Here is a 72089-nt window from a genome sequence, read left to right on the forward strand (position 1 = left end):
AACTCATAAAGACTGAGATATCACACGCCGGTCCCATAGTTAGGTGCCGGCACTGTGACTTTCCCTTTAAGAACCATGATTCTGCTTGCTTCTGCCTCAGAGTCATTACTTTCATAGGTGTTCCTGGCTACTGTGATCTGGACCTCCTCCTGAACCTCATTGGTCCTGGAGCACTATATTAACCTCCCAAGGTTATGGGCTCATTGCCTGTTCTTCGTGTTACTCTGATTGCATTTGGATCTGGCTGTTTACCTCTCCTTCCGTGTGTCCGTTACCTGCTCGCTGGACTGAACTCCTTACCGCTGTTCACCTGCAAGCTGCAAACTTCTCACTGCTGTTCACCTGCAAGCTGCAACTCCTTACCGCTGTTCATCTACAAGCTGCAATCTCCTCACCGCTGTTCACCTGCAAGCTGGAACTCCTCTCCGCTATTCATCTGCACGCTGAACGAGTATCGTGAGTTGTTGCTAAACCTGTGCTTTATCTATTGGTTCAACTTTACTGCTGGCTGGCTAAGATCGCTGCATCTCACTGTTAGAGCTACTATCAAGTTACCTGTCACCTGTAGTTCCACGTCAGACACGGGTTATCCTTACTCTGCTGTTACCTGGTTACTGGACTGTTATCGTGAACTACTTGTTGTGCCGGTGGCTAGTACTTGGGCTCGAGTTGCGTTTCTCTGTTTAGTTGCTCCATACTACAGCGAACTTACCATTGCAGTTACAACAAATCCTGCTACCTGTAGTTCCACGCATGATTCAGATACTACTCACGTCTCTGCTACTTCTAGGCAACAATCTACTGCATGTGTCAGTGTTCATCCAAGTCCTTGGGTCATGTTTAACGCTTACTGCTTTACTTAATAAGAATCAGCAATTCCAGTACCACCTGCTATGTTGAGTCATCTCTACTCTCGGATCAGCTAAGTTCTATATACTACTCTGTTTGGACTGTATGCTATACCAGTGATTCACATTCATCTGCTGTGTGGTTCTCTATTGGATCCTAGTGTTCTTGTTTACCATCACAGCGTTGAACTGTATATCATCTCATCTCATGCTGTTGCCAAGGGTTACCGACTATGAAGTAGCATATGTGAATTGTGTTTGCATTACTACGAATTGCCGTGTATTCATCTCTACCAATATATATATATATATATATATATATATATATATATATATATTCCTGTTGTACCAACATTTAATACACTACGTTGCAGCACTACTACTTTCTCCTGTGTTATTATTGATGCTTGTAAGCCATGAACTTATCCTGTGAATATCATTGTATTCTGCCTCCACCATCCTCGATAATGAGGCAGGGGATCTGCAAAAAAACCTCAGAGGCGTGACAGTAAGAACAGGCCTAATGTCTGATCCCCCGGTGGAGCCTTCTGCAAAGGACATGCTACAGCATCTAGTTGCTCGAGTTGAACAGCAGGACAACATACAGCGTCAGTTGCTACATTGTCTACAGTCACTTGCTGGGCGTCTGGACACGCTTCAAACAAATCAACCAGCAGTGCCTGTTTCTCCTCCTGAGCAACTTTCGGGACATCAGGGGGTAAATGTATAAAGCTGAGAGTTTTCTAGCGGGTTTGAAAAACCAATCAGATTCTAGCTATCATTTATTTAGTACAGTCTACAAAATGAAAGCTAGAATCTGATTGGTTGCTATAGGTAAAATCTCCACTTTTCAAACTCGCCGGCAAACTCTTAGCTTGATACATTTACCCCCAGGTCTCCCTTGTGACTTCCTCTACGCTCAGGTTACCTACTCTGGCGAAGTTTGATGGGGACCCTAAATTGTGTCGTGGCTTTATCAATCAGTGCTCAATTCAGTTTGAGCTTCAACCGCAATATTTTCCCACTGATAGAGCTAAAGTGGCCTATATGGTCTCGCTACTGAATGGACAAGCCTTAGCCTGGACTTCCCCACTGTGGGAGAGGGATGATCCGCTTCCTTCTAATTATGCATCATTTTTGTTGACGTTCCGTCGGATTTTCGATGAACCCGACCGACTCTCCTTCGCCTCCATGGCTATACTCCGTTTACGCCAAGGAAATCATTCAGTGGCACAATATGTCATTGAATTCCGCACTTAATCTTCTGAATTGTCTTGGAACAATGAAGCATTGGTGGCTGCTTTCTGGCAGGGGTTATCTGACCGCATAAAAGACACATTAGCCGCCCATGAACTTCCTACTACCCTGGATGCCATAATATCTTTATGTAATAAAGTGGATCTACGCTTCAGAGAGAGAGTGGTGGAGAAAGAGGTAGCTTGTTGCCTAATCCATGGGCCCGTGCCACATCCTGTCTCACATTATTCTGTAAATGATGAGCCCCTGCAAATTGGAAGATCCCGTCTGATCCCTGAAGAACGTGACCGCAGACGCCGAGACAAGTTATGTATCTATTGTGGTGACTCAGGTCACTCCTTAAATTCTTGTCACAAGTGGCCGGGAAACGCCAAACCCTGATCTGTTCTGGGGAGGTTAGATTGGGGCTTGAAGAAACCTCCTCTTGTGCCATTCCTGTTTCTCTACTATGTGACTCTAAAAGACACTCTACCCAAGCTTTAATCGATTCTGGTGCTGCTGGGAATTTTATTTCGCAAGGTCTAGTTACTCAATGGTCCATTCCATTTGTTCCTTTAGAAACTCCTGTCGTCATTACAGCTATTGACGGATCTCATCTTTCAAAAGGGGTAATTCGTATCCGGACCAAGCCTCTTCTCCTTGGTGTAGGAGCGTTACATTCTGAAAGTATCTCCTTCCTAATATTGCCTTGTACCACATCCCCAGTCATCCTGGGCCTTCCAAGGCTCCAAATCCACTAGCCACAACTAGACTGGAATACGTCTGAGATCCTATCCTGGGGTTCTCGGTGCCATTCAGATTGTTTACCCAAAGTAAGACCACTCTGTTCCTCCAAGGTCATTTCACCATCAGATCCTTCTATGTTACCTCCTCAATTTCAATCATTTGCTGACGTCTTAAAGTTCGTGCAGAGACTCTGCCACTCATCGTCCATGGGATTGCCCCATAGAATTAATTCCTGACAAAGTTCCACCTAGAGGTCGAGTTTATCCTCTCTCTCAACCTGAAACTGAAGCTATGTCCTTTTATGTCAAAGAGAACCTCCAAAGAGGCTTTATCAGACCATCTGTCTCACCGGCTGGGGCTGGCTTCTTTTTTTGTAAAAAAAGAAAGACGGCTCGCTTTGTCCCTGCATTGACTATCGCGGCCTTAATCTGATGACCATCAAGAATCGCTATCCTATTCCTCTGATTACCGAGCTATTCGACCGAATTAAAGGAGCTAAGATCTTCACGATCTCAGAGGCGCCTATAATCTAATTCGTATTCGGTCCGGAGATGAGTGGAAAACAACTTTCAATACCCGCGATGGCCACTACGAATATTTGGTGATGCCATTTGGACTTTGTAATGCCCCAGCCGTTTTTCAAAGTTTTATTAATGAGATATTTTGGGATCTTCTCTACTCCTATGTTGTTGCGTATCTAGACGATATTCTCATTTTTTCTAAGACTCTGGATACTCATAGGGAACATGTGGCCGAAGTACTAACTAGACTTCGCAGGAATCATCTGTACTGCAAGTTGGAGAAATGTTCGTTTGAAGCAGCTTCTATGCCTTTCCTAGGTTTTATTATTTCCGGATCGGGTCTACAGATGGATCCAGAAAAGGTTCAGTCCATTCTAGACTGGCCGGTGCCAGCTACACTCAAAGCCATTCAACGCTTTCTAGGCTTTGCAAATTACTACCGACAGTTCATCTTAAATTACTCTAGCATAGTGGCTCCCATTACAGCCCTCATCAAAAAAGGGGCTAACCCAAAGAAGTGGCCATTGGAGGCCTTAGAGGCTTTCTCTTATCTCAAAAAGATTTTTTCTTCAGCGCCCATTCGCCAACAACCAAATCTTTCTCAACCATTCTTCTTAGAAGTGGATGCATCAGCAGTTGGTGTTGGAGCAGTCCTCTCCCAACAGTCATCTACCAACCGCCTGTTGCCGTGTGCTTTTTTCTCTTGAAAGTTTTTACCAGCAGAACAAAATTACACCATCGGTGACAAAGAATTACTAGGTATGAAGTTGGCATTATCTGAGTGGCGATACCTCTTGGAAGGGGCTCAACATGTAGTAACGATTTTCACTGACCATAAAAATTTGATGTATCTACAAACAGCACAATGTCTCAATCCTCGGCAAGCTCGATGGTCTCTCTTTTTCTCTCGTTTTAATCTCCAAGTCACTTTTAAACCTGGACATTTGAATAAAAGAGCGGATGCTTTGTCTTGAGCCTTTGATACTTCAGCAGATTCAGATCCATCTACTAATCGCCCCATCTTGGATCCTAAGTGCTTGCTAGCATCTACTGTGTCTCAATCTCCTCCTCCTGGTAAATCTTTCGTTCCAAAAACACTCCGGAAGAAATTATTACATTGGTACCGTGCTTCTAAATTTTCTGGCCATGCAGGGTTTCAGAAAACCTACGAGTTAATTTGCCACTCCTATTGGTGGCCATCCATTTGTGGTGATGTTAAGGACTTTGTTGCTTCCTGTGATGTTTGTGCACAGCACAAATCTTCTCGTCTGGCTCCTATGGGACCTCTGTTACCCCTTTCTATACCTTCCAAACCATGGACTCACATCAGCATGGATTTCAGGATTTCATAACTGATCTCCCTACCAGTAGAGGTCATAATACAGTCTGGGTCGTGGTGGACCGCTTTTCAAAGATGGCTCATTTTGTACCACTTGTGGGCTTGCCTTCTTCCTCAATCCTGGCGCAACACTTCATCCAAGAAATTTTTCGACTGCATGGGTGCCCTCAAGAGATTGTTTCTGACAGAGGAGTGCAATTTACCTCCAAATTCTGGCGAGCTTTGTGTAAGGCACTAGGAGTCCAGCTCAACTTCTCATTCGGATATCATCCACAATCTAATGAGCAGACAGAGAGAGTAAATCAAGACCTTGAAGCCTTTATTCGTATGTTCTTTTCTGCTTCACAAGATAACTGGATGGATCTCCTACCATGGGCAGAGTTTGCTCATAATCACTTGTTTCATGAATCTACTTCTTCTACTACATTTTTTATTGTATATGGGTTACACCCTAATTTGCCTAAGTTTTCAGCCCTCCCTCCCACCCATGTTCCTGCTGTCACAGATCTCCTGCTGAACTTTTCTTCTACCTGGGGCCAAGTTATATCCCAACTCAAGAAAACTTCTGCCCACTATAAGACAGCGGCAGACAAGAAACGCAGGGCCATACCGGCTCTTAAAGTGGGTGATAAAGTCTGGTTATCTACAAGGAACATTCTTCTTAAAGTTCCATCAATGAAGTTCCCCCATCGATTCATCGGACCGTATAAAATTTTGAAAGTCATCAATCCAGTGTCCTTCAAATTAAAGTTACCAGCTTCACTTCATATTTCAAACTCCTTCCACATTTCTCTGTTGAAACCAGTAATTATTAATCATTTCTCATCTGCAACATCTTTTTCAACAGTACCAGAATTCTCTTAACAGGAGGACTTTGAGATCACTAAAATTCTGGATACAAAGGTGGTTCGAGGAGTAATCAAATATTTAGTGGATTGGAAGGGGTTCGGCCCTGAAGAGCGGTCTTGGGTAAATGCTTCTGACATCAATGCCCCTGCACTATTACGCAAGTTTCATTTCAAGTTTCCACGGAAAGTCATCGCTAAGTGTCCAGTGGCCACTTTCAAAAGGTGGGGTACTGTCACACGCCAATCCCATAGTTAGGTGCCGGCGCTGTGACTTTCCCTTTAAGAACCATGATTCTGCTTGCTTCTGCCTCAGAGACATTACTTTCACAGGTGTTCCTGGCTACTGTGATCTGGACCTCCTCCTGAACCTCATTGGTCCTTTAGCACTATATTAACCTCCCAAGGTCATTGCCTGTTCTTCGTGTTACTCTGATTGCATTTGGATCTGGCTGTTTACCTCTCCTTTCGTGTGTCCGTTACTTGCTTGCTGGACTGAACTCCTTACCGCTGTTCACCTGCAAGCTGCAAACTTCTCACTGCTGTTCACCTGCAAGCTGCAAACTCCTCACTGCTGTTCACCTGCAAGCTGCAAACTCCTCACTGGTGTTCACCTGCAAGTTGTAACTCCTTACCACTGTTCATCTACAAGCTGCAATCTCCCCACCGCTGTTCACCTGCAAGCTGGAACTCCTCTCCGCTATTCATCTGCACGCTGAACGAGTATCGTGAGTTGTTGCTAAACCTGTGCTTTATCTATTGGTTCAACTTTACTGCTGGCTGGCTAAGATCTCTGCATCTCACTGTTAGAGCTACTATCAAGTTACCTGTCACCTGTAGTTCCACGTCAGACACGGGTTATCCTTACTCTGCTGTTATCTGGTTACTAGACTGTTATCGTGAACTACTTGTTGTGCCGGTGGCTAGTACTTGGGCTCGAGTTGCGTTTCTCTGTTTAGTTGCTCCATACTACAGCGAACTTACCATTGCAGTTACAACAAATCCTGCTACCTGTAGTTCCACGCATGATTCAGATACTACTCATGTCTCTGCTACTTCTAGGCAACATTCTACTGCATGTGTCAGTGTTCATCCAAGTCCTTGGGTCATGTTTAACGTTTACTGCTTTACTTAATAAGAATCAGCGATTCCAGTACAACCTGCTATCTTGAGTCATCTCTACTCTCGGATCAGCTAAGTTCTATATACTACTCTGTTTGGACTGTATGCTATACCAGTGATTCACATTCATCTGCTGTGTGGTTCTCTATTGGATCCTAGTGTTCTTGTTTACCATCACTGCGTTGAACTGTATATCATCTCATCTCATGCTGTTGCCAAGGGTTACCGACTATGAAGTAGCATATGTGAATTGTGTCTGCATTACTACGAATTGCCATCTATGCCAATATATATATATATCTATATATCTCATCTCCTCTCAGTCCTCTAATGCCCGCCGCCTTTTTGCCACCTTCAACTCCCTCCTTTCTCCCCCTCCCCCTCCGTTCCCTCTGTCCCTCTCTGCTGCTGACTTCGCCACTTTTTTCTCTTCCAAAATTGAAGCCATCAGACTTAACATCTCCACTTCAAAACCCTCTTCAGCTGTTCACATCGCTCCACCCCCATCCAACAATCAACTCTGGTGCTTCTTCTGCCCCACATCAGGTGAAGAAGTTCGCTCCCTTATTCTTTCCTCTCCACCCTCCACCTGTCCTCTCGATCCCATCCCCTCTAGCCTCTTTTGCTCTCTCTCTCCCACTGCCTGCTCCTACTTGGCACACCTTTTTAATCTGGATACCATTCCCTCCACTCCACTGAAACCGCCCTGGCCAAAGTTACCAACGACCTCATTTTAGCCAAATCTAAGGGTCACTTCTCCTTATTCATCTTCCTTGACCTCTCCGCAGCCTTTGACACTGTGGACCACCCCTTCCTTCTGCAAACTCTTCTCTCTCTCGGCCTCTCCGGTTCCGTCCACGCCTGGTTCTGCTCCTACCTTGCTAACTGCACCTTCTCTGTCTCCACGTCTGGCTCTTCCTCCACCCCCTTCCCACTCCCAGTAGGTGTCCCCCTGGGCTCTGTCCTCGGCCCTTTACTGTTTTCGCTCTACACTTCCTCCCTCGGTGCGCTCATCTCCTCCTTTGATCTTCAGTTTCACCTGTATGCTGACTACATTCAACTCTACATCTCTTCTACTGATCTCTCTCCCTCCCTTATCTCTCGTGTATCTGACTGCCTCTCTGCCATCTCCTCTTGTATGTCCTCCCGATTTCTCAAAATTAACATCTCCAAAACTGAATTCATTGTCTTTCCACCCCCCAGACTCCCCTCCCACCACAACCTCTCTATCGTTGTTAATAACACTACTATCTCCTCTGTTACCCAGCTCCGTCGCCTGGGTGTCACCCTTGACACCTCTCTCTCTTTTGCCCCCCATGTCCAATCCCTTGCCCAAGCCTGTAGATTCCAACTGCGCAACATAGCCCGCATCCGACCCTTCCTCTCACAAGACGCCACCAAAACCATCATCCATGCACACATCATCTCCCACCTCGACTACTGCAACCTTCTCCTCACTGGCCTCCCCCTCTCTTATCTCGCCCCCCTCCGCTCTGTACTCAATGCGGCTGCTTGACTCATCTTTCTCTCATGCCGCTCCTGCTCTGCCTTCCCTCTCTGCATTGCCCTACACTGGTTCCCTATCACCTACAGAATCCTCTTTAAACTCCTTACCACCACTTACAAAGCTCTCTCCCAGTCTACTGCCCCCTTCATCTCCAACCTCCTCACCATTCACACTCCTGCCCGATCCCTGCGCTCTGCTACTGACCGTCGCCTCTCTTCCACTCTCATCACCACTTCCCACTCCAAGACTTCTCCCGAGCTGCCCCCCTACACTGGAATGACCTCCCTCGCTCCATCTGTCTCGCTCCCAATCTGTGCTCCTTCAAACGAGCACTTAAAACTCACCTGTTCCTTAAAGCCTACCAACCATCCACGTAACCCCTCACCTACTCTGCTAGGTCTTCCCTCTCTCCCCTGGTATCACCGCTCCCTCTCGTGTCTGTTTTGTCCACCCTCCCTTAGGATGTAAGCTCGTTTGAGCAGGGCACTTCTTCCCTCGTGTCTCCACACCTGTTCTTCTGCTCCGTCCTTACTCCATTTGTCTGTCCCGGAGTTTCTGAAGCATTGGTACTTTGTGTTTATTGTTCTGTACTGTTTAACCCTGTATGGTTTACTGTTTGTACTATGCACGGCGCTGCGGATACCTTGTGGCGCCTAACAAATAAATGATGATAATAATAATAATAGTAATCTATTCCTGTTGTACCAACATTCAATACACTACGTTGCAGCACTACTACTTTCTCCTGTGTTATTATTGATGCTTGTAAGCCGTAAACCTATCCTGTGAATATCATTGTATTCTGCCTCCACCATCCTCGATAGTGAGGCAGGGGATCTGCAAAAAAACCTCAGAGCCGTGACATGAGAGAAGAGGTTAGAGAGGGTAGTTTGGAGGCACAAGGAGATTGTGGATAATCAATGGAGATGTTGAAATCACCCAAGAGTTGGGTAGAGATGTCAAAATATTTGAAATGAGAGAGACAGACAGAAAAATGTTCAGGAATTGTTATAATGATCTAGGAGGACAATAGATCACAGCAATACACAGAGAGAATGGGTTGAAAATCCAAATAGCATGTAGTACAAAAGGTGTAAATCTGAGTGATAGGACAGTTGGTAGAACTGTGTATGTGTACCATTGGAAAAGGAGTACCCCAACACAAGCTCCATTTGCGCTTCTAGGCTTGGAGTTGTGGAGAGTACCGTGTGAAAGGGCTGTAGTATCTGATTTTGTGAACTATGTTTCTGTTATTTAGCTTATGAGTCACTTAGCTCATTTAGCTTATGAGTCACTTTTACCTTTGCAGTCTGGCTAGACCGAAATGCAAAATGTAGAATTAACCTCAGGTATCAAACTCCCATTGTCCCATACATTGTAAGCTTGTGAGCAGGACCGTCTCACCTCTTTGTCTGTTTTACCCAGTTAGTTTATTAGTTTACTGTGTTTGTCCCCAATTGTAAAGCGCTACGGAATATGTTGGCACTATATAAATAAATGATGATGATGATGATGATGATGATGTTATTTGCAGAAGTTTAAGGTTGTTTGAGAGGTCACTGATGGAGGTAAGTTTGTTGCATAGCCTGCATTCAATAGGGCACATTTAAAGGATTTTGAAATTAATGGGAAATAGATGAGGTGTGAGAGCTTAAAAAAGATGATTGCAAGATTTGTGAACTTTTATTTTCTGGGACATGTTCAGTATGTTACAAGTAAGGAATAAAGATAGATCATGAGTAATAATTAAAGGGAAGTGGAGTAGTAATGGGACAATATGGGTAAAGGGGTGTGATGCAAGGAGTGTGAAGGATAAGGAAAACGCATGGAGGGATATTAAGAAAAACAATTTGTTCAGCATGGTAGAAAATCGAGAGTAACTGACAGGAGACTAAAGAAAATAAACTAAGGTCATAGAGAGAGAAAGTGAAAATAAAATGATCAACATATTCTCTATTTGAACCTTTTGTTGTGTAAGGTCATTATTCTTTTTTCAAAGAATAAAAAGTTGAGGTGGAAATGAAAGTGAAATTAGGGTGATAGATAGCTTAGAAAAACCCATAACAAATGCCTCCTGTTTTTGCTCTCTAAGATCTTTTTTTGGGTTGATGCAGAAATTGGCCAGATTTTTCTGTCACGTTAAGTATACAGATAACGCACAGTAAAAGTTAACAATGATCAGTTATCTAAATGGATAAATAAAATATTATTACTGCACTGCAAAGTTTCTTGACTAATTATCGCTGCATCTTTTGTTTCAGGAGGGGTTCATTGAAAACAGAAATTTCCAGCTCTGGATAAAGAAAATATCTGATTGCAAATCAAAAAGTCAGTACAGAAAATTGCAAAGGTTATTACTAAAAGATCCAAAGTGGCCTTCACAGAGCAGAACAGGCTATGCAATTCAGCCTGGTTCTGGAAAGGACTGTGATATTGAGAATTTTTTAGTAGCACATCTGGCTTCTAACAGCTTGTGGAACCTTTATAGTCTGTTTAACTCCAGAGAAAGTGAGGGGCAGACTAAGTACTTTACAGTCACATCCTGGGTAGTAGTTTATTCTGATGCAGGGGTTAACATAAGTTTAGTTTTCCAGAAAGATTTTCATACGGGGAAAAATTAAGAGGGCCCTGCGGAGTAGTCTTAATGGTGTGCAACTGTAGTCGTAATGCCTCAGGCCATTGCAATTCTACTTGTCTCATGTGAAGCTTGGTCTAAGTTTTACTATTTATTAACTTTTCTACTAAATTGGGGATGATAAGGAGTATGTAACTGTTGTTTGATTTCCTTCATGTCACACATTTTTTTGAAACTGACCAGTAAATTTGAAATTCTGGTCAGAGGCGTTCACTAGCTCCTATACTATTTCTTGGTTATTATCACTGCTGTATTAGAGGCTGTAAGCCTTGCCTCAACCCATCCTGAAAACAAATCTGTGCAAACTAACACATACTTAGTGTAACATTCTTACTTTAGAAAGCTTTATAAATCCAATCTGTACCCTCTGAAATGACACCCCGGTAGAGGGGAGAGTTCAATTGCAATTGACTTCAAGAGATTACTCTGCAAATGGACCAAACAATTTTCACAATACCTGATGGCAATGGTATTGAATCAAGGAGCATGCCAGTAGGCCTAAACCAGGTTGGCTATTACAGTTTTAGATGCATGGGTAAGACTATGTGCTTTCTTAGTCAATGCAGGAAAAAGACCTTAGGTGGCACTGATTTCTCTTCTCTGCTGCACCACTATCCATTGGCATCGGTCAGGCATCCTTCTGCTCCTAGGTGGAGATCTCCTGTGGGGCAGAGACTGATTAAATAAAAAGGAGGGTTTGTTTATAAGGTAATACAATAACATTTTAAATAATATAAAATAACATAAGAAAAACATTAATATAATAAAATTATTTTTGAAATCATAAAACAACAAGCAGTTGATACCACATTACTTTTATCCCAATGCCCTTTTCAAGTGTTCTCTTACTTAATCAATAAATATGCATGAGACTTGTTTGACGAAGAAAAATGACACAAAATGTATTGAAATAAATCAATTAAAGTGGTTGAAAATAAAAGCACAATCAATCAGCTACCAGCTATTACTCCACCAAATTATGGCAACCAAACAGAAACATACTCTGACACTTCTAGGTTGTGGAGCCTCACTCCCTCATTTGGCTCAAAAGCTGAGACCCGCCTGTCAAAAGCAGTACCCCATAAACCCCTAAGGGGGAGTGTTACTAACATGAACCTCCCTTTTGTTTTTTTGTATAAACTCTTTTTATTGACAAAAAGAATAAAAAAACACAGCAGAGAGGAATCATATAGATCGATATAGAGATCAAAATAAACACAGAACTCCATATAGTGTAGTTTGTGGAGGCAATTCCAAACAACAAACATATTTTGAGGGAAGGGGAATGATGGGAAGGGGGAGAGGTTAGATCCTCAAAATAATTAGCAAAAGCAAAAAAGCAAAAAAAAAAAAGAATGTGTAATAAACGGGGCATTCCTAGGCGCTCAGGAGAAAAATAAAACTAAGTTTTATTAGATATAAATTAGCAGCATTTGCGGCATTACCCGGTTTGAGCTAGGACTGAAGTGCTTTGTGCTATCAGCCGCAGTATTTTACTTGGTATTTAGACTTATAGGTGAAGTGTTATGGACACTCACCTCTAACTATTTATTCAGTACTTGTACCATCTTTTCAGTCCTTACTTAGGATTATTATAGCCTTTTTGCTATAAGCCTAAATACCAAGTAAAATACTGCGGCTGATAGCACAAAGCACTTCAGCCCTAGCTCAAAATGGGTAATGCTGCAAATGCTGCCTTTCTAAAAGTGTTATTTCGACTGATCCCGGGAATATGTGAAAGTCCCTACCTAATATAAAGTTGGGAAGCGAATAGAGGGAAATAAGTAGCCCATAATACAGGAGATAGGTGGAGCAAAAGGCCAAAGTGTGTTTCGCTCAGCAGCTTGAAAAAGCTTATAGGCTTATAGGTGAAGTGTTATGGACACTCACCTCTAACTATTTATTCAGTACTTGTACCATCTTTTCAGTCCTTATTTAGGATTATTATAGCCTTTTGCTATTATCAGCATATATTTTAGGAGGATTTGTTGGGGCAGTGCACTTAGTTTGCACTTTTATTTCACCTGTCACTGTTTGTTTCTTTGTTATATTTTAATTATTTCGCTCTATACCCTACCTTATTTTAATGTATATCTAATAAAATTTAGTTTTATTTTTCTGACCGCCTAGGAGTGCCCCTTTTATTACACATTCTTTTTTTTTTCTTTTTTGCTTTTGCTACATATCCTATAATGTGTTGAGTGCACCCCCTAGGACTTATTTTTATGTCCTAGGTTATATATATTGTAACAAAAGGAGGCATTTAGCTGGCAAAATGCAGAGAAAGCAGGGAAGTAAAGTAAAACATTTGTGCAGCAATGCACCTAGATTGAATGTAAAGACCTATGTGAAACAAACAATTGGTTAACTTACATGATAGAGAATTTTTTCCTCTCAGCAAACAGACAGGGTGTGTCTGTTTAGTACAAACAGAGCCAGTGAATGGGCGTTTCCTTTTAAAAAGAAGGTGGGTGTGTCACCTGTCCATCAAGCTAAGGCTGGGGGAGGAGTATCAGGTATAAAAGCTTGTTTGTATCATTTGTGCACTGAGACCAATGCTGGGTAAGCTGGCTGGTCCTGAGAGAGAGCTGGTCTATGTATAACTGGCGTTTAGGGTCTCCAAGTAGTGCTGTGAAATCTGTACAGTGTCAAAACATTTACCATCCTGACAATAAAACTACATAAAAAAGGAATAAGTTGTTCGCGTGTGCTTCTGCAGTAGCGGGCTCTTGCCACAATATTTTTGATTATATTCATGAAGAGGCAGGTCTTATCTTTAATAATCTATATCTGGTGCGGTGATTCTCTCCTTTTTGTTCATCCTCAAAATAATTTTGCAACCAAACATCAAAAATAATGTAGTGGGGAACGTTAGATGTAGTACTGAGATAGAATAATCAAACCAGCAATCCAACCCATAAGTGACCAGAGACCAAACGCAATCGCATTTCAATTTCTGACTCACTTCTCACACAATGACCGATACATTTGAGAGTCCTTGAATCCCAACCAGCTAGCACAGGTGGAGACAGTCTGCATAATGATACATACTGTATAAGGAGAGATCATCCATCGACATTTAAAAATCATTTCTTGCTATCCACTCCTTAAGGGAAGGGGGGACAGGGGATCTCCAGTGATCAAGAATCACAGTTTTAGCTGCATTATTAAGATGTCTGAGAAGTGATTTCTTGTATATGGATATTGGAATACTCATGTGGTTAAGCAACCAGAAGCTCAAACCAGATGGAACTGGACAAGCCACAATTTTTTCAGACGCTTTAACTTTGAGCCAAAACGGAGAGAGTTTGGGGCAATTCCATCAAATATGTAAAAACAACCCAAACTCCGACCCACACCACCAGCACTTACCAGAGAACCCAAGATGCATTTTAGATAACTGAAGGGCACCTGTACCACCTGGAAAGAACTTTAAACTGAGTTGCCTGTATTGAAATACTAGAAGAGCTCATCTGGCAGTACTGGATCTAAACTTCCTTAGATTAGATCTGGCTAAATCCCAATCCAATAATTTGGTATGATTATAAGAATCATGGAGGTTTTTTCGTCAGAAGAACACAATTAGTTGAAATAGCATGTTTAGGATCCCCAGAGTCCCAGCACAACAACTCAAAAGAAGTTAAGGTCCTACCAGCCATTGGAGATTGTTTTTATCAAGGAGGAAATGTCTAGTCTGCAAGTACAGCCAAAAATCAGTTACCAGTAAATCATATTGCTCTTGCAGAGTGGAGAAAAAGTGTATCTTGCCACCTTCCATCAGCAGGAAAACTCTCAGCACCTTCCAATCTGTCCAAAGATCAAATTTATCTTATGGTATTCCTGGGGTAAATTCAGGGTTCTGTGACAGAGGCATTAAGAGGGATTGAAGAGGAGGAAATGTATTCTAAACATCGGTGAAATTTGTGGGATGAGCTGAGCTAGGGAGCTTAGAAAACCATGGGAACATAGGAGAAAAAACACCCATCATGTGACCTTTAATTGCCAACCCTTGTTTGGAGACAGATGCCCGTGTCCATTCAACCCCTCTGGTCAACATAATTGATTGATAATACTTAATGAAAAGGGGAGGTTAAAGACCTCCCTGTGACCTGCATCTTGTTAATATATCCTGTGAAATTTGAAAAGACTTGCCAACCCATACAAAATCGCTAACGAGAGATTGTAAGTCCACAAAATTTTAGAAGGGATAGTAATCAGCAGACCCTGGAAAAGATAAAGCACCTTGGGCAAGACATTCATTTAATAATATTAATCCTCCCTAGCCAAGAGAAGCCCCAAGGATGCCAACGCTGAAGCTCGGGACTCAATTTAGATAAAAGTGGGACAAAGTTCACTCTAAACAATTCCTGATGGTCTTTGGTGAGAAGCCCTCCAGGTATTTGACATGCGATTGATGCCAGGTAGAAGGGAAAGCCTATTTAATGCCCACCAGTGTGGATGGAAAGACAGAGTTGTTCAAAGCTACTGATTTAGAATAATTGGTTTTAAAATTAGAAGGTTGTCCAAATTTTTGGAATTCCAGCAAGAGATTACTGTATTAACGGTAATATTTTTTGAGCACTCGAACTTTGGGACAATTGAATATGCCCCTTTGAGTGCTTAAAACCAGGCCATATGTTGGCTAGAACCTATTACCTCACTTATGATACTTATGTTTGCATTTCATTAAACTGAACTTTGTTTTATGTCGTAAGAGTAAGACTTCACCTCCATCAGCTCCACAAGAGCATTTTCAGCCAGGGAAGATCCTTGATCTTACGCAAAAGACCTTCCTTATATGGTGCTGTTTTTTCATGAAAGTCCCCAATTGAATGAGTTTACCCCTCAGAATGCATTTATTAGTTTCCCAAATAATCCCTTTAGACACATCTGGTTTATCATCAAGAGATATGTATTCCTCAATAGCAGAGTTCATTGGGTTCTACAGTATGAGTGCTGGAGGAGCAACTCAGTCAATCTCCAAGTCCAATTTTTAGAGCGACCTTGGGTAAGAGTCAAATTGAAATAAACAGTGCCATGATCTGACCAAGTGATTTGACTTACATGGGACTCTTTTACTAAATGTAAAAATCTGTGGCTAATAAATATATAATCGATACTAGAATAGGCTGAATGGGGTGTGATATTAATTTTCGGCGCTGACAATCACATCAGAAATGACTACGACAAAAAAATAACGATTAGTATAAAAATGACAAGGTAAAAAAGCGACTTACCATATAACAGACATCCAGATTTTCCGTCTGCTTTAATGACCTCCACATTCAAACAGCGACTTTTCCAAATGTCTATAGTCAGAAATGACATCAGTTGTCATGGACCCAATGAAAACAGTGCTTTTAAAGCAGAAATGTTTCAACCCACTGTCTGTATAATGTAATCCAGGCTATGGGTCCCAACATTTCCGTTTTAAAACTATTATACTAATCGTTATTTTTTTTGTCGTTATCTTTTCTAGCGGCATTGATAGCGCTGCAGAAATGGCTACCAATGGCCGAACATGGGTTGGAATAAAAAGTAAAGTCTCTGTCGTATGGATGCAGGAGGCACCAGGCATCATCCAACTGGGAATTATGGAAGACACGTCTTACCTGGCGATGTAAACATTGAGGATGTCTTGGTGTACCACCAGAAGTGTCAAGAAGAGGCTCCATTACTAATTCAGAAAACCACCCAGAATCACCATATCCTCCACATGAGCTTCCAAGATCTCAACAAGAAAGTTACCTGTCCCTGGTTAGGAGCATATACATTAGTAAAGGAGTACCGGTGTTGGAAAACTACATTTCACCTGCCCATCCCCCAAAGGCATGGTGGGATAAATCGGCTATTGGCAGATGACTGGAAAATGAAATAGCCACACCCTTGCTTTTACCAGAAGGATTACAGCTATAAAATGCTGATGGATAATGTCTGCTATGTAGGGGGCACCCAGTCTAAAATGTGTCTCCTGTATAAAGACCACATCAATTCTATCAAAATGAAAGGAGGGAAAGGCTTGAGACCATTTCTCTGGTACAGTAAGGCCTCTAGCGTTAATTGAACAAAGCTTTAATTAATCTATCTTATTAGGCCTGATGGCTAGATGTCTCGGTGGTCTGTATTTCTCGATCCGATCCGGGATCCTTGGGTTTAGCTAAAACAGGACTAAAATGGAACCTGGAGGCCTTGATGAGCTCTCTGCTCAACTGTAGTACTCAGAGTAGCACAAGCAGGAGTCTTAAGACTGGAGTCTGTGCCTGAGTACTGAACTGGAATTCAGCATAATAACAGACTGAAACTGTTCGTGGGAACTCAAACCTGGCACCTATATCCAGGCACACTGGACTGGAACCCACTAATAAAAACGCAGATAGAAAGCACATGGAAACTAAGAACAGAACGAAATGGACCTGGAGACAGGGACTCGAAACTCAGAACCGTGACATGGAATGGATGTTTCTTGGTGTGAGAATACTGGGTTTAACGTAAACTTCAGGGCCGCACAGCTGGCCTACCCGGTACCTATCCAAGGTTCAACAACACCCAGGCAAATATCCAAAAATAACACAAATAAATTTATTTAACAAAATGGTAGCACAAAACAGCAACAACAGATGTAAATAATAATAACTTGCAACAAATATCACTACACTACAGTGTGGCACAGACAACATACAGGGTATAATGAAAACACCTCATCCATATCTTTGTTACTTTCAAGGACTGCTGCCTCTCTCCTTTAAGACTACCAGCAAACGTAGTGGCCTTAAGTCACTGTCACTCCGCTTTCGGCGGACACACAGCTCCCCAAGACCTGGAGAGGTAGATCGGGCAATGGCAGTACTCCTGGGACCGATAATCCCTTTCCTGTCAGGGGGCAGAGATTAATATATCTCAATGCCACCCTGACCTTAGCTATCACTTTTAAGTGAATGCCAATTTGTCTTCTCTAGCTGTCTTCTAAGCCCAGACATGAGCTATTCCAGGACCAGCCTGATTGGTCCTTTCCTTTCTTTATCTTTTCACAGGTAAACATACCGACCAGGAGATCGCAGATGAATCATTCCTAATTTAATTAGGACTGGTATTGTTATGTGGCTATACAGGAAAGTTTGTTTAAACAGAGATCAGTATCCAGACACATTTACATTTAAATACACAATGCAGTCCTCTGCCATTAAACATAGTGCTCTGTGTCTGGGCCTTTTCTTATGGTAGCACACACAGCACAGCTAAAGGACGACAGGAAACCCCCTGGTGTGATGTCCATTTATACAGGACTGGTGGACAATAACCCTTTTGCCTAGACTGAAACAATGGCCTAGTCTGCATGCTAACTATACAGGCTGGCAGTTACTTCAAAACAGAATATACACAAGCTTAAATATGACTCACAAATATTGGGAAACCAGAGGGCTAGAAAAAGTATATGTTTGATAGTCCACAGTCACCTCATTACCTTACACTTGGTGAGAGAAACAAGCTCAGATTTGAGGTCCTGAATACGTGCTATTTGGATTTTTTTCTGGGCAGAGGACATGCTAATTAGGAGGCCTCGGATAGTGGCTTTGTGAGCCTCCCATAGGACAGAATGCGAGATATCTGGAGAGGAATTGAAGTGCTTGAACTCCTCAATTGCCTGCGACTCTTTTTGTAAGTTTTCCGGTTTGGAGAGAAGGGTGTCGTGCATGCGCCAGGACCGATGGGGGCGGATTGAGGGAAGGATATCAACATTAAGAGAAACCACCGCATGTTCAGACCAGGGGGTAAATGTATTAATGTCCGGATTCTTCAACTCCGGCGTGTTCAGCGTCTTCGGCGATTAAATTTAAAGCGGCACTGCATTGTAAAGGGAAACTTCCCTTTACAATGCAGCGCCGCTGCATTGTCTATTCAACTATAGACAAATGAAGAGGACTAAAACCTGGATATAAAAAACGTCGCACTCAGAGGAAGGGACCAAAGAAGCCCCATATATTTAATAGGAATTATGAGGCTTGGAGCGGGCCCCCGGGCTACCACATAATCTCTGACATAGAGAGATAATACAGGAATCAAAAGAACACAACCTTGTCAAAAAAGTGTAAATTGGGAGGGACCCAGTGGAAGCGCGAAGGTGATTCCCAGAGTACACTACTGTGCAGAACCATTAAGTGGAAATGTTACACCTGTCTCAAAATGACACGGAAAAAATCAAACATATATTAATAGAAACAGTTTTTAGGAAAGTACTATTAAGCACAGTCCTCTGGGATGAAAACGAGCTCAAGATCAGCGCTGATCCGGGAATCTGGAGAACCTGTAATGGAAAGCAGAGAGAGAGAGAAAGAGAGAAAAAAGAATAGAGAAAAAAAGGGGGAAAACACACAATCAAGACTTGTTGATGGCGGACAGGAGCCTAACGAGGAGACCTAATAGCAAATTAGGCTGTAGACCAAGAAGCCGACAGAGGAGAGAGCTGTTTGCGGGCAGTGTTGGAGAGGTCATCAGGATGCTCAACTTCTCTAGCATTAAGAGACCTTCTTCGTGAGTATTAATCCTATGGAAGGAGCAGTTGTGAGAAACTTGGAGAGAAAAGAGAAAGCCCCAGCGATATCGGATGCGATGGATTCTGAGGGCTTTGGTGATGGTGATCAGAATGCAGCGTTTCCTTAGAGTTGAAGGAGCTAAGTCCTGAAAAATCTGGATGTAATGACCAGAGTAAGAAACAGCTGGAGTATTGCGTGTCGCAGCTATAAATTGCTCTTTGGCAGTGTAATTGTCACTCACCGGACCGTGAGTGCCTCTGCGCTGGTGCGTGGCTCACTAGCCTTCCTGCCGGCACCTATCCTTAACCGCGGCCGTCCGCCCGCCATCCTGATGGTCTGCGCATGCGCAGCTCTCAAGAACTCTTGTGACTGTTGCTTTTAATCCGAATTGGTTGATCAGGCAACTCCCTATTTAAGGCACCTGTGTGCATTACCTCATGGCCTGATCTTGGAGTCTCATTCCCTGTGAGACTCTGAAGGTGTTCCCTGTGTTCTACTAGTCTCTTCAGTTTCCTGCTGATTCCTGATCTACTCATCGCTGGTTTCCATACCCGCTAATATCTCCTGTGTACTACTAGTGTCTTCAGTTCCTGTGGATTCCCTGTGCTACTCATCGCTGGTTTCCATACCTGCTACAGTCTGCTGTTTCCTGCTTGTGTCCTCAGCTGGACTCTGATTACCGGATCTACTCACCTGTGGTTCCTACACTCGTCTCTGCCGTCCAGCGTCTCTGCAGTTCCTGCATCTCCCTGTGGACAGACTGTTCTACTGAATAGCGGTATGCCTATCTGTTATTGACTTTCTACATTTACTCTGCATATCCGCTAGGACAAGTTTCCACGCTCAGCAGCGGTATCCATACCCGCTATAGACTGTTATTGTTACGCTGCATACCTGTTTGGAATTTACCGTACTACTCAGTCGTTATATGCATAACTGTGATTGACTATCCAAGCAGCGCCACACATACCGTTATATAGACTTTGTTGGATACGCTGCATACCTATTGGGATCAAGTTCCTCTGTGCTCTCAGTGTCTTCATCCTATTATCTTTGTATGCTTCCACTCATCAACACTTGTACACATCCTCACCTATTAAGCAGTGGTACAACTCGCTATACGCAGACCACTGACTTCTCCGCTATCTACCTGCACCTGGACAAGTATTCTCACCATAAGCAGTGGTACAACTTGCTATACGCAGACCACTGACTTCCCCGCTACCTACCTGCACCTGGACAAGTCTTCTCACCATAAGCAGTGGTACAACTTGCTATACGCAGACCACTGACTTCCCCGCTACCTATCTGCACCTGGACAAGTCTCTTCACCATAAGCAGTGGTACAACTTGCTGTACGCAGACCACTGACTTCCCTGCTACCTCCCTGCATCTACTCACGTCCATCCTGATCTCCGTGTTCAAATCTGCCTTTCCATTATATCAGCTAGTCGCTGATTCTTTGACCAAAGATTGCTGCAAGTCACTGACTTTCCTATTATTTATTGGAATTCTCTCTCCATCTGCTGTGATATTTGTTCCGCTAGTCACCCCGCTACCAGAGGACCGTTGTATGAGCTTCACTACTCTGGTAAGCCCAGTCATCTGGTGAAATCCTGGGCAAAACTCCTAGTGCCCGTGACAGTAATAATGGAATCTCATCACGTCTCTGGGCGGTTGGTCCGCAGGGGGTTTGCAACGCAGAGCTCTGTGGGCACAATCCAGTAGAAAGTCGGAAGAAGGAGTGTCAGGTAGGCATTGGCGGAGGAGGCCCTCTGAATATTTAGGTAGAGCATCAGTGTCAATGAGCTCCAGAATATTCTTAAGGCGGGCATTATTACGTCTTGTGCGATTTTCAACGTCTCCATAGTAAGCAGATTTTTTTGCAGACGGCAGAATAATAGAACAATGGGATTCTGAGTTATCATGTATAAGGAATGTAGCACTTGCAATTATCAGAGAGCAGTAAGCTGTTATATATACAGACACTAGATGGCAAGACTCCTAGTGCCCGTGACAGTAAGATCAGGCCATGACAGACCCAGGATCGGAACCAACAGCTAAAGAGATGCTGCAGTATCTGGTCACCCGAATCGAACAACAAGATGTTCGCCAACAACAGTTGTTGCAATTTTGTCAGGCTTTAGCCTCCCAAGGAACCCCTGTGCAAAATGTAGCAGCAGCCGTTGAGCTTCCAGTATCTCCATCTCCTTCCCCAGTGCCATCCCAGGTGTCCATCCCTTCCACGATACACCTGCCTACTCCCTCTAAATATGATGGAGATCCCAAAACCTGTAGGGGCTTTCTTAATCAATGCTCCGTTCATTTTGAACTTCAACCTCATAACTTCTCTACTCATCGTTCTACTTCATCTACCTCATCTCTTTGTTTTCCGGACAGGCTCTCGCATGGGCCTCCCCTCTGTGGGAAAGAAATGACCCTTTATTGCAAGATAGTGCCTTGTTTATTTCTACGTTTCGAAGTATTTTTGACGAACCTGGTCGTGTTATCTCTGCAGCTTCCAGTATCCTCCGACCATGCCAAGGATCTCGGACTGTGGCTCAGTATGTCATTCAATTTCGGATACTTGCCTCTGAACTTCAGTGGAACACTGAGGCACTGATCGCCGCCTTCTGGCAGGGGCTTTCCGATAAAATTAAAGACGCACTGACCTCTCAAGAGTTACCCTCCTCCTTGGATGATTTGATTTCCCTTTGCCATCGTGTAGACATGAGATTTCGTGAGAGAGATTCCGAGAGAATAACTTCCTGCAAAGCGCCTCTTCGCTCAGTATCTCAAGTTCGTCATTCTCCACCTCCAGTAGAACCTATGGAGCTAGGTCGCTCTAAACTAACATCTGAGGAAAGAGAACGAAGAGTGAAAAATAGACTCTGTATCTATTGCGCTGACTCTACTCACATGCTGAACTCATGTCCTAGGAAGTCGGGAAATGCCAGGCCCTAACCAGTTCTGGAGAGGTAAGGTTAGGGTCCCTGGAGTCCTCTCCATGTTCTACGAATGTGAAAGTTTGTGCTTTTGATGTCATCGTTATCTTTGCTACCAAATCCTTTGTCTCTCAAGCACTTATAGATTCTGGAGCTGCTGGAAATTTATCTCTAGTTCCCTAGTGAATCAATGGTCTCTACCAGTGATTTCCTTAAAGGTTCCCATTGCCGTTACTGCTATTGATGGATCACGTATACTTAATGGTCTCATTACTCAAAGTACGTCTCCACTGACTCTTCAAATTGGAGCCTTACACCAAGAAAAATTTTCTTTATTGATCCTTCCTGTTACTACCAGTCCCATCGTACTAGGCCTTCCATGGCTTCAACGTCATTCCCCTCAGATTGACTGGAACACTCCTCAAGTCACTTCCTGGGGTCCCGAATGTCGTCATCGTTGTCTCTCTCAAGTTGTTCCACTCAAAATACAACAGTCGTCCATTTCACCATGTCCACTGGGCCTCCCTCCTCAGTATGCTTCCTTTGCGGATGTGTTCGATAAGGTTCAGTCAGAACGCCTTCCTCCTCATCGGGCATGGGATTGTCCGATTGACTTACAACCTGGCAAGAGTCCTCCTAGGGGCTGTGTGTATCCACTTTCATTACCTGAGACTCAAGCAACATCTGAGTATATTAAGGAGAACCTCCAGCGAGGATTTATCCGACCTTCTACCTCTCCCGCTGGAGCGGGGTTCTTTTTTGTAAAGAAGAAAGATGAATCATTACGTCCCTGTATAGATTTTCGTGGACTCAATGCCATTACCATCAAAAATCGGTACCCTATTCCGTTAATTACTGAACTTTTTGCTCGCATTAAGGGAGCCCGGATCTTTACCAAGTTGGCTCTTTGAGGTGCCTATAATTTAATCCGGATCAAGTCTGGAGACAAATGGAAGACAGCTTTTAACACCAAGGATGGCCATTATGAATATCTTGTTATGCCCTTCGGGTTGTGTAACACCCCCGCTGTCTTCCAGGGTTTCGTGAATGAGATCTTCCTAGACTTGCTGTATGTCTGTGTCGTCGTCTTTCTGGACGACATATTAATTTTTTCCCAGGATCTGCCCACTCATCATCAACATGTGGCAGAGGTCCTTTCAAGACTCCGAAGAAATTCTTTATTTTGCAAACTAGAGAAATGTTCATTCGAGTTATCCCAGATTCCATTCCTGGGATACATTGTGTCCGGAGTCGGTCTTAAGATGGATCCAGAAAAGGTGAACGCTGTATTACGTTGGCCCCAGACAACTACTCTCCGAGCAATCCAACGCTTTTTAGGATTTGCAAATTATTACAGACGCTTCATTCAAGGGTTTTCGTCCATTGCCTCTCCTATAGTGGCCCTGACCCGCAAGGGGGCTAATACTAAACAGTGGTCCTCCGAGGCCCTTCAAGCTTTTCAGTCTCTCAAAGAGTCCTTCTCTTCTGCTCCTGTTCTTCGACAGCATGATGTGACGCTTCCCTTCTTCCTAGAGGTAGACACCTCTAATGTTGGCTTAGGGGCCATATTATCCCAAAGATCGGAGCAACAAAAATTCCATCCTTGTGCCTTTTATTCCCGAGCTCTTCTACCCGCAGAGAGGAATTATACCATCGGGGACAAGGAGTTGTTGGCCATAAAAGCAGCATTAGAGGAATGGAGATATCTACTGGAGGGAGCTCGTCATCCTGTAACTATTTTTACGGATCACAAAAACCTGTCATATTTACAGTCAGCTCAATGTTTGAATCCCCGTCAAGCAAGATGGTCTCTTTTCTTTTCCCATTTTGAACTTATTATAACATTCAAACCGGCTGCCAAAAATAAAAAAGCAGACGCCCTGTCTCGGGCATTCGTGATGTCCCTAGACGTTGAAGATGGTCCTAACCATTCTATATTAGATCCCAAGTGTGTGTCTCTGGCCACTTCGTCTACCAAGGTGCTACCATTTGGGAGAACCCTCGTGCCTCCATCTCTTAGGAGGAAAATATTGTCTTGGTTCCATTCTTCACGTTTTTCTGGACATTCGGGTGAACGCAAGACTTTAGAAATCCTTTCTCGAAGCTACTGGTGGCCCTCTATGAGGAAAGATGTCAAAGACTTTGTGGCCGCTTGTGAGCTGTGTTCCCAGTTTAAAACTCCCCGCAGAACACCAGCGGGATTACTACAACCACTACCCATTCCTTCCAAACCTTGGACCCATATTAGTATGGACTTTGTCACCGATCTTCCTCCAAGTAAAAAGTGTAATACCATCTGGGTAGTAGTGGATCGATTTTCGAAAATGGCACATTTCGTTCCTTTGACCGGTTTACCTTCTTCATCTACTTTGGCTGATCATTTCATCAAAGAGATTTTCCGAATTCATGGAAGTCATTCTGAGATTGTTTTGGATAGGGGAGTGCAATTCGTTTCCAGATTCTGGCGAGCCCTTTGTAAGACCTTGGGTATTCGGTTATCACTCTCATCTTCCTACCATCCTCAATCAAACGGACAGACCGAGATGGTCAATCAAGATCTTGAAACTTTCATTAGGATGTTCTCCTCAGCCAACCAAGACAACTGGGTAGATTTACTCCCATGGGCTGAATTCGCCCATAACAACATGTATCACGAGTCATCTTCAAGAAGTCCATTCTTTGTGGTTTACGGTCACTATCCGTCTTTCCCGGAATTTCCTGCCCTCCCTCCCACCCAAGTTACTGCTGTGGAGACTGTTTGTCAGACCTTCAAAGATATCTGGTCTCAGGTCAAAACCTGTTTAAAAAAGACATCTGCCAGATACAAGTCCTTTGCGGATAAAAAGAGGCGGGCTATTCCACCACTTAAAATCGGACATCGTGTATGGTTATCAACCAAAAATATTCGTTTGAAGGTCCCATCTATGAAGTTCACTCCTCGTTTTATTGGTCCATATAGGATCATTCAAGTGATAAATCCAGTTTGTTTCAAACTTCTACTACCTAAGAACCTTCGTGTTTCCAATGCCTTCCATGTGTCTTTGCTCAAACCTCTTATCATCAATCGTTTCTCGGTCCCTCCTTCAGCACCTCGGCCAGTTCAAATTCATCAAGAGGAGGAGTTTGAGATCACTCATATATTAGACGCAAAAATTTTGCGAGGAGTTCTTCGTTTCCTTGTGCACTGGAAGGGCTTTGGCCCAGAGGAGCGTTCCTGGATCCGGGCTGATGATCTCAACGCCCCAGCTCTTCTAAAAAAATTCTATGCCAAGAATCCGGGCAAACCCGGCTCCATGTGTTCTGTGCCCACCTTTAAAAGGGGGGGTACTGTCACTCACCGGACCGTGAGTGCCTCTGCGCTGGTGCGTGGCTCACTAGCCTTCCTGCCGGCACCTATCCTGAACCGCGGCCATCCGCAATCCTGATGGTCTGCGCATGCGCAGCTCTCAAGAACTCTTGTGACTGTTGCTTTTAATCCAAATTGGTTGATCAGGCAACTCCCTATTTAAGGCACCTGTGTGCATTACCTCATGGTCTGATCCTGGAGTCTCATTCCCTGTGAATCTCTGAAGGTGTTCCCTGTGTTCTACTAGTGTCTTCAGTTTCCTGCTGATTCCTGATCTACTCATCGCTGGTTTCCATACCCGCTAATATCTCCTGTGTACTACTAGTGTCTTCAGTTCCTGTGGATTCCCTGTGCTACTCATCGCTGGTTTCCATACCTGCTACAGTCTGCTGTTTCCTGCTTGTGTCCTCAGCTGGACTCTGATTACTGGATCTACTCACCTGTGGTTCCTACACTCGTCTCTGCCGTCCAGCGTCTCTGCAGTTCCTGCATCTCCCTGTGGACAGACTGTTCTACTGAATAGCGGTATGCCTATCTGTTATTGACTTTCTACATTTACTCTGTATATCCGCTAGGACAAGTTTCCACGCTCAGCAGCGGTATCCATACCCGCTATAGACTGTTATTGTTACGCTGCATACCTGTTTGGAATTTACCATACTACTCAGTCGTTATATGCATAACTGTGATTGACTATCCATTATTAGCCTGCATATCTGTGCTGAACAAGTCGCTACCAAGCAGCGCCACACATACCGTTATATAGACTTTGTTGGATACGCTGCATACCTATTGGGATCAAGTTCCTCTGTGCTCTCAGTGTCTTCATCCTATTATCTTTGTATGCTTCCACTCATCAACACTTGTACACATCCTCACCTATTAAGCAGTGGTACAACTTGCTATACGCAGACCACTGACTTCTCCGCTACCTACCTACACCTGGACAAGTCTTCTCACCATAAGCAGTGGTACAACTTGCTATACGCAGACCACTGACTTCTCCGCTACCTACCTGCACCTGGACAAGTCTTCTCACCATAAGCAGTTGTACAACTTGCTATACGCAGACCACTGACTTCCCCGCTACCTACCTGCACCTGGACAAGTCTTCTCACCATAAGCAGTGGTACAACTTGCTATACGCAGACCACTGACTTCCCTGCTACCTCCCTGCATCTACTCACGTCCATCCTGATCTCCGTGTTCAAATCTGCCTTTCCATTATATCAGCTAGTCGCTGATTCTTTGACCAAAGATTGCTGCAAGTCACTGACTTTCCTATTATTTATTGGCATTCTCTCTCCATCTGCTGTGATATTTGTTCCGCTAGTCACCCCGCTACCAGAGGACCGTTGTGTGAGCTTCACTACTCTGGTAAGCCCAGTCATCTGGTGAAATCCTGGGCAAAACTCCTAGTGCCCATGACAGTACAAATGGAATCTCATCACGTCTCTGGGCAGTTGGTCCGCAGGGGGTTTGCAACGCAGAGCTCTGTGGGCACAATCCAGTAGAAAGTCGGAAGAAGGAGTGTCAGGTAGGCATTGGCGGAGGAGGCCCTCTAAATATTTAGGTAGAGCATCAGTGTCAATGAGCTCCAGAATATTCTTAAGGCGGTCATTATTACGTCTTGTGCGATTTTCAACGTCTCCATAGTAAGCAGATTTTTTTGCAGACGGCAGAATAATAGAACACTGGGATTCTGAGTTATCATGTATAAGGAATGTAGCACTTGCAATTATCAGAGAGCAGTAAACTGTTATATATACAGACACTAGATGGCGGCCCAGGCCAACGAACAGTTTTGAAGAAAATCCAGGAAACCAAGATTTTGAACTGATTTTTGACAAGATTTAATTACTACATCTCTGGGTACGTTGCTGTCATCTGGTGGCTAAATTATATATCATAGTCTTTGCAGTACTTATTCCGTACCTTATTGCCATCTAGTGGCTAAATCATACATCAGATTCTCTGCAATACCTGTTCGGTACTTTACAGCCACCAAGTGGCTGAACTGTACAAAAATCTTGTCAGTCAGTGCCAGTACCCCCTCTCAGCTACTGACACCAACATGCCTCTCAGATAAATACAAAAGTGGAAGCTGCTCAAATCAATTTATAGACCATAACAGGTGCTTGAAAGGGTGAGGCTATCCTGCAAGGAACATACACACAACATTTTTTTCCCCAGCACACTGCTATAGCCAGCAACAGATCTGCCATTTCTACTGTAGATAAAAATGCAAAAGTCTTTGTTGCACACATTTGCAAATGTATGTTTAAGCCATCCGCCACGCCAAGGCGCTTTTGCTAATAGGATGGTCCTACTCTAAACAATGAGAGTCCCATATATTTGGGCCATACATATGTGTTTGTGTCAGAAGCCGAGAGGGGGTACTGGCACTGAATTGCTGTTTGGAGGCTTCTGGGGTACCTCTTTGGTAAGTTGGCTCTCAATTTAAAAACACATATGTATGGCCCAAATATATGGGACTCTCATATGAACCACACAAATGTACTGTTTTTGCAACAACACTTTACTCTTACATATTATTCAAAACACTAGAGACTTTCATTCCTCCACTGCATACCCCATGGGCACATCCTGGCAAACATTGGGGACAGCTGGTGTTTCATATTAATCTAAATCATTTGTACACAAATTATTTCTTGTCAGACCTCAATAGAGTGATATTGGAAGGGAGATTTTGCAACAGGTGCCTATAGTACAGGAGCAGATATGTAGGTAGCAAGTGACCCAGAAGAGACCTGTGTCTAGATGGACAATGTAGTGAAGGATGTATAGGGTGTTAATCAGTGTCCAAAGCAGCAGAGAGTTACAATTGAATGAGTATCGCCAAAACATTCTACATCATAATTTGGGATAACACATTTACAGTAAGCAACTGAAAAATAAAAAAAATAATATAACAACTCATTTCTAAACATTGGTTAGAAGTTTTGGAAGGCAGATCATGCAGGAACCCATAATGCCTGTCTTATATGTTTCAAATATCAGATAGAAAGCCAACAAACATTGGCCAATTTAAAGTAACAAAATCTTTGCCTGTGTTCTATGTACACACCTGTACTTTCAAGCATTCAATTCTACAATATGTTATCTTAACTGTAACACAAGTCCACAAATAACATAATAGTACCATAATTATATACTTACAAGCTGAAAAAAGGCTACAAGTCCATGTCAGTTTCCTACTGGATGCAATGGACATTTGCAATCCACCTTGAATAATGATTCTTTGCAGGTGAACCAGGCATGTCCCAGCTAAGGCCTGTTCGTACACAAAGGAAAGCCTTTCGTTTTACAATAAACACAGCAATCTCTACCAAACAATCTACATTATTGTTCAAACTGATAAGCTCCATAACTCCAGACACAGGCCTTCCAGCAGCATTTCTATTTTGCAGAAATCAAAGGTACACTTTGGATTCCCTCCCAAGTATCTGGTCCCAACATTTGTATTTGTTTATTAAAAAGAAAAAGGCATTTTCTTTTCTTCCAATACAATAGCTTGTGTGGACTGACAGATATTACCCCAAGTGTGACAAACCATATTCGAATGTTTTTTTACCTTGCAAATCAATGTTGAAGGTTAGGCATCCAAGCTCCACATTTTCCAGAGGGCTGGTGATCTTGTTGAGTAAGCATGCACCATGGCAATTTGGCTATACCACATAAGAATTTAAATAATAGGTATAACATTGAAAAGCTTCACAACACCACACCCCTAAAAAAAGGTTACAAATCAATAGTCAAATAACACACATTAAAATGCTCATTACATCTGGACTAAAAAATGCACTGTTATTGTGTAACATCAAACATCTTGAAAAGATTTAAAGTGCCTATAACACAGTAACTTTAAATAACACTCAATAAAAAAAATGCAATTAAGGCAATCACCAGCAGCAAAACACAGTACTACCTATTGATTTCTTACAAACTTTTAGTGTGCATGAGGGTGTATTTTATAGGTGATTGTAATGAGACAAGTATATGCAGGTGTATAGGCCAGGTATCAGCTGACGAGATCTGATGCCGGGTGTATGCAACGGTTGTTATGAGTAACTCTCTTTTATTTTATACTGATTAAAACAAGCTTATGCTTAGTTCTTATAGTAAAATTATCTGATATTCATTAGATTACACATTGGTTTATTGATTTGGAAAGCACCAAACATGATCCTTTCTGTCTGTTACTAAGAAGGTGTGTTCAAGTGTTCAATTAATTCTGTTGAAGAACATTTTTGTGTGCAGTTTGGTGTGGGTGTTTCAATCTGAAGTATACCTTAGTGGATAAAGAAATGAGCTTGCAAGGATAAGGTAATGAGTTTCACCCCCGAATGATGGGTGTATGGGGCTTACCTTTGTATATTTACATGTTTGAGTGTATGTATTCCACTCTGTGACTTATCTAAGAGTGCTTTAGTATATGTTTTGGTGTGTAATCTGGTATATGTCATGTGGAACAGTGTGATCAGCTACAACACAGCAAAGCAGTTGTTGCTAAAGACTTGATTGCATAGACATAGGGAATCTCTACTGGCAAAAGTGAAAAAACCTAAGTGTCCACCAAAATCAAAAAGTAGAAATGGCAGCAATATTAATATACTTTTGGTTTGTATTAATCAACATGGATATATTTCAATAGGCAGACATTTTGACTCTGCATGTACCAATTCTTTCTGTGTATAATATTTCTAATTATTGACATTTTTCTCCATGTTTTAAGGAAACCAACTTATGATAGAAGTTGCTGTTTATCTTTCATTTGTATTCTATTCCCTTGTTATCCCCACTTGTACAGTGGCGTATCAGTTAGTCAATCCACCTTGCAAGCTTGCAAACGTGTGTTCGACTCCTCACCAATTCTCCTGTCTCTGAGGGATCATTAATATCCTTACAATGTTTGTGTTGCTGGTAAAAGTGTCCCTGGGGTTATAGTATGCTTTGCTTAAATTAGCATAAATCAGGCGTGTAACGCGCATAAATATAGTTGAGAGTTATTATATGTCTATTGTTAGTAGTTTTTAGTGCAAACGCACCATCAACAACTGTCAAATCAGCCATGTAACATTGAGACTAATGATAATGGTAAGTGTTGAGAATCGAAAGAGATTTTAAATAAATATTTAAGGCAAAGTAGATTGTTTGGGCTACATTTGTGAAATAAAAAACAAAACAAAACCATGCACTGTGCACTCCATTCCAGCAGCCGGAATGAATGGGGAATGCACTCAGCCAACCATTCCGGCAGTGGAATGCACTGTGCACTACATTCCGGCAACTGGAATAAATGCGTAATGCAGTGTGCATTACATTCTGGCAGCCGGAATGAATGTGGAATGCACTCAGCCAACCATTCCAGCAGCCGGAATGAATGGAGAATGCACTCAGGCAACCATTCCAGCAGCCGGAATGAATGGGGAATGCACTCAGCCCACCATTCTAGAAGCCAGAATGAATGGGGAATGCACTCAGCCAACCATTCCGGCATGAATGTGGAATGCAGTGTGCACTCCATTCCGGCAGCCGGAATGAATGGGGAATGCAGTGTGCACTCCATTCCGGCAGTGTAATGCACTGTGCACTCCATTCCAGCAGCCGGAATGAATGGGGAATGCACTGAGAAAGCCATTCCTGCATATATGATGTGTGTTTTAACATATACCTGTAATGTATCAGAGTAATGTCAAATATATATATGTATGGAAGTATGTATCAAAGTTGATTCCCATAATGCAGAGAAGATATCTGCCTAGCATACCAAACTGCAGTGTACAGGCCTATAATAGCCAGGCCTCTTTACTGAAGACCCAGTAAGCAGCAGAAGGCACTATATTAAGCTAACTAATTCTGGCATTCCGGCATTCCGTAAGTTCCGGAATGAGGCCAAAGGCCCAAAATAACATCAAACATCAAACATCACAATGGAATCTAATGGAAAGGTGTCTGTAAAGAAAAAAGGCTTATTTTACACAAACATACTAATTGCATATTTGTAATAAATATAAATCCAAATAATTTTTATTTTTCCAAAAAAATAAATAAATTGTACAAACTGTCTGTATTGATATGTTTGTATGTTGTGCATATTTTGTTTTGCCTTTTAAATATGCTTTTAAAGGCGTTTAATAGTTGTTTTAGCTACCTATTTTGGACTTAAACATGACCCTGGCCTTCCTTAACTTTTGTCAAGGATTTGAGACAGGAGTGACGTCAGTTTCACTTAACTGCACAGAAGGAACACCTAGGGGTAAATGTATCAAGCTGCGAGTTTGCAACTCCAGCGATTTTCTAAGGAGAGTTGAAACTAGCCGATGTATGAAGCTGAGTTATCATACAAAATCGCCAGAGTTCTGCTTCTGTCAAAATCGCTACTTGCAAAATCGCCAGAGATCAAACTCACCACTGTTTGCCACTGCAGCTATAGAAGTCTACAATGTATGAAGCTGCGAGTTAGCAAACTCAGGAGAGTTTGCTTCTAAACACGCCAGATACAACACGCTGCTTGATAGCAGCGTGTTGTATCAACACATCACTGTTACACTGCCCTGGCAGTGTTAAAATGTTAAAGAACAGATAAAAGTTTTAAAAAGAAAAAAGCGTGGGGTCCCCCCGCTATTTATGCTTAACCCTAGTGCTGCCTGACTAGTGCTGGTCCCGTGAAAATCGGGGAAAAATTTTGCGTGGAGTTCCCCCGATTTTCACTTTACCAGCACTAGGCAAACCAGCCAGGGTTGGCGGCACTATAGCAGGGGGACACGTGGCAGGGGTCCCCCTGCCATAATGACTAACCAACCCTAGACTGTTCAGCGCTGGGCTGGCTTCCCTAGGGAGTTGGGTCCGCTGAAAAAAATGAGCGCCCCACCCCTAGAAAGAACCAGCCCAGTGCTGATAGCACTAGGGCTCTTCCTACTACCCCTGGGCTGCGGGTAGTAGGGTAATACGGCGGTAAATAGTAGAAAAAAACAAACTGACACCAATTTTGTTTGTGGAACTACAAATCCCAGCCAGCCAGGTTGCCAAAAACAGTGTGGCCATGCTGATGCTTGTATAACTACAAGCACCAGCATACCCACGGCAGCCAGGGCATGTTGGCACTTGGAGAACCACAAGTGCCAACATGCCCTGACATCCCTGGCTTGCTGGGCCCTGTAGTTCCACAAAGAAAAAAGTTTACAAACCCACAACACCCTCTTATAAACCACATACATTTATTAAAAATAAAAACTCCACAATAAAGACACTAGCCACCCTCTTGTTAACCACCACTATTTATTTAAAAAAAAAAAAATACTTACCAATGATGTCTTCTTTCTTGATGGCTTGGTCCTGTCCTTAAGTATTTGTAAATCCATCTTGCCGGCTTGCCCCAGTCCCAGCCATTTATACTTCCATAAGGAAATCTTTCCCAACAGGAACTCTTCGCCCAGAAGGGGCACATATTTGTAACATCCCGACTCTTTAGGCTTGATTGAAGTTCCCAAAAAAAATAAACTTGAGGCGCCGCAAACACCTCCTACCTAGTAGGAGGTCCTAGCTGCAATGCTCTTACGCCATTTGCGTAAGAGCTAACTACTGTATTATGGTATTTTCCCACGCTAGTGGGGAAATCACATATTACAGTATCTAGTGCTTACGCAATTAACGTAGCGCATTGTGCATGCGCTACGCTACTTGCGTAACCTATAATACAGTAAATACAGGTTACGCAAGTAGCGTAGTGCGATTTGCCGCGATTTAAACACGCTGGCAAACTCACACTTTGATACATTTACCCCCTACTGTTCTCAAGTGAAAAAGCATAACGCCTACTTTACTCAAATGATGTCTCATCTCCGCCCAGTCCGCGCCTACTCTCCTCCCATTCCCACCCCTTTCTTCTCAAGTGGTCAGCCGCCATCTCAAATATATTTGCATTGGACTTTGAGATTGAGTTGACATTGAGTTCCGTATCTGCTGTGATTGCGTAGCGTGTGTGGTGTTTTACGCAGCTCAAGTCTCGTTTCGCGCGTGCACAGAGTCGACTAGCAGATGCGTATGCGTTTACGTACCTTGATGAATCGGGCCCCAGGATAAGATTATGCCCTAGGAAATTTTACTTTTTTTATGAGAAGAGAGTCAATGTCAACATTGTCAATGCAGCAGAGGTCCAGGATAATTCGAAGTGAGTAATTCCCTTTAGAATTAGCAGTGAAAAATTAATTGACCATCTTAAATGAAAAAGACTCTGTGGAGTATTGGGAATCGTGGCTACAGGTGCAATGTAATTTAAAAGAGAGTTTGGGTCACAATTTACTTTTTTGACAATAGTAGTATTAACTGCATGCTTGCTTAATGATGGAAAGATACCAGTGGAGAGAGTTTACATATTTTTGTCAAGACTGGGGTGGCCACATAAGACAGGGATAGACTGATTAGTGATGGTAGATGGTCAAGTGGACAGGTATTGAAATAGGAAGATAAGAAGAGATTAGATATTTCTTATTTATTTGTGGGATCAAATGAAGAAAAGGTGGCAAAGGGTGCAGGGAGGGAATTGAGTGATATGTTGGTCAAGGAAGAAGATATCATTTCATATATGATCTAATCAATCTTGTCCTTGAGGTAGGAAGCACGTTCTTGGGTATTATAGTAATCAGAGGGGTTGGTGGGGCAGGGTTGAGAAAGAGTTTTAAATTTATTATTAAGGCATTTGGGGCTAGAAGCCTGAGCCAATATGAGACATTAGAGGAATGTTTGGCAGTATCCAAATCATTTAATATTAGTGATTGATAGCAGTAATTATAAGGAAGTCATTAGAAATATGAGACCTTTTCCAATGTTCTTGTAGTTTGTGACAAGGTTTTTGAAAGTAATTTTGTTTGTTAATTATACCATGTCTGACATTGTGGTTTACGTGGAAAGGGTAGCTGAAGCCACTTTGTCACAGGCTTATAGAAATTGAGGGGGGGGGGGGGTTGGCTTGGGAATGAAAAGTGTACAATTAGAAAATCTACACCAAAATGTCTACAGTCATACAGTTGACACAGTTATAAGGTCGACAGTCATAGGGCCTGAGTCATTAAGGAACCTTTCTGACGTTTTTGTGTGTACCATTCACAAAAATCACTCTACGCATGCTTAGAACCGGACGATGCACAACAGAACAGTTCACGTCAAAGTCAGCTTCGAGCACCAATGACACTTACTGCAGCCTACGATTTAGGGGTGTGAATGGGATGGGGAAGGAACCACCATGCTGACAGCCAAGGATTCCGAACACACAGGACTCCGGCACTTCAGTTTCACTTTAAATGAACATTGATGTCAGTCGCAACGTTGTTAAACTGAAGTGCCGGAGTCCTGTGTGTTCGGAATCCCTGGCTGTCATCATGGCTGTTCCTTCAGAAAGCTGCACATTTGGTGTTCAGGTAAGTCTGTTTAGATTGCAGTCATATTTTTCACAAATCGGTTTTCTCTTATAGGACTCAAGGCTTTTGGGTTTGTCAAGATCATGAAAAAGATTACCACTGACAGAAAACACACAGTAAAAGTTAACAATGATCAGTGATCTAAATGGTTAAATCAAATATTAATACTACACTGTAAAGTTTCTTGACTATTTATTCCTGTATTTTTTGCTCCAGGAAGGATTTATTGAAAACAGAAATCTCTGGCTCTGGATAAAGAGAATATTTAACTACAAATCAAAAAGTCAGTACAGAAAATTGTAAAGGAGATTGCAAAAAGAACCAGAGTGGCCTCCAAAGAACAGAACAGACTATGCAATCCATCCTGTATCTGGAAAGGACTGTGATATTGTTATGTACAGTAACCCAGTTTACTGTTCTTCACCAAATAATGTAAAACAATCTCTATAAGAATAGATCTTAATTTGATTGCAGCAAATTCGACAATAAATTACTTCTTGGGTTTGAAGTGAATTGATGCTGTAACTGTTGATGAGATTATAATTAATTCAACTGTTCTGGAAGATTATTTCATACCTTTATTCATTTTATTAATATCAGAAATACATTTATTTACTGCTCCCATTCAATCTACCTGTCTCCAGGTATAATATTTATATATTCTACAACCTACTTGTATTGCCAAAGGTCATTATTTTATGCAAAACAAAGTGGCACAGAGGGTCTCCCACATGTACACAAACACACTACCACAGAAACTCTCACTAGTCACAGACTGAAGGAGTTGAGAAAAAAAAATAAAAAATAAATGTAGCTTTGGTTTGATAATTTTTGGCAGCATATTTTGCTTCTAACAATTTGCGGTGCCTTCATAGTCCATTGTTTAACCCCCAAGAACGCGAGGGACAGACTAAGCACATCCTGGGCAGTAGTTTACTCTGGTGCAGGAGTTAGCATAAGTTTAGTTGTCCAGAGAGGATTCCATATAGGGAAATATTCAAAGGGTCCTGTTGAGTAGTCCCGATGGAGTGCAACTCTAGTCGCAATACCTCAGACCATTGCAATCCTGTTTATCTCACACACTTCTGCAGCTCAGTCTAAACAGTTTGGCTATGTATTAACTTTTTCACTAAAGTGGGGGTGATAAATAGTATGTAAGTGTTGTTTGTTTCCCATCATGTCACACATTATCTTCACACTTGATAAGCAAATTAGATCAGAGGAGATCACTAGCTCCTGTACTATATTCTTGGTTGTTATACCATCTGTACTATAGGCTGTAGGCATTGCCTCAACCCATCCTGAAAAGAAATCTATGCAAACTAACACATATTATTTCTACATTCTTTCTTTAAAAAGCTGTAAAAAATTAAACTGTACCCCCTGAAATGGAACCCCTGTAGAGGTGAGATATGAGAGTTCGATTGCAACTGGCCTCCTCTGGGATTACTCTGTAAATTTTCACAATACCTGGTGGCAATGGTATTGAATCATGGGGCATGCCAGTAGGCCTGGACCAGGTTGGTCATTACAGTTTAAGATGCATGGGTAAGACCATGTGTTTTCTCAGCCAAATCAGGAAAAAGATCCTAGATGCCACTGATTCCTCTATTCTGCTGCACCATTTTCCACTGGTATCAGTCAGGCTTCCTTCCGCTTCGAGGTGGAGACCTCCTGTGGGTTAGAGACTGATTGAAAACTGATTGAAAAGAAGTGAGAGTTTGTTTATAAGATAATACTATAACATTTAAAATAATTTAACATAACAAAAAACATTAAATAACACAATAAAGTAACTTTTGAATTCAAAATTCACAGAGCAGTTGATTCCATATTACTGTTATCCCAATGCTCTTATCAAGTGTTCTCTTACTTAATAAATAAACACACATAAGACTTGTTTGGTGAAGAAAAATGTCACAAAAATATATATTGAAACAAATCTTTCAGTTAAAGTGATGGCAAATAAAAGCTACCGGCTATTACTCCACCAACTTATGGCAACCAAACAAAAACATATCCTGACACTCCAAGGCACACTGCACAAAAGGGGAAGCCTGAAAAAGGCAAGCAACTACAGACCAGTAATCCTTACATCAGTAGTAACGAAATTGAAGGAAACACTCTTAAAAGAAATAGTTGTTGAATATCTCAAATTCAGTAACGTACAGGATCCCAAACAGCATGGATTTATTGGGGGGAGATTATGTCAAACAAATGTTAGTGACTTTTTTGACTGGGTGACTAAAGTATTAGATCAAGGGGAGGCCGTAGATGATGATGAATGGATAGATTGGTTGCAGTATAGAAAACAGAGAGTTGTAGTAAATGGAGTGCATTCACAGGAGCGAAACTTTACCAGTGGAATACCTCAAGGATCTGTACTTGGACCAGATTTTAATATGTATAGTTTGGAGCAGAGAAGGGAACAAGGAGACATGATAGAAACTTTCAAATATATCAAGGATTTTAACAAGGTACAGGAAGGGAAATACTAGAACACGAGGAAATGCACTGAAAGTGGAGGGAAGTAGGTTCAGAGGAAATTTAAAGAAAAACTACTTCACAGAAAGGGTAGAGGATAAGTGGAATAGTCTCTCATCAGAGTTGGTTGAGGCTAATACAGTAGAACAATTTAAAAATGCATGGGATAGACATAAGAATATCTTTACAAAGAAGGATCAAATACTCTTTGAAGTCACCATAGGTTAATAATTGGGCAGACTAGATGGGCTAAGCAGTTCTTATCTGCTGACAAATTCTATATTTCTAGGCAGCGGACTCCCACTTTCCCTCATTTAGCTCAATAGCGTGGACCCGTCTGTCAAAATCTGTACCCCATAACTCCCCTAGGGGGAGTGTTACTAACATGAACCTCCCTTTTGAAGGTGAGTGCTCCACCACTACCTGAATGTGTCATTGCTAAATGCTGTTGGCCTGCTTTTCTGACATACCAGGACCCTCCTGAAATTAAGCAATTGATTAAACACAGTGCAAACTAAAGCTAGGTACACACCACAGAATTTTCCACCAACTTTTTATACTAAGCGATTTTACGATCGCTCGAACCATGGGCTGCATACACACTAGCCTTGTTTAGGACGATAAGGGGAAGAGCGGACGTCCCTTTAGCGACTTTTTACAGCCATATTGTCGTGAGCAATAATTTAAATTTTGTACACACTGAAGCATCATTTGCGAGGGGATGTAGCGATATATCAAAGCCATTAGCCTAAAGGGGCAGAGCTTTCACTATAGTTAACACACAAAGCCGCATAAAAAGAGAAGGCAACACTGTCTCTTCATTCATTCATATAAAATAGAAGTTTAGTAACATACATAAAATTTAGAAAAACATTTAACTGCTAAAGTGCAATGCAATGAATATTCCCTAATAAAAAAATCCCTTTGTATGTAATAGAATGCTCCATTCTCAGCGTGCATCATCACTGATTGGTCCACAGCAGAAACGAACGCCAATGTATCAGTGTATAAAATGACAGAGGAACCTGTTTGGTGCCGAGGAGCGTGAGAAGATGGCGAGTGAGAAGGTTTCAGTGGATGTTAAGGTTGAGGAGAAGGTGTCAGTGGGGATTGCGGCTGAGGAGAAGGTGTCAGTGGGGGTTGCGGGTGAGAAGAAGGTGTCAGTGGGGATTGCAGCTATGGAGACGGAGCCAGAGTCAGAGATGGTGCTGGAAGAGCCAAAAAATGTTGAAAAAGTTAAGGTGGGGGATGGAGATACTCAAGAAGAGCAAAGAGCAAATCCAATGAGCCCAAGAGAGGTGGAGATGATGGTCAAAGTAGCACATGTAGTGTACCTGCTTGAAGGACTTTACTTCATTTTAGTGTCACATAAAGCAATGTAAACGCCTAAATTGTAACATATTTTTTTTTATGTCAGAACGAAGAATTAACGGTGAGAAGGCCTGTTTAGATACCACTGATACCACTAATGTTACACCTGTTATCAAGCAAGAAAAAATTGAAACAGAAAAATATATAAAAGAAGTTTGACACGAAGGTATTTCAATGAACATGTGTAGACAGCTAAATGCTTTGGGCACATACCTGTACCGTTATAATAACCAAAATGGCGCCTGTTTTCCAGAATATATGGGGGTTAAGCCCGCTATTACTGCAATTGCACCACAGTGACCAAAACATAAACTGATCTCGAGCAGTGTGCTAGGTGAGAAAATGAGAGTATTTATGTCGTTGAATATAAATTACAGATATAGAAGTTAAATGGTAAACATTTTTTATTTCCTTGTTTCGTAGGTAAAGGAATCAAAGGGGATAGAAACCCAAGCGACATCAAGACCTGTTTGGCCACAAACCAGTAGCACCTTTAAAAATACTATTTTGGGATGAAGTGCTCTGCAGTACTCTGTGCTCTGATTGGTTCCCTGAGCATGTATGGGCGCGCTCACGTCTCACGCAGATCTTTCAGACACCTGTGTGTGTAAAAATTTTTGTACTTTTTTTTCCTGCAATAAAAATGTTGCATGAACACTGTGTGGTTTATACTGGGTATTTCACAAATATTAGTTAATAAAGGTTAATATGACTTTATAACTTTAAAAGTTTATAAAAGTTAAAGTTTATAAAGGGTAAATATGAATACTTTATACAAGTGTAATGGTCTGCAGCCAGACAGGTGCAATATACATCTACACAAAACATGTACTGGGACAGACATCAAAAATTTACATACACACGCCATCGTGTCACTACACACACTGATCCGACTTTTGAACGAGTGGTGGTATGTCGGCTGATTGAGCCAATTATTGGATGAAAACTGTGTAGTGTGTACCTAGATTTACAAACACAATGAGGGACCGGGCAGGAGGGGAAATTTTCAGTGAAAGAGAAAATAACCAGTCTATGCCTAACTTTATAAAAGACCTCCAGCTCAGTCCATCTCCCAAATTCCCTTCTGATTGGCTAACAATTGTAATAAAAAACCTTGCATTATAAACCCTCACTGGGCACCCACATTAATTTTTTATTTGCCACAAGCTGGGTGTTTATATCCTTTCTTTCTGTTTTTGTGTTAATCTCTGTCAGATTGTCAAATTATCAATTTCAGATACTGAAAAAACTGTTTTGGGGTTTCCGTTATATTGTGACATTGATAAATGGACTTACAACAGGTGATAGCATATTATATCTTCATATACATTTTTAAGCTAACACCTGCATAGTTCTGGTTCACTATTTGCAATTTTCTTCATTTACATACATATGAGTATGTACCCAGGGCAAAAATCTGTTCAATGTCATATTTAACAAATAACTCAGCCCAGTTCACCCTTCTCTTACCTATGGTTGAAGTGCTGGGAAAATTGTAAATTACTCTAAAGGCTGACCTCACACAAAATGAAATCATTTGCTGGGTACTAAAACATAACAAAATAGCTCTTGATAATTTAAATATGACTTCTGCCTGACATCAGCAGATCTATCTCTGCTGTTTCAATCTGACAGATTTGTTGTAAGTCACTGAACTTCCTTAGCAACATGCATAACCATACAAACAAATGTTGGGCTGAACTAGTTGTTTCCATAGTTACAACTGTAGCCAAGTAAGGTTAATTATTTAAAACGCATGTGTCATTTAGAGCAACTGTCTTTTTGTGGTTTGAATAGTTGATTTTAGACAAAGTCCTGTTTTAAGTGTAAGGGACTATTCCTGTGATTTTTAATACCCAGTATAATAACTTTAGTTAGAAACAATCAGTATGTTATCACATATTAGTAGAATTACTTCTTCTTTTTTTTTAAATGTCATCTTCAGTGATCTTCCCACCACCTTTTCCTCAGCAAGCCCCATCTTTTTCATCTCCCGCATCGACTATTGCAATTCCCTCCTTACTGGTCTTCCCAAAGTCAGACTTGAACCCCTACAATCTATTTTGCACGCAGCGGCTAGATTGATTTTCCTTACTAATCGTTATTCCTCTGCTGAGTCACTCTGTCAGTCTCTACATTGGCTGCCTGTATATCAACGGATCCAATATAAAATTCTTCTACTAACATACAAGGCCATCAACAAAATTGCACCAATATACATCTCCTAACTTATCACAAAATATCTCCCTACTCAACACCTCCGTTCTGCACAAGATCTGCGTCTCTCCTCCACTCTCATCACATCCTCCCATTCTCGGTTACAGGATTTTTTCCCGGGCTGCACCCAATTTGTGGATTCTCTCCCACACACAATAAGACTTTCCTCTAGTCTTCAAACCTTCAAGGGTTCACTGAAAACCCACCTCTTCAGAAAAGGTTATGATATTCCTCAACCACCATCTTAATTTCCCTAGATTACCCTATTACCATCCTCTACACTGCTAACGCAAGACAACAACCCTCTGACCAACATTGCAACACACACAGCCCACTCAATACTTTTACCTTTGCGTTCTAGCTGGTCCATTGTGCAATATGATGTAGCACATGCCCTTGTGCTTCTAACTCCCATTGTCCTATAGATTGTCTGTATGTATTACCCAGTATTGTCTTATCAGTGTCTGTTCCCAATTGTATAGCGCTACGGAATTTTCTGGCGCTATATAAATAAATGTTGATGATGATGATGATGAATTATGTAGCTGAAGATGAAATGACTCCTCTTCTTACTTCTGCTGGCTTAAATATCAGTTGGGATTCAATTCTATTGACTTTTCTCTGCACTTCCACTGCAACATTATGATACATAGTTATCACTACTCTCCCTTCATTATATTATTTCCCAATGCCTTATGGAACACTATAATCATATATTTTCATTTAGTTACAGCTCTTTTTCCCTACTGTCCCTAGTATCTCCAAGAAGTCTATCAAAAGTCCCTGGAACCATGTTGTTCCATTCTTGTCAACTGGGAACATTGTGCTATCAAAATATCAGTCTGTTTCTGCCTCTGTAATTCAAGACCTTGAGTCAAGTACACATATATAGCATCCCTAACCTCCGGGTAATTAGATGAATACAATTCAGGGTTATATTTGTGAATGATGTAAAGGATGAATTATAGAGAATATTTTTGATGTTTTATGCCTGTTTTTTCCCTATTGTTTGTAAAATAAAACATCTATTTCCATATGTTACCAAACGAAACCATGTCATGAAGGAATATAATATATTAATATTTATTAAAAACAACTCTGCAAAATATAACCCCTTTGCTCAGTGATATGTTTTGTAATTCTTTTCCTGTCTAAACTCTCACTAGTATGATCCTTTAAACCATTTGTGCCAATATGTGTGTATACACAGTTGTATAGAATATGCCTGACACTCATATTCATTATACTAATAATATTTTTAAGCCATGAAAAGCATTAATTCACTATATAACCCTAACAGAACTTATAAAGAAGTGGCAAAATGTGTCTTATTAAACATATAGCATGAAACCCAATCTCCACAAGCTTCTAGCTGATGAAAAATTAAACTGATATTGCAAAGTAAAAAAGCTGTGTGCTCTTCCACAAACCAAGATACACCCCTAAAAATGATCTGTCTCCACTCCCTTATCTTACAATACCCCCTGAAATTAACTCTTGTTTTTGCATTATTCCACAAAACAAAGAGCAGTGGTTTATTTACTCTGTATTTAGCAAGCAATGCCTTCATCATCAGCTATGAAAACTTCTGCTCCTCCTAAAATTGTGCCATCTTGCTTTACAAACCCAGTGGCATTTTTAGGGCACCTGCACAAATTAAGCCACACAACTTCATTATAAGCGTAATTCTATAAAAGAGGGATTAATTGCTGTAGTTTACAAGGAGATTAGCTTCTGAAATAAACAAATGTTGTATTATTATTATTATTATCATTTATTTGTTAGGCGCCACAAGGTTTCCGCAGCGCCGTACATAATACAAACAGGAGACCATACAGGGTGACATAGTACACAGCAATAAACACAAAGTACCAATACTTCAGAACTCCGGGCAGACATATGAGTGAAGATGGAGTAGAAGAACAGGTATGGAGACAGGAGGGGAGAGGGGCCCTGCTCATACGAGCTCACATCCTAAGGGAGGGTGGACAAACAGGTACAGAGGGGGCCATTAAAGTAAGGGAGAGAAGGGTGGGGCTGGTGGAGAGAGGGGAGAACAAGAGAAGGATGTTTGCGAAGGTGCAACGAGGTAAGGGTTAAGTGGATTGTTGGTAGGCTTTGAGGAACAGGTGAGTTTTGAGTGCCCGTTTGAAGGAGCACAGACTGGGTGAGAGACGGATGGAGCGAGGGAGGTCGTTCCAGTGGAGGGGAGCAGCTCGGGAGAAGTCTTGGATTCTGGAGTGGGAAGATGTGATCAGAGTAGAGGAGAGGCGACGGTCGTTGGCCGAGCGCAGGGAGCGGGCAGGGGTGTGAATGGTGAGGAGGTTGGAGATGTAGGGGGCAGTAGACTGGGAGAGGGCTTTGTAAGTGGTGGTGAGGAGCTTGAAAAGGATCCTGTAGGGGAAGGGGAGCCAGTGTAAGGCACGGTAGAGAGGGGAGGCGGAGGAGGAGCGGCGTGAGAGAAAGATGAGTCGGGCGGCCGCATTAAGAACAGAGCGAAGGGGGGCGAGGTGGGAGAGGGGGAGGCCAGTAAGGAGAAGGTTGCAGTAGTCGAGGCGGGAGATGATGAGAGCATGTATGATGGTTTTGGTGGCATCTTGTGAGAGGAAGGGCCGGATGCGGGCAATGTTACGCAGCTGGAAGCGGCAGGTTTGGGCTAGAGATTGGATGTGGGGGACAAAAGAGAGAGAGGAGTCAAGGGTGACACCCAGGCAGCGGAGCTGGGTGACAGAGGAGATGGTTGAATTATTAACCACGATGGAGAGGTTGTGGTGAGAGGGGAGCCTGGGGGGAGGGAAGACAATTAGTTCAGTTTTAGAGATATTAATTTTGAAAAATTTGTATACCAATTTAGTAGTAAGATATTATTCTTATGCCAAGTGTAACAAAAGGAGGCATTTAGCTGGCAATATGCAGAGAAAGCAGGGAAGTAGAGTAAAACATTGGCACAGTTATGTACCTAGGTGGAGATTAAACCAGGTAAAAACATATGTGTAGTTTAAAATTGGTTTACTTACATGATTTAAAAGCTGCTTCCTCTCAGCAAACAGACAGGGTGGGTCTGATAGTCTAAACAGAGCCAGGGATGGGCGTTTCCTTTTAAAGAGAAGGTGGGTGTGTCACCTGTCCATCAAGCTAGGCCTGTGGGAGGAGTGTCAGGTATAAAATCCTGCTTGTTTCATTGTTCAGGGAGATCAACGCTGGGCTAGCTGGCTGATCTGGACAGAGAGCTGGACTATGTATAGTAAGTGTTGAGGGTCTCCATAATTGCTGTGCAAGTATACGGTGTCAAAACATTATTACCATCCTGACAATAAAGAACCATAAAAAGGAAGAAGTTATACGCGTGTGCTTCTGCAGTAGCGGGCTCTTGCCACAAGTGGTGTCAGGAGTGGGATGCTCTGGGAAGCAAGTTTCCGCTACCCAACCCGCGCAGACATCAACATGGAGGAAGTACTGAGAACCCTCGTGAATGTGGCCGCTGCGCAGCAACAGCAGCAAGCTCAGATGCTACAAGTCGCCGAGGCACAGGTGGAAAACACAAGGCTCTTAAGAGAAGAGTTAAGCCAGGTGAGTCATGACAGAAATGAACCACCTGGTACTGTTCTCCAGAAAATGTCACCAGCTGATGACGTAGAAGAATATCTGGTGTCTTTCGAGAGACTTGCAAAAAGGGCAAAATGGCCTCCTAAAGATTGGGCTTAGAGACTGGTGCCATATCTTCCTTGTGAAGCTCAGCGAGCTTATATGGATCTAGATGAGGAACGGGCCTCTGATTACCTGTGTCTAAAGTCTGAAATATTGGCTCGCATTGGAGTTTCCGGGCCAGGCCGAGCCCAGCGCTATCACCAATGGCGCTATGATAAAGAAAAACCGGTCAGAGCGCAAGTGGCTGAGCTTTCTAAAATTTTAAAGAAATGGCTGCAGCCTGAGGAGAATTTGCCTTCTTGGATTATTGAAGTTCTGGCGATAGATCACTGCATCCGGGAGCTGAACCGCGATTTGCAAAGGTGGGTTCTGCAATCAGACCCACAAACTTATGAAGAGCTTGCCACCGTGGTAGAAAGGTTTTGTGCGCTACAGCAAATGACTATAGAACCTGCATTTGTGCCAAAGCCGCAGCCACGCCAAAAGCCAGGTTTGACAATCCTTGCCACAGGGCCCAATGGCAAAACTGCTACGGACAGAGGGCCAGGTGCAAAGCTGTCTAATCTGAAGTGTTTTGAATGTGGTGAGCCAGTCCACTTTAAGGCAGAGTGTCCTAAACTACAGGAACCCATGGACTGTTCTGTAGCACATATTGGACCTGCATTTCCAAGCTGTTTTACCATGAGTCCCACATCAGGAAGTCCTTGTTTGTTCCGGGTGACTGTGCTAATCAACCAAAACCTTGTTCTGGCCTTGGTTAACTCGGGGAGTGAACTCTCATTGGTTTCCAGCTCTGCTTTACCTAAAACCATAACGTCTCGATTGCCAAAAATGAAAGTTCTTTACGTACATGGCACAACAGTGGAGTATGAAAGAACAATACTACCAGTCACACTCAAAGACAAAACTGTTATGGTGGTAGCTGCCATAGCACCTAAACTCCCATATCCACTCATTTTGGGGCGAGACTTCCCACTGTTTAATGATGTCCTCGGTGAGCGGATCTGGCCGGACATGCCAGCAACTGATGCAACGGTCGGAAGCCCGGTCTTAAAGGAACCGCCTAAGAATCCACAACATCTGGACATTGATCTTTGGGAACCGCCAAACTGGAATGCCAACCTGGGAGTCACAGCAGGTGTTCCACAAAAGCATCCAACTGTGGGGAAACATGGACAGTCCAAACTAGCATTGGTCGGTGATGTCGCAGATGAGCCCACCCCGCCTGTCAGTGAGGATACGGACTGGTCCGCAATACCAATTTTGTTTCCTTTGCAGGACTTTGCTCGAGACCAACTTAATGATGCCACTTTGGAACATGCCTTTAAAAGTGTGACTGAGGTAAATGGGGAAGCGAAAGCCGCCCAGCCTGCAGAAGGTATACAATATTTTATTGTTAAAAATAATTTCCTGTATAGAGTTGCTAATGTACAGGGGGAAAAAGTAGAACAATTAATGGCTCCTCAGGTCCATGTAACCCTAGTGTTAAAAGCAGCACATAGACATGTCTGTGGGGGACACCTAGGGGAGGATAAAACACGGGAACGAGTTCTGCTTAGGTTTTACTGGCCCGGTGTACACATGGCAATGAAAAAGTATTGCCGGTCCTGTCCCATTTGTCAGAGAACCTGTCCCAAACCCATGTACAGGGCACCTCTCATTCCAATACCAATAGTACAAGTTCCCTTTGAACGGATAGCTATGGACCTTGTGGGGCCACTGGAAAAATCTGCACCTGGGCACCAATATATACTAGAGGTGCTTGACTATGCAACCAGGTATCCAGAGGTAATTCCCCTACGAAACATAAAGTCCAGCACCATAGCTAAAGAACTTGTATTGATGTTTACACGATTGGGAATACCCAAAGAAATTCTCACAGACCAGGGTACTCCATTCATGTCTAAACTGATGAAGGACATGTGCCAGTTGCTAGGGGTTACGGCGTTTCACACCTCTGTATACCATCCACAAACAGATGGCTTGGTGGAACGCTTTAACCACACATTAAAGCACATGCTCAGGAAAGCAGTGGCTCAAGAGAAAAAAGATTGGGACACTCTTATTCCCTATTTGATGTTTGCCATCCGTGAGGTACCTCAAGCTTCAACAGGGTTTAGTCCCTGTGAGTTATTGTGTGGGAGACAACCCAGGGGTATCTTGGATGTGTTAAAAGAAGGGTGGGAGCAGAAAGGTCCCAGGGAGCCAAATCTGGTACAATTTGTGTCACAAATGTATGAGAGGCTAGGAAAGATAGGGCCCATTGTGCAGCAACATGTAAAAGAGGCTCAGGAACGACAGAAGAAAAGTTATGACAAAAGTGCTGTTGTTCGATCTTTCAAGCCACGGGGACAAGGTCCTAGTCCTGGTTCCTACCCAGGAAAGCAAACTTTTTGCCCATTGGTAGGGTCCATATGAAGTTCTAGAGGCTGTCGGTCCTGTCAATTACAGAGTCCACCAGTTAGGTAGGAGAAGGGAGGAGCAAATATATCATGTGAACCTCCTTAAACCCTGGCATGATGAGAAAACCTCTCCTCAGGTAGTGAGTACTGCCATTAAAAAAACTGAAGTGCCCATAGAGCAAGCCTTGTTCATTCAGCAGAGACAACAGACTGAAGAAATGATTCACCGGAACAAGGATGCCTTCTCTTCCATTCCTGGGCACACTACCTAAATCGAACACGACATTGTCACTGCGCCAGGAGTCAGTGTCAAGCAGAAGCCATATCGTATTCCAGAAGCCAGACGGGTGGACGTGAGAAAGGAGGTCGAGAAGACGCTCCAGTTAGATGTAATTGAAGAGTCCACTAGTGAATGGAATAGTCCCATTGTGCTTGTCCCGAAACCCAATGGGACAATTAGGTTCTGCAATGACTTTAGGCACCTAAACAGTATGTCGCAGTTTGATGCCTATCCGATGCCACATGTGGATGAACTAGTGCAAAATCTTGCTGGTAGCAATTATTTAACAACCCTTGATCTAACAAAGGGTTATTGGCAAGTTCCCCTGACTTCCACGGCCAAGCCAAAGACTGCATTTTCCACCCCTGATGGTCTCTATCAATATAAAGTCCTACCCTTTGGGTTGCATGGGGCACCTGCCACCTTCCAAAGGGCTATGAATAAATTGCTACGACCTCACACAGCTTATGCAGCTGCTTGCTTGGACGATATAGTGATTTATACCCCAGACTGGGGATCACATTTAGCCAAAGTTGAGGCGGTCTTAGCTTCATTACGGTCCGCAGAGTTAACAGCTAACCCAGAGAAATGTGCCATAGCCATGAGAGAAGCCAAATATTTGGGGTACATTGTTGGTCGAGGGCATGTAAAACCCCAGCTAGACAAAGTGGAGGCAGTCAAAAATTGGACAAGACCAGAGAAAAAGTCACAGTTAAGAACCTTTTTAGGCTTAGTAGGTTACTACAGGCGGTTTGTAAGCCACTTCGCCACTAGAGCTGCTCCACTTACGGACATGTTAAAAAAAAAGTTGTCCAGATAGATTAACCTGGTCTGACTCTGCAGAAACTGCCTGGTCTGATCTTCGGTTAGCTCTTTGTTCCTCTCCAGTTCTACAAGCACCAGATTTTACCCGGAGGTTCTTCCTCCAAACTGATGCTTCTGGTGTTGGCTTAGGTGCAGTCTTGTCACATTAGAAGAATGGAGTAGAAAATCCTGTCCTGTACCTAAGTCGTAAGTTGCTTCCAAGGGAACAAAAATATGCCACTGTGGAGAAAGAATGTCTCGCCATAAAATGGGCTACAGAAGCTCTGCGCTATTATCTCCTAGGCAGAGAGTTCACCCTAATAACAGACCATGCACCATTAAGATGGATGCAGAACAACCGGGAGGTAAATGCCAAGGTAACCTGCTGGTTCTTGGCACTACAATCTTTTAAGTTCTTAGTAGAACATAGGCCTGGGATTCTACACAAAAATGCAGATGCGTTGTCACGAAAATATGCGCTCCTCGCGAAGTCCGCGTCCCCCTACTTGGAGACGCTAGGGGGAGGGATATGTAACAAAAGGAGGCATTTAGCTGGCAATATGCAGAGAAAACAGAGAAGTAGAGTAAAACATTGGCACAGTTATGTACCTAGGTGGAGATTAAACCAGGTAAAAACATATGTGTAGTTTAAAATTTGTTTACTTACATGATTTAAAAGCTGCTTCCTCTCAGCAAACAGACAGGGTGGGTCTGATAGTCTAAACAGAGCCAGGGATGGGCGTTTCCTTTTAAAGAGAAGGTGGGTGTGTCACCTGTCCATCAAGCTAGGCCTGTGGGAGGAGTGTCAGGTATAAAATCCTGCTTGTTTCATTGTTCATGGAGATCAACGCTGGGCTAGCTGGCTGATCTGGACAGAGAGCTGGACTATGTATAGTAAGCGTTGAGGGTCTCCATAATTGCTGTGCAAGTATACAGTGTCAAAACATTTTTACCGACCTGACAATAAAGAACCATAAAAAGGAAGAAGTTGTGTGCGTGTGCTTCTGCAGTAGCGGGCTCTTGCCACACAAGCAAGTCATATGATGTCTACTTGGTTACTGGAAGTAGTACGGCTATACTAGGGAATCCTTATACGTGAAAGAAACCTCCTTTAATCACATTAGGACTGAGACAGGAGATGGCAGTAGAACTACATCTAGTACTTTTTTTAATTAATGTAATAATATTATTATAAGCGAGATAAGGTTCCTATGATAAAAACATGATGTGTGTCGTAGCAGCATAGATCATCTCATTGTAAATGAGTGTTTTAGCTTAAGGTACTAAATACAACTTGATACTGAATAACTTCCAAATCCTTCATCATTGCCTCATTCACTGCATTTTTCAATCAAAGTAAACAGAGTATATATGAGCATGTATGTTTGCACCAGAATAAAATAGAAAATAGGATTTCGTTAAAAATTATACTATAGGAAAAAATATGTTTCCAACACCACCAAAGGATATTTTTCACTACACTTCAGCCGTTATGTATTAAATAAACCAGTGTGTCTCATCAGCCTCCTATTTTATCTATTGATCTCATCTACATTGTCTGCACCTCCACATTACTCCACATGATCTTTATTATTTGGTCTTTGTTTATTCACAAATTTTTCTTTCACATTTTACTTGTTTTTTCCCCATGTGTGTTTCCTATGTGTACTTCTCCATATCTGCTGTTAAATGTTTGCTCCCCCATTCCCCTTTGTTTGCTCACATATTTGTACCCCATATCTGTTCCCAAATTTACTTGTGAGGCCCGAATAGAGGAGAACACTAACCGGTATTAGCGCTACTGAGCTAGTAGGTGCGGAGTCTAGCGTACCCCTGGTTTTCACCAGGGACCCCCGCAAGGAGGTTTGGACTTCGCTGCACAGGGCACGCAGATTGCGATCCTATTAGTCAGTTGCCGGTGTAGTGAAAGAAGGGTCAGACGGTCTGGGTCAAGCCAATCAGAATGCGTGGTACAAAGGGAGAAACCAGGAGAATCGTCAAAACAAGCCAAGGTCACAGGAACACAGAATTGCACAGCATTCTGACCAGCCGAGAGGGACCCTTGACGAAGGGCAAGGAGACTGGAGGCGGCAGAAGACACTCGCCCGGGCTCATCAAACACCTTCCGGAATACTTCATTTGTAGTTTTCTGTCCACTTCTGTACAAGATAAACGTGATCTCTGTGGGAATCTTTGGAGGACAGTAGCATGAAGTAGACAGCATTAAAATGCATAAGATGACAAGTTAAGTGTGCAATGGAGGAAAGAGTGTGTGTATTGCTTAGTTGAAAAAAATAAAAAATATAGCGGGAGATTTAGGCAGATGTGGACCTGGCATACATTTTTCAGCAGAGCCAAAGAACTTTTAGCTATTCTACCGTACCTAAGTTTGGTTGAAAGACCAAAAAAAAGTGTACAAGTAACCATGACTTAAATGTGACTTTGATCTAGTGGATAGATGCTGCACAGTTCAAATGTGCTAATGAATGCCATATGAGAGCAATAAACTGAAAATGAATAGATGTTGATAATATGCACATATGTTACTGCTGAGTGCAAAAGCAGTTACACACAGACATGCAATTTTTCTGTTCTTAACAATCAGAAATGGCCTCCAATACTCTAATGAGTAGATGTCTGGTTTTCACTTGTGATAATTATGTAATACGTATTGTGTGCTGTTAAAGTTGTATATATAATAATAATAACATTTATTGTCAGCAACCTGATTTGCAATATTATTATATATTATTGTTATAATACATATTGTTATTTTGAGGAATTGCTGGTACAATACTGTGAAAAGGCTAGGAACTATATCTTGTACAAATATCTCTTCTAAGAAAGTAGATCCGTGAAGTTAATCCTGATTCATTGTGAGCCATCCATGTGACCTCTGTGATGACATCATTTTTTAAACACACCAATCATTGTAAAAGTTTTTAAAGTTTTTAAAGTTTTTAAATTGATCTGCAGCCAACTGAGCAGAGACAATCTCTGCTAAGAAATTGTCGTCTAAAGGCTGTATAGTAACTATGTAACTTAAGATCTAAAAATGAAGTAAATCTCTTTTTATTGCAAAATCTACAATTGAACTGGGCATTATTGATTTATTCTGGAATTTAATTCAACAGTGCAAAGCAATGAACAGAGAGAGGTGTACAGTGCTACAGCTCCCAGATACATGTTCAGATTAATCCAACAACACCCACATTCGTATAAAGTTACTCCCCTTTCTGAGTCTGAGAATCAGGACACTCCCATCAAATTTGGGATTGTTGAGAGGCATTCAGCACAGTAGACTATATCTTTATGCATATAATCCAATACCCAAATATGGCTAAACTGGGAGTGAGAATGTTTGGAGACAAGAGGATTACTGAATACAACAGGTAAGCAGCGGGACCAATTAATAACAGTCCGTAACAAGAGCATATAAGAACATCTAAGTGGTAGTGTTACAAGTTACAGTTTTTGTTACACTTGGTAACAGTATTAAATTACAGCATTTTCTCTTTTTATTTCTTGGCTTACATGGATGCAAATGCCTTTGAAGGAAAAGGATAAGATAAAAGGTTGATGAGATTCTGGACACTTTCACATCACACGATTTATAACCATTTTCCCAAAAGGAACACATGTGTCACAGGACAAAGACATAATTTTGATTGATCCAGGGTAGGATAACCTATATTATTATTTCTGTTATTTTCTGCATCACAAAAATTGTGAATTGAGCGCTTTGGGCTTGTGTATATATTGTATGTAACAGTGTGCAGAACACTGCTTATAGCTGCCTTCATGTGATTAATAAGATACAGTCTTGAATGTTGCGCTGTCTAAAATTGTTTGTTGATCAATTGTTATTTACTAGCATTGCTCCGGGGTGCAAATCTGCTCTAAAATTATTGCAACAAATCAGTAATTAGCTTATGATGCCTAAATTGCACTAAACAGATAAAAGCACAGTTTTAAAAATTAATTCACTTTATTTTGCCTCCTCCCGCGACAGATGCTTATGGTTTCCACATTACAGGCAAACTACTGTGCGGCTTAAGTGCATATTTGCACCTTTGAGCATCATTAGTAAATAGAGTCAGATAAATGTTACCTTAAACATATAACGATATATTAATCCCTCACACCAAATAATTATATAGATAAGCATAATTTTATTTGCGCAAGTCCATAAACCATCATGTTACATTTTGTTACAAATATTACATTACAATTATAAAAGCAGCTTATAATTTATAGATGGGAAAATTGCAAAAATACATCCATGTAACATATGCACATACAGTAGGAAACCAGAAAACCTTGTAAAATGATCCAAGTATCGAGTGACAACATAATGTAATTTAGGTGGATTTATTAACATTTGTTATAACATATTGAATCAGAATGAAAAAATAAACGAGATATGTTAATCATTTTTAGTTACACACATGATTAAAATTTAGTCATTTCATCTGTATTATTCATCAAATTGTTGTTCAAATCCGAGATTAAAATGTGTGCCGGGTTCTTCATTCTCTACCGTCACATTGACATCTTGTTCGGGCCTTATTTTAGGGATTTAAACTCTATTATTCATCAAATTGTGATTAGATGCATAATTCATTCCATACCCTGGTTCTGAATAAGCAACACGCATAGATCTACTTGATGAATTGTCATTTCCAGAGGAATCACTAGATATAATTAAGCTGTTTTTGTTTTTTCTGGAAAGATAAGGCGTAAACAAAAATGGTTACTTTCTAACTTGTCCATTTTCAAAGACTTGTACACCATTAAAGATCAACTAAAGTCATAATACAAGTTGCCTTATTTAAAGAGCTACTGAAAGCATTAAGAAAAATATATATGTAAAGGTGTTATGAACATATGTTCTTAAAATGCGATAGTGAGGGAAAATGTTCTCCTATACATAGCAGACTTGACTAACCCTAATCCTACAGTATAATCCCCTTTTATATATAAATTATGTTATCAGTGGATCTTTAAGGGCCTGATGTGGAGTTAGGAGCAAAACAAAGATGGAATAAATTTGAAACTTTTTTTTGCTTTCCTCCTAACTCAGCATTAGACCCTAGGGGGTATATTTACTAAGCTGTGGGTTTGAAAAAGTGGAGATGTTGCATATAGCAACCAATCAGATTCTAGCTGTCATTTTGCAGACTGTACTAAATTAATGATAACTAGAATCTGATTGGTTGCTATAGGTAACATCTCCACTTGTTCAAACCAGCAGCTTGATAAATTTACCCCAAAGTCTTTAAGGCAAGTCTTTAAGGCTATTGACTGCAGAGAACAGTAGTTGGATCACCGACTACTACCAAGAAATAGCTCATTAACCATATTTTAAAATTATTAATTCACGTCTGGTTTTATGAATCCCTATTTTAATGTTGTTTTAATTACTTTACAGCTAGTCTGTTTCATTTGTTTTGGACAGAGTAATTTTTTCATTTTTACATTTTCACTATACATCAGTTTCCAATTTCGGAGACTAACATGTTGTTTGTTTACTAGTGTTATCAAAGCTCATTTTAAAGCATGTTACATACTACAACTGTAACCCAGGCTTCGCACCATTCCACATTTAAATTGATAGCTGCCTAGTTTTGATACTCTGGCCATAAGTAGGATTTTATACGCTGCTTATCATGCTACTTATCACGGATATGAAAAGTCCTTTATTGCCACAGTTTAACAAAAAAAAATCATGGGGCAGCTGAGTACTCAGCTGCTCCGTCGATATTTTGCCAGGCCAGGCACTGCAGATGTCAGTGTCTGACAGTAACCAAATGCGCAGTGACACTGAAAGCCTTAATTTGGTTTTCCTTCTCCATTAATGTGGAGTGGAAGGGGTAAAGCCTAAAAAAATAGATTAAAATTTACTTATAAAAATAAAAAAGGATTTAAAAAAAGTAATTCATTAAAACTGGTCTATTCACTGAATAAAACATTTTTTAAATTATTTTAATCTGTTATTGCCATCCTGATATGTCGATAACACAATATGTATTGCAGTGGTACAATTTAAATAGACAAATGCATGAGGAAGCAATTGTCTGTAAAAGCTGCCAGTTCATATCGCCGGCAGTGTTTATCACCGCCAATAGCAGTTGCAACCCTTTGATGTACAGGACCATGTGATAAATCAGCACATTAGTAAGGAAAAGAGGAAGGCACATACTTCAATACCTTATTGCATACTGTTTTTAAACTGCCTTTGTTAAATTTTAGATGATTTTTTTTTATAATCGGGGACACACATTTCTTGGTAACAATTTTTTGTGGGGCTGAATGTGTTAGACTATCTCAATATAATATCAAACATTTTAAAATATAGGTCAAGGGAATGTCCACCTGAGGCAAAAGCAAAATATACAGGGTGATTCAAAAGTCGCTGTACACCCTTTTATTTCAAAAACTTTACAGGAAATTGGGAAACCTGAATACTCCAGTAAGGTATGGGTGACGTGGTCTATCTTTTATGGAATGTACCAAACATGGGCGCCATCTTGAAATCGGCCAATCGGCCCAATTCCTGTAGAGTTTTCGAAATAAAAGGGTGTACTGCTACTTTTGAATCACCCTGTATATATTTATTTTTATGCAAAAAATCATATTGTGCATCTATGGTTTCCCCTCAACTTTGTTCATCAAAATCCTGGCCCTCCTTATTGCAAATTATAATGAAAACTTAATCAAAGCTAAATATTATTTCTACAATTCATATCTCTTTTGTTTTAGGCTGACACTTATTGATTCCATGTCAAATAAATACACATACCTGGATTTGAAGTAGAAATATGCAACAGCAATAAACACCAAGGTGATTACAAAGATTCCAAGCACAGCACCAATCACAATGTAGATTACTCTATTGTTTACTGGAACAGAGAAGAGTTGCAATTATTAACACAATAGTATTATACATTCACAAAAATGACTACATATTTTATAGGGTTATTACACATGGTAACTGTAATAAACTGGGCGTTTGTCTACAAGAAGAAATATAAAAGCCTATAAAAAAAACTACTCAAATATTTTATATATATATATATATATATATATATATATATATATACACAAGTTAACCCGTGCATGATACTCATGCATTCTAGTCAAATCAAGCTACTTAAGGTCTTAAAAAGGTTCTTGTCATGCATTTGGGCCTAGCCCAGGCCTCCTCAGGGGAAGAGCGTTACTTCCCGACGCAAGCGCCGTTTTTAATGTGTGTTCATGAGGTAAAATTACCTCATGAAAAAGAGTTTGTCCCCTCAACTCGTAAATTTAGCCTTTACTACCCCTCCCACGGGGGGAAGGGGGGATGATGGAAGTTAACTGACTTCACTATTCTAATTTGTTTGTCAAATAATGTCAGTATACCAAATTTCAGGTCAATTGAATGAGCCCTTTCTGAGAAAATAGTTTTTTACACACACACACACACACACACACACACACTAACACACGCCGCTACACGTGTGTTCATGAGGTAAAATTACCCTCACGAAAATGAGTTTGAGCCCTCAACTCGTAAATTTAGCCTTTACTACCCCTCCCACGGGGGAAGGGGGGATGATGGAAGTTAACTGACTTCACTAATCTAATTTTTTTGTCAAATAATGTCAGTATACCAAATTTCAGGTCAATTGGATAAGCCCTTTCTGAGAAAATAGTTTTTTCCACACACACACACACACGCTAGGCTTTTACTTTTATATATTAGATAATGCTAAGAATTTAGTAGGTCAGTGTATAACTCCGCCCAGCAGGTGGCGCTGCAGCTTGTTTTTTTTTTTACCACACACAGACTAACACACACCGCTAGGCTTATATATATTAGATATATATATATTGGAAAAGAGACCTATTTGTCACACCTCTGCTATAGGGAAATAGGTAAAAACCCATCTAATCTTCAGGTACAGGCTACAAATTGTCCCTAGGCTCCTCTTTCAGCACATATACACACAGGTGTTCCACATGGGTGTAATTAATTTTTTGTTTGCTGTGGTTGGTTTGTAGTGCTGGGGTGGATGATAAAAACACTGTTTGTATTTGTGGACAGGGCCATCAATGCAACTTAGTTGTCAGCTAGTAGTGATGAATCTACTGTTTAGCCAGATATAGAGTTGTGGGAGAATGGTGATGCTTTACTGGAGATGTCTGCTGTACCCATCGCTGAAACTGTTTAAGTCATCCTGACAACTGCTAAAAAACAGTGCAATGGTTCAGCCAAGCTGTGTGAGACTCGAGTAAATGCTGTGCTTTATCACAATATGTATATATATATATATATATATATATATATATATATATATATAAATACCTAAGAGAGTCAATCTCTTCCCTGTGTAATTTCAATAGTGCAATTATCATACTGACAAAAAATGGAAACCTCTGTCCCTGTAATGAATTGAAAACTCTTTTGTTCCAAGGCCAAAAGTTTACAGACATCCAATTTTCGGACATCACTGTGCATGTACACACAACAGTTAAGATAAGAGGCAATGTTCACACTTATGTGTCACTGATGTACCCTGGGAGTAACAAATTAAGATATCACCCTTTCCTGAGCTTTTGTATGGAGCCTATAGAGGGACATCTTTAACTACATCCAGGGATATGACTACCAGTGATCTTGCCTGTATATTATACAGATAAGCTTATATTTATTATCTTCATTGTGAGTTTGCATTTTATATTTTTTCTGCTGAATAAATTGTTTGCAAAAATACTACACCATATGGCTTTCTTATATCTTTCCTACTATTGAGCGGTGATGCAGCAGTTATTAATAGAACATACTATATTTGCATCTTGTCTCTGCGAGCAAAGGAAATCACCACCTGGGATGACTGAGGAGCCTATATACAGATAAGCTGTTCTTTTACTTATTTCTGGTACGCACACTACTACACTATTAATCTGCACAGTGTCTCACCTGATTTGCTGATATATGCTGCTATATGCTGATATCTACCTGCATTACTAATTTTCTCAGGATTTTATGTTCTCTGGACTCTCTGAGCTTACTGAGTATATATACACAATTATCTGTTTTTACACCTGAAGACTCCGTCCTTCCATAACTTATCATTTTGATACCTCTTTTCGGTCTAACCATCCGATATTGGAGACTTGGCTGCCACACATATTTGTGGAGGTGTTCTGTTTATGTTTATTTATATCTTTGCTTATTATCACGCTTTGATTATCATTGTATTTGTTATCCATACATTGGGTAAAGCGCCAATCTGATATCGTGTTCCATTCCATATATATATATATATATATATATATATATATATATATATTTAAGAGAGTCAATCTCTTCCCTGTGTAATTTCAATAGTGCAATTATCATTCTGACAAAAAATGGAAACCTCTGTCTCTGTAATGAATTGAAAACTCTTTTGTTCCGAGGCCAAAAGTTTACAGACATACAATTTTCTGACATCACTGTGCATGTACACACAACAGTTAAGATAAGAAGCAATGATCACACTTATGTGACTTGATGCCACATGCACGCCCATGACAGGATGCCCCCTACTTTCAGGTCCACTCATGTGCCGGTATATTAGGCATGATGCATATGGACTTTTGCACCACTGTGCATACAAGAAAGTCCATGATTTAAATGCCAGACACTCAATGTTGTGTGTGTAACGTTCCATTACGTTCTGTGTTGGCAGGAAAGCAGGTAAACAAAAAGAAAAAAGTATTCAGGACAAGAGAGAGAGTGCCAGGAACAGGGAAGCCAGATGGAGTTCAGAGTGTATCAGATAGTAAGAATGCACCTTCTGCAGCAGTGTATTCAGTTCTGCCATTTCCCTTATATAGCACCCATCATTAAATTGATAATATGTAGCTATAATAGGCTGAACATGTACTCCAGAAATGGTTGTTTAAGCTATGAGACATAATTCTAATAATGCATAATTTTAAATAGTTTAATAGCTCTTTACAATTACCTATAGATTTATGGTAAAAATTAAATGATCACTTACCTTCATTTTCATCTTCACAGTACAAGCCAGTGTGGGTGCTGGGGCACTGACAGCGCATAGCGCTGGTGGAATTTGTTGCTCCTGGCACTTCCACACAGGTACCACCATTCTGACAAGGGTTCTCCAGACAAGGGCTTGCTGCAAGGTGCATAATAAACCAACACAACAAAATTAGGAGAAATGCAGTTTCTGGAAATCATGCTAACATATTTTAAGCGGTGTGAGTATATCTGTATGCCTGATCGACAGTGGATGCCAGGTAAACAAGCTGCGGGAGTATACACAACACCGCTTTGTGGAATCAATGCATGCGGTCGACTTATTTGGAAACTTATCTCATCTCAGTTTTAGTATCTCTAGTTCCACTGAATACCACAAGATTGTTTTATCAACAACTGGATTTATGTTATGGCTCACGCCTCAGGTATCAGCTCATAGCACCGCTTCAGAGGTCTTCACCTATAGCAGTGGTCAGGGAACAGGGGTAAATTACCCCAAATGGGGTAAAAATGAAATTCCCGGGGGTAATGCTGCCGATTCACATGCTGTCAGTTGAATTGTAGACCCCTTTAAATGTGAAATTGCTGTTGTACCAGAAGAGCCTCAATGGTTGGCAGAGGCACTTCTTGAGCTTCGATGCAATAATGAAGCACGTATTACATTTGAAAACAAAGCAGATCTGTCATATTTTTGGATGTCAACAGCTGCAAAGGCATTCAAAATTGCACATGAGGAGGCAGTCAAAAAGTTGCTGCCTTTTGCAACAACCTACCATTGTGAACAAGGATTTTCCACTCTAACATACATAAAAACAAAGCAGAGAAATCGATTGGACGCTGAAAACTGTATCCAAATTGCTCTGACATAAAAATGCCCCAATATTGATGCTCTCGTATAAAAAGTGAAGCAACATCATTTCTCCAAAACCTGAGGTTTTGAAGATGAAGCTTTCAAAGAAATTTTGAATAGATTCAATAAAATTTTGAATTCCAATAATTAACAATATATGATTTCCTTCCTTTCAAATCAAGGGGGTAGCGTCGGCATATCTAAATATATTTGGGGGTAAAAGGTAAAAAAGTTCCCTGACCCCTGACCTATAGGAACCGCTTTTCCCGTAGAGCTAGATGCACTCACAGGTACTCAGATGTCCCCAGGCAATTCAGCAGCGTCAGTATCCGAGCAATGGGTCAGGGTCACAGGCAATATGGAACGTCAGAATCCAGGCAATAGGTCAAGGGTCACAGGCAATCAACGAAGTCAGTATCCAGGCAAGGGGTCAGCAACAATCATCAGGATATCAATAGCAAGCAGGGAGCAATGACACAGCAGGGTAGTATGCAGGGTAGCAGGGACTATAACCAGCAGGGAGGTTTTGCCCCTTCCTGCCTTAAATACTAAGGTGAACCAATAGAAAACGTTTGGCACAGCAGAAGAGAATAGCTTCAGCTAAATACTAATTGTCGCACGCGCCCGGCTGCCCTAGATGCCGGGGCGCTGCAGTGAGTGAGCGTCCCGACCGTTGCCTTGGCAACGGCCGGGACAAACCGGAAGGGACGTCATGACGACGGCCGGGATGCTGGTGCAGAGAGTCGCGGCGGTGCCTGGAGCCGCCGCGGCTCGTGACAATTTATATATATTTTTTCCAATTGACCAAATAACCATTTTTTATAGTGAATTGTTGGCAGCCACTGTTGTTCTTACTCAATTAGTCACCTCAATACTGAAGGTATAATAATTTGTTATTATATGCTTATATGTGCTAAGATTTCTAATAGCTGTGATATATGCAGCTGCTCTATGTTTTTATGTCTATATTTTTTATATGGATAGTTTAATAAATATCAACTGTTAGTTTTTTTTGAGTTTCCTTTCTCGATCATTGGGAGATTCTCCAGATACATTAATATATGTATTCTATATTTATATTTATTACATATTTCTAAATCAGACCTATAGCAATGCAACCTTGTTTTTTTCTTCTCTCTATAATTGCTGAACCGCTATTGCTACTAGAGTATGTCAATCACATAAACCCACGCCCACTGAAATCCGCTACGTCAGAGAGTAGGTGAGTCTCTGAGAGTATAAAATCCCTGTCTTATCAGACGATCAGTTAGTCCTTGAAAAAGCTTAGCGAAACGCGCATCGGCGGTCACTGTATGCTCGCATTTACTTAGCTAAATTTATTTAACATTATACATAGATCCCCAGATTGCTGACATGCCGCTACTATGCTATATATTACATTTAAGGCTATGGAGATCATATTGATACACTATAGTATTTATCAGCTTATCACATGGTACATAGTAAGAGAGGCAATATACAATATAAGTAGCAGATATATATTAGATTATTTCGGATACATGAGCATATATATGTAGATATTCTCAGTACTACTCGGCATTATATTATGCCTAATTCCAATACAGGAACCATATAATAGATATTGTACTCTTACAATATGATAGAAGTATAGAAGCAGTGCATCCAGAGTTACTTACACTGTGCACTAAAATCACTAATTATTTCACTAATTTTAATCCCATTTTAACATGTCTTGACTAAAAGTTATATTTTATTTAATGTATGTTCTTTCATCTATTATATTTGATCTAGGAATCCTAGTGCACCTTATCAATTCACTTCTAGTCTATCCTCCGAGAGGTATGCAAAATACTTTCTATTTAAGTGTGTCCGAGGAGGTAAGGCGGATGAAATAGTAGATTATTTTTTCTGTTTACAATTACTTTTTAGTTGAAGCTTTGCTCCTTTGTACCTGTTTGCACAAATGACATAAAAGGCAAAAAGGCCTATATATAGTTTTCTTGCAATATAATTATTCCAGAAGGACACTTACGGATATAGCATCCACGAATCTGATTTGCTGTTAAACATTCTTCATCCGCTGCACACTGCAAGTCGTCACAAACTACAGAGCCCTCTGTGCAACTACAGTTCTGTGAGCAATCATCAGTTACAAAGTTTTCCCCAATCTGGAAGCAGAACAACGGTGCCATATTTAGAATCAAACCAAAAAGTTACATATTACAATACATGACCCACACCACTATTGCTATATTAACATTTCCTCACAGCAACCCTCCAGGACCAAACCAGGCCACATCCCATCTTTCTAAATGAAGTTGCGCTAATCAAAAATCAAAAGCTAAAGAAAAATGGTTCGAAAATATAAAACATTCCAAAACTTCAGGCATCAGTGTCAAAATGTCCTGGCTCCAGGACATAAGCTTGTTACTATGTTTATTCACAAATTATAATTGTGTTGCCAACATATATATTGTCCCAAAAGTAAGCGAGGATGCAAAAAAAACAATTGTGGGGATACGATAAACAATATAGTTCTGTCAACAAATCTAGGACAGGCTCTAATTATAAACTATTACTATTTAATTATAAAACAAGGTTTTACAAGCCAGTTACTCTGAAATCAGAAGATAGCACTTTGTCATTAAACTGAAATTAGTGGGAATATTTATTGGATACCTTACAGAATAATGTTAGGCTCATTGTCATGTCCTGAGATAAAACTTAAGAGAACAACCATGAATTCAGATAACTTACTTTACTAGATATAATAATCAGGGATGTTACCTTGTAGTATGTCCTGAGGTAGGTGCATCCACAGTCTTTATATGGCACACAATCAAAACCACTAAGGACGAAACCGGGTTCACACTGGCATCCTTCATAGCATGGTGCCTCACACTCAGACTCTGAAGCCATGTTGCTGCAGGATGCAGGGCAGGCACTCATGCATTCCTGGTAAGTGCTGTTAGCAGGGCAGGTCATTGCTGTTTAGAAAATTCAAAATGAAATTGTCAGTGTTTGGATTGTTAATATATTATTCTACAGAATTCATCAGAAAGGCAGAAAGGAAACTAATTGGGGGGAAGTGTTGAGGAATATTAGGGTGTTTTAAAGCAAACTTTGTTATGCTCACCACAGCCAGTGTATTCCCTCCAGCCGCTAACTGTAGTCCTATTTTCCTGGCAGGCAAGTGCGTACTGTTCAACGTTGATACAGAGTAATTCTTTGCTTTGGAACTCAGCACATGTGTCAAAGAGACAATCCCTTTAAATATAGTGACAGCAGAAACAACATGATAAGCACAGTACCATTGCACAGATATTTATTGTGCTTGTAAATACAAAGATAAAAACATTAAGAAGATAAAGGACATTTAACAATTGATCCCCTACAGATAACATATTTTGTGTATTTATGGCGAGCAGTGTATATTTAATTAATTGTGAATAAAATATCTATATTGGATATTCTTAGCCTTCATAGCCTTTTTGTCAATAATTTTATGAACTACTTACACAATAAAAGTGTCTGGGGACACAAAAGAATGACAGCTTCTAAATGGCCCCTTGGGGTCCCTCATAACTCCACAGAATGAAGTGCTGTTGACAAAGTCGAGGCCAGAAGATGAACAGACCATGTTGTCTCCTGTGTCTAATACCACATCCTCTTCTTGCAATGCTACCAGGACATCACGTCTGCAAAAAACCCCAGGATGTTGTAATTATTTAATATTAGACACAACGTACAGTTGACTTTTTTAAAATATAAATTGTGCTAAAAATCAATTTAAAATAACCCTCTGCTGTAACTGTCATCCCGTGAAAAATATACAATGTTCCTGTATATTTTAGGTTTAAATATATACATTACTGTACATTGTTTAATATAAACATAATACAAATAATTTTAATGTTACACATTTGAAACTACTTAGAAAAATGTTACAGACTTTTCTATGTTTTAAACAATTATAACCGACAAACTTTACTGCATATTACTTACTGGCAAATAAAGAACATATGAGGATAATTTCATAGAACATTATACACAATGATGATACCACATAGGACTTACCTAAATCTTGAACTGGGTGTTAATGACTTGATGTTCCAGCTTTCACCAAATGATTCAACATCCCTGATTAACCTCCCATCAGGACTGGTAAAATCATTTGAGCTCCTTCCATCAAAATTTCCGCAAAGCCCTTGAAGCACGTCTTTGTATGTGTTTGGCATTGTGATTTCTGGTATGAAGTAAAAGATAGAACAATGTTAACACAGTTTAGCACAGCTGAAAAATCAATCAAGCAAGTACTTAGCTTCCTGATTTTGTCAGGATAATCCCATTTTCTCCCACATTAATTATGAGATGAACTTATAATTGGGAACCACATAGCAACAATCACTTTTTCCTGTGCACTTATGCACCAAGGGGCTTGAATGTAGAGTAGAGTTTCAGCATAAAAATAGAGTTGTTTCCAGTGGTGTGCAGGGCTAGATGTATGATAAGTGAACTGAGGAGGGCCATAGGCGTAACTAAGTGAATTGCAAATATGCACAAATATGGCATTGTGCAAAAGTGGAGCCAACTGTCGAAGTTTGAAGATGTGGCCCTTATTTGTGAAATGGTACACAGTTTTTCCAGAATAAAAACAGACTGGGGTTCTACAACTGCTCAGAGGTTGCCTAAACTCAATAGAAATCTGTGTATACATCCACTATACGTGCAAATAAAGTGCTTAGCAAACAGTTTCCAAACTTAGCTAAGTTTGCTGAAAAAGACATTGTACAAAACAAAACTTATAGCAAACTTATGTTATATAAATGCAGTTTTAGGTTGACACACACAGTGGGCTATACTTTTGAAATGCAGAATTTTAAAACTTGTCCTAAGGGTGGATGTGGGGGATTTCAGACACAACCAATAGTTTGCTATAAACTCTTGATGAAGTGCCAATTGAAAAATAAATGCATATTAGTTGATCTAGTATTTTTTTTATTTTAAAACACTGTTTGTTGGCAGCAAAGTTATAGGGGGTCTAGCAATCAGGTTCTATTGCGGTTCCCCCAGCATCCTGCTTGCTCCCCAGCTCCTGCACACTTCCAGTAGGCTTCATGTCTCAAAAAAAACATTTGGCAGAAGGAAGGATAATGCAGCAATGTCTGCCTCTCTCACCTTGCTCTTGCTGATCCAGTCTTTTTAGGATAGACATGTTGTCCACCGACAATTACCCCTTTTTATTTTTATGAGAAAATGTATTGAGGCATCCCAAAATGAATCATGTTGCTTATCATTGAAAAATGTTCATGTCAAAAGTACAACTAGGACTCTAAAGATTGCAGATAATTGAAACTGTAACCCTACCAAATCATGGTAGTGTGAGAGATTCTGCATTTTTAAAGCAGATGGTCCCAGTATACTTTATTTAGTATTTTATTTCAGTTTACAGCCTACCTGCGTTTTCGTTGCCATCAAAGCTGATAGAAAGACCAAAATCAGTTTCCAAGATGATCCTTGTTGGCCTCTGGTAAATATGGATTCCTTCATGTGGACGTGCAGGGGGTACTGTTCTTACTCCATTCAGCTAGCAAACAATTAGAAAAAAAAACATTGTGACCTAAATATTGTCAAAACAACCTGTACATTCTACTGTACATAGAAGAAATTAAGGCAAAATTATTTAAGAACTACCTTACTGTGCCTTCATGTCCAAATATATATTCCTATGCAAGTTGAAATTTTGGCAGTATTATGCTTTTTAATCTACCCACAATTAGAGAGAGAGAACAATAGATTCATATATAATCAATGAAACAATGCTGCTTAACCATTATGTCCGAAAGGACAGGTCCAGCAGCAATAATGTGGGCCTCAAACTGTGCCATTCCAGTAGAGCCAGAACTGGTGTCCTAAATGGCAGTTTGAAGAACAGTGATTAAAATAAGTAATTAAAAACTTTTCTCCAGAACTATTTAAAAAGCAAAGCAAATAATAAACTGCAGTGTGCCCCCCCCCCCTAAAAAAAAAAATCCTCAATCAATCCCAGTGCTAAACAGCTTTGATGAGTGGTTTATATAGAAAGTGAGCTACAGAAGCAACCAGCACCAGTTTGGTCAACACATAAAATAGTGTGTTTCCCCCTGTTAGAGATTCCCAGCCAAGCGCTAAAAAGGGGTACGACTTGGGAAAAGGTTCCATTGGTAACTGAAAGACTGATATGTGAGTTTCCTCATTATAATATATATATATATATATATATATATATATATATATATATATATAGTATATCTTTGCTAGACTTACCACTAGTATCTTGTTTTGTCTGAATGATATAATGTGATTGTAAACCTCGATGTGAAGCTCCTTCAGCAAGGTGAATTTACTAAATAAGACCATGGGTTCATTTGTGCTCTCGATTTTAAATGGTTCCATATAATCCGGTAAAGAAGAGGATGACCGTGTTAACACATAGGTTTGCTTTCCCTGGAAATGATGGGAAAGCCCATCGAAAGTGTGATAGTGAGGGTCACCTGCTATAGTACACTTGGAATAACCTGCAAAAGACACACATAGTTAGAGAATGCAGTAGAAACGACCATTTACATTACTAACAATCTATCCAGGGTGGAAAATTTTCAACACATCACTTGTACCAGAAAAGAAACTTTTGGAGTATCTGAAAATTAAACCTTATTATTTTAGCAGATTGTTATTTGCCTTCATCCCATAAAATGTCTACTATGTCTGGTTATTATGCCAATGTGAATCTTTACAGCTGAAGCCATGATATAAGAGGTTTTTAGATGTCCTACTGGTTAATTTGGAGCAGAATGCCACCGACATTGTGACATGTTATAAATTTACTTCTATTTTCTTTTTTTTGTTCATGTAAAAAATGAAAAAGATTGATAAAAACTATTTAGTTAAAAATAAACAAGAAGCTGCAAGTGATACCCAAAAAGTTTCTAAATTACTTGTCATAACTAGGTAGTATGTTAGACGCCTGTTAAGACTAGAAAAATAAAACTATGGCAAAATGTAATAGCATAAAAACTGGCCATCATTGGGAAGAATATAATAATAATAATAATAATAATAATAATAATAATAATAATAATAATAATTTGTATATAATAATAAATAATAAATTATATAATGTCTTTATATAATGTCTTTCTCTCAATAAGACTTAAAGTACTTTACATTGTTGCAGAGACTGAGGCAGCCATCGTGGGCACACTCAGCTGCTATTCGATGGAATCATTCACATCAGTCCCTGCCTCATGAACTTACAATCTAATTCCCTACCAAAGACACACTAGTATGTTTTTGAGCTGTGCGACCCATGCAAAACACGGGGAGAACATACAAGCCAGTGCAGCAGTGGTGTATGTATGAGCTTCGGGTACCTAGTGCAGAAGTTGCTCTAGGTTACCCCTCAGACACTGTATCATTGAACTGAGCAGTATATATATGTGTAGAGTTGGTTATCAGAGGGGAACGGGATGGCAGGGATCACTGGGATGCCAATCTGTGCCTTTGTTCAGATAAACCCTGCATCCTTATTTAAATTCTGGTTACATAAGCATTTAGTTGTGAAACCATCTAGATCCTTATGTTTTAGAGAATCACACCTGAGAACTTAGTAAACCCGTGAGTTGCACTGTATGTTATAGCTCGTTATGCAACAAAGTTAAAAGTGACAAGCCCCTGGAACTGAGAGAGAAATATTACATTGATACTAGATGAAGCCACCCACAATAAAACCGGTCAACTTGAAACTTTTGAACAGAATTTGTGCATAATTTATCCAGAGTCTATATAGAACATAACAGCTCCATCCTCCTTAACATTAATTTTAAACATAAATGTTACTTGTACAAAATTTTGATGATGGCGTACCTTTAATAATGCTACCACTACCTACTCACCTGTAGGTTTACAGTTGTAATTGCCATTATTGTTCACACTACAGATCCCATGAGCGCAGCTAAATTGCTTGCAACTTATTTGGTTGCCCGCCTTGCACTGACATTTCTGAGTGCAATGTGGAGTAATCCAGCTTTCTTCCATCTGTGAGAACATATAGTACATATTATTTTACCGATCTAATTAATCTATCTATTTTATATAGAAGGATGTTTTTATGATATTTTCTTAAAAACAAGTAGTTTGCGTTTATTGTAAAATATTTTTCCAACAAGATCTAGGGGTATATTTAGTACACTGCGGGTTTGAAAAAGTGGAGATGTTGGCTATAGCAACCAATCAGATTCTAGCTGTCATCAGTAAAATATAACAGACAGATGCTTAAGTTCATTGAAATATGAATTCAGAAAACAAGCCTAATACGTTCAGATTACTTTGAGTTATTGATGCTCCTGCAACTTGTTCTAAAAACATTATTTTATCTTTCCCATTATTGCCATCCCCCTCTACCTGCTTTAGTGGTAATTAGCCCAGACTATAGTACAGGTGCAGGTTAATCATTTGGCAGGGGGAGGAGCTATGGTGGTTGTTAATATCAAGCTGATGATGTATCTTTATTACTGCTGCATCAATACGCCAGTGTGGATCTCTATGCTCTTTATGCCATATTTACATGATTCTACGTATCTCAAGATCTGTGTAACTGACAATCCGCGTGTAAAAAAAGCACCATCCCAAACACATATTTTTGCCTATATGTTCAGATTGCATATTTACAGGTAACTCTGCACCAGGGTGCTTTCTTTTTCTCACTCTTGGATACAATACAAGACTGATATCTGAATACAACTTTATCCAATTCAGAGCACAAAGCCATATACAAAAGCAATGAAAATGCCTGGTAGATAAAATTGACTTGGAAAAAATTGCAGAAGGTAGTCAGGGGGTTGAGGGGGGGGGGGGGGTGACTTTGTCAATTTCCCTAATGGAAGAGGCAAAAAAATGGACTGATCAGCAGGGTTTGTATCTATAAATACTATAGGTTCAGGACAACAGACCTTTCCAGTTCTGTTATTTGGTGGAAGAGAGCGTTACACTGAAAGTTTATTGCTCAATGAAGTTCTTCATTAATGTCACCTAGATATGAAAAATCTTTTCAAGCATCACTGTTCACTATATGATTGCCGGAATTTATTAAATATTTTACCGTTTGTGTACACTTTATGTAAGTGTAGGTAAGCTATTATTAGTTTGTCAAAGTCGAATAATTGGATGAAAGAAGGTATATTGATTAGTATTGTTTTACTGTTTGATTACAATCACTACACCACGTGTCATGGTGCAATCGCACAATAAATAACGCACACATACATTTGCTCTTACACAATCACTTGTATAAAGTTCATATTTTAGTTACAATCCACAGTTGTTTATGAGCAGATGTTATTTAGTTTATAGTCGAATATTATAATGTTATGTGCACTTTAGTGATATCTAAAGTTCAGGTCACAGGAAGCATGTCATGTTTGGTATCATACTAATCCCCTATTTTCCGCAGACGTCCGGTTCATTCGTCGAAAGGATCGCACATTGCGTATGCTAGTTATGGATGATAGGGAATCAATGATTGGAATGATATTGTCTGTGTAATGCTAATAGACCAGTTTGAACTAGTTCCTGGTGGGAAACTTAGTATTCACCCTTTGGAGAGCTGACCCCCATCCTTGGAAAGTTAACCCCCACCCTTGGAGGGTGTCGTTTGAACTGACCAATGGACTTCTGCACACTGGACCTTGCTGAAGCCTGAACCTATGGAAACATGCCAAATCATCTGTATTGTTCTCACTGCATCACTGAGTGTATATAAACAGAGGCCCTGGGACCAGTAGGCAGTCACCCTGACCACAGACTTCAGGACTGAATGACTGTATGCTGGACCCAGCATTGCGCAGCGTATGTATAGGCTGTACTTATTTATTGAACTGTTATACTTTTGCCTTTGCTAAATAAATTGCTTGTGCTTTGGAACCACACAAATCACATAGACAATGATTATTGGAAAAAGATGAAATTCATTTAATAAGTTGTTCTGACTAAACCCTGAATAACTCTGTTTGCTAATATAGAAAAACTTGATATTGGATTATGGATAGCTATAAACAAAAAAAAAATAGATGGAGCAACAGGAACACTTAATTATCTATAATATTTAAATCTAGTGTTGGAGTGGACCTGCATAACTGAAGTCCAGCAGCTTTCAGATATTTATATAATAATTTGCCATTTTGTGCATAATATTATTTGATTAGTCATATATATATATATATATATATATATATATATATATATATATATATATAATTAGTATCTAGATATATCTGTCAATTTATTTTTAAGTGTCCTTATGTAGATGCATTATAAACATTTGGCACAGTGAACAGACAAGTTATTTGTTCACCATACTCTTAAAGATGCTAACTTTTTATATTTAGTAGTTTATTTTATTAACTGATCTACATTACTGTCATATACCTAAATAATCTAATAATAATGTCTGCCTTTCTGCAACAATGCATTGATATTAGTATTTATGTCTGTACTTACAATGTAGTAGTTATTGTTGGAATCCCTGCAGCCGCATGATTTCAGTGGCACACATTGGTCACCACTAAGCACATACCCATCATTACAGGCACAGCCTTCCATACAGGCAGTTGCTTTGTCACATAAATCTGGGGCATAGATGTTAGTGCAGGTAGATGGACAAAGAGACGTACAGTCTGTGTAGTGGCTGTGTTTTGGACAGGTCAAGGCTGCAACAAAAAACATTGTAGAAATAAAGAACTAAATAGACAAATATACCCGAAATGGAAGACACAAGAATAAGAACTGACATCAGTTAGTGGTAGTTACTAACATTTCTGAAAAGTGGAAATTTGCGCTAAAATCCTGGCAGCCAATCAGCAGTTAGCTTTATTTTGTCTAGTGCAATTTAGATAATGAAAACAAATTGGTTGCTGTGGAAATCGTGCAGATTTCAACCTTTGTTAATGTTATAATACACCCCTCTATGATTTTATAAGAAACATATTTCAATATGTACATATTTCTGTAACATATAGTATTCTAAAATTAAAAATGTGTTTGTTAAAGCATTGCATCCTAAAATGTATCTCCATTTAATGTTAACTCACCAGTGACACAGGAAAGTGAACAAAATCAATACAGTAATAATGTAATGTATCATCTGTTGCAGATTTTAAAGCATTTAACTCATGGGTACAAGAACCTACAGTTTTTGAATAATATTGACACTAAACAAGTATACTTTTCACAGGTTGAATGCACTCAACTGCTTACGAAGACAAACAATCTGCTCTTCACTATGCTTATAGTTTTATTTGAGATAATTATTGTATTCTGTCTTGTCACCACATGCAGTTGGGTACTTACGACAGAAATTTTTATTTCTCCATGTAATCTTTACTCCTTGTGTTCTACACGCGTCAACATAGGCTTGGAATACAGCACACAGAGTTGACAGCATGCCATTGTATTTGCACATATCATATAGACAAGACTGGGCAAACTGCTCTGGATCAACTAGATGATGGCAAGGTCTGAATGTGTCTGAGAGAAGTACATTGCACTGATTTTCTATGACTGGCCGTTGGGCAACACTGCATTGTGGGCCTAGGTCCACCCTTGTATCATCCACGCAGCTGAAAAGAAAAATAAATTGTTCCAAATTGTTATTACAGAGACAAGCATTATATACAGTATTGCAATTTAAAAAGAAATTATTATGAACATGTGAAAATTAGTAAACTGTGCAAAATAAAGGCATTTTGTTAAATTACTAAATAAATTGTGATAAAAAAGAAATAAACAAATATGTAGTTAAGTTAGAGGCTGAAGCAGAGTGAATACTACACCAGTTTACATAGTATATCTTGTGTGATAACACTCTGTGTATGCCCAAAAAAGTGGGTGTACACATATGCGCCCATGTAGATTTAACTGATTCTGCCACTCATGCCTACTTGTGCCTGGAGAAGCGGGACGGGGGCATTTTAACAGTGAGTAAGGATTTGTTAGCACAACTGTGGACACATGCAGACTGGGACAAAAGCGAATAGACTATATTATTTGCGGGTGGGTGACTTGTGATTGACTGTTTGCTAATGATTTGCTTACACTGACTGGTGATTTCATGCTCCCTCAAAACATCTTTCATCAATGCCTCCAGAATTGTCACTGAGCTGCACATCTTTTGTGGAATTCCATGGCTTGCACCATTCCAATTTCCCAACCCTGCATCCTTTGAGCACTTCATCAAGGCCCAACTCTTTAGGGAGATCTATTCCCTCAGGTCCTGGCTCCTTATCTACCTGTTCGCTCCACTTCTAAACCAGCTTCCCAAAGCACTTCTCATATGTCACATGTTTTGCGTAACCTTTTCTCACAGAAAGACCCTTTCACCCTTTGTGCCAGTTTGCAAATCTAAGCTACTATATATTTGTTTGTCACTATTTGTAACCCCCACAATTTAACAGTTATTGGAAATATGTTTGGCGCTTTATAAATAAATAATAATAATAATGATGATGAAAATAATAAGAAAGATTACATTCTAATGTATTGTCAGATAAGTGAGTAAGAATTCCTACAAGACATGCACACATGATTTTATTTGTGACATGGAATGCCTTTATGAATACTTTCTGCTAAGAGTGGTAATAGGCTCACTGAGTGAGTGAAAGGTAAGAGAGATACACTGCAATACAATGGAGGAGAGTCCATGTTTACAAAAGGGGCAGAGCTAGTCATAGCAATTTGTTAGCCCACTGTGCCCCCTACATCCTTGGAAATGGTATACAGCCAATTAGTAAAAAGTTATTATGACCCATGGTTTCTCAGAACTCTGTAAAATTATAATTCTCATAGGGATGACAGATTTTTTTATTTTATTTTGAAAATAAAATAGTATTAGTACATAGTAAGCAGTTTGCTTATAGTAAACC

Source organism: Mixophyes fleayi, chromosome 3 (genome assembly GCF_038048845.1).
Source record: "Mixophyes fleayi isolate aMixFle1 chromosome 3, aMixFle1.hap1, whole genome shotgun sequence".
Taxonomy (NCBI): Eukaryota; Metazoa; Chordata; class Amphibia; order Anura; family Limnodynastidae; genus Mixophyes; species Mixophyes fleayi.